The following is a 63,261-nucleotide window of genomic DNA, read 5'->3' on the forward strand; positions in this document are numbered from 1 at the left end:
GATGAGTTTTTTCAACACTTTAAACTGGCATCACAGGCCCCTCACAATTAGGTTCAGAATTATCTTTCCAACCTTGTACAGACCACAAAATATACTTTACGTCTCGACTCAATGAGATTATCTGTCATTTTCTCCAGACTCTGCTTTTTACTCAAGCCTGGGGAGCTTTATGTATCCTTGATGTCCACATCACGTATTTCCTAATCTATAAGTCTTTGGTTACTTCCTCAGTCAGAGTAAATACCCCTTTCAATAAACTCAGAAACCACTTAGATCAAACTTTTCTTGAGAATTTACAACCTGTGGTTTTTCATTTTGTGTGTATTTACTTTTTTATCATCCTCACCGGTTTATAAATTCATCTACTTGTTTATAAATATATACAGAATGTTTTATTATGCTCAAGGAACTGAGACAGACACTGAAGATCCCGCAATAAAGACAATAATCACAGTCTCTGACCTGGTGAAATTTCCTTTGCAACAAAGAAAAGAAGAGTCTTTGGTGAGCTGAATAAAAAGGGCAGATTGATGAGTAAAGTAGAAAAAAGCCAGAGATGCGGACAGTAGTAGCCTCTGAGGGGCCTTACAGACCTTAATAAGGAATGGGGCTTTCATCTCAATGTGATGAAAACTATCAGTGGGTATCATGCAGACACAAGGCATTGGATTTGGGTTTGTAAGAGATTTTTCTGGCTGCTAGTTGAGAATGGACTGAAAAGATGAGTTAGAAAGTTTGTTTCCACATACAGGCATGAAATTATGATGGCTTGTTCTAGAGTACTAACAGTGAAGGAGGGAAAAGTCCACGAATGGGGTATATTTCAAAAGGCCCACAGAATTTGTTAATGGTTTGAGTGTTGAAGGAGAACAGAAGACAGGAACTGAGAATGGCTTGCACTTTTTAACATGAGCAACTGCATTTGCCATTTACTGAAATGGAAGATGCTGGAAGGAAGAGCAGGATTAGGGGCTAATGAGAAGATGAAAAGCTTAAACACTGATGGGTATGAGCTAGCAGAAAGAAAGTAACAGCATATTCAAAAGGAAGAATCAACTCTTAGAGGGCTGCAAGTCTGCAGTCTAGACTGTCTACGGGGGGCCTTATTGTCATGAAAGAAATGAGATCTAGGCCATAGATACTGGCTAGCCAGGGTGGAGGAGACACTACAAGACTGAATGAATGATCTTGTTCAATGATCACAATTCTTAACCCTGATTTTACATCTTATGTCTTTTCAGAATGCAAAAGGAAAAAATCTTATAAGATTTTTTTGTCATTGTTGTTGAGATCTCTCAGAAAGTTATCTTTCCTATAAAAATGCAGGCTGCAAAGCAGTATACATTACATACTCTCCTGTAAGCACACAAACATTTATAAACATGGATAAATAATCAAGGGATTCTATTGAAATGTAAATTGTATCTTAATACAGTAATTGCCTTTCAGGTAATTTTCTTTAATTGTCTATATTTAATGTATTTTCCACAGTAAATGTGTATTATTTTGTATTAAGAAAAATCTAATAAATTTAGTAAAAGAATATCTTGTCTCTCTGCCAAGTTCTGGATGGTTCTTCAGGAAGGAAATGATGAGCACAGTAGGCAGCTTGACTTGACTGACATCACCACTCTGTCTCACATGCCTGGTCACTCTTCCCTACAAGGAGCTCTGTGCTCATCCCCAAGACACCACTGCCCCCACCCACTCCATGGGAAATTCAGCCATGGAACCTACAATCATTTCTTAAGTCACTACTTGTAATTTAATTTTGGCTTACTAGGTACTATATTCATACATTTTAACACCCAAAGGAACAAGAAGTATATTACTCATTCTCCTACCTCTCCTGTTTCCCAGTCACTGTTTCCCTCCCTCAAGAAAATAAATGTTACCAGTTTCTTAATAACTTTCTAGAAAAAATATAGAGGAAGAATTTTTACAAATATATTACACAATAAGTCAATATTTACTTTAGAAATTTTAGACAATGCAAATAAGCACTAAAAAAACATAATAAGCACTATTAACATTTGGGTGTGGGTTGTTCCAGATTTCTGTATGTTTGAATTAATATTTATTCTCATCAATCATTTATAAATATCACTTTTTAAAATGTAGATTTATAAGGATCCAGGACAGTGATGGTGAACCTTTAGAAATGAGCACCCAAACTGCAACCCACTTACTTATTACAAAGTCCCAACTCTGACATTCAGCCTGAATACTGACCTTTTAGTTTAGAAAAAACAACTCATACATAAACAATTTTTGTCTTAAGAGAAAAACAAAGGGGAACTAAAGATGGAGGATTGGTAAATAGCAGAATACAGAGGCTCCCTGAGACAGAACTCAGATGCCGGAATAAAACATCACGGAGAGGTTTGGACAAAGGGAGATGGATCCTCTCGACCCAGGAAGAAACTAAAGGGAAAAGAGCTGGTCAAATACACAGTCCAGAGGCTACTATTGAAGGAGCTAAGATTAGTGGCCACGGTGCTCTCACCAGAGCGCCCGAACTCATGCTACTACGACTCACCAGAGCCGCCCAAACTCCTGCCGCTGGGACTCACTGGAGCTGTGGTCATGCTGAAGTTGGTGGTTGGTGAGTCCAATGGAGAACAGAGCTGGTAAGGGACCTGCATTTACCTGCAGTAAGTGCTGGGAATAAGGCCTTCCCACAGGAAAGTGGCGACCAACTGAATGACATGTTGGAACTGGACAGGACGGGCAGGAACAAGGAACAGCAATGACTTCAATCAATTGTTCCCTTCCCAGACCAGATTGGTGGGATCTGTTTAGCCTGGGTTGCACCCCTGGGTGGGACCCAATAAGTCGTCCCTAAACAATTCCATATACGTGGCACACACTAACACAGTGAAGGCCCCTGCATGTTGACTAACACAGAGGGGAGGGGCTGGCATACATCATCCCTATTTGTGCCTCAATGACCAACAGCAAACTGGAGAGGGCAGAAATTCCTAGCCAGTGCACTTCAGAAGAACCATAACCAACAGGGAAAAGGGCTGGGACCTCCTCTATACACCTGTATGGAAGAAACCAAAAACATGACAAGAAAAAGAAATATGAAAAAGTCACCAGGCCCCAACCCTGAGAACACTGATCCAGGAGAGGTAAATACAAAAGAGATTGAGGATAGCAAACATGCAGTATCAGGCATGGGATCAGTGAACACAAAGAGATATCTTTGGACCTCATAGATGAGCTCAAAAGTGAAATATTTAATCAAGTAAAGCAAGATTTAAGTATATTAATAATAAAAGAAATGCTTAGCATCTCTCAAGAAGACACAGACAGAAGAATGGAGGAACACAAAAAAAGGAGAGAAATGTTTGATGAAGAATATAAAGAAAACCTAGAAAACATGAAGCAGATTCAAAAAGATTACCAGGAAATAAAAAACTCCATTGAAAACTCCATTGAAAGAAACTAAGGATAGACTACCAAAACTTCAAGACAGGTTTACAATGTGTGATCATGAAAGGAAAGATCTCTTTAAAATAACAAGGAAACAGGCAGTAACAGTTCAAAGGCAAGAGGATCTATAACTTAAGAATAAAGAATGTGAATGAAGAAGCAGGGGTAAAAACAAAGGAAATACAAAGGCTATTCATTGAAGGACATTCTAGAGACAGAAAAAAAATACCACAATTCCAGCAACAGTGGCAGAGAGGCCTCAATGAATGGGGCAGACAGTGGAATGAAGGAGAAAAATAGACAATCAATAGCAGAAAAATAGCATAGTACAGATGAGGTAGAGAAGGTTGGCTATAATCTCTAATATAGATGGCCTTGATACACTATCAAAAAGAAACACAGGCAGAGTAGATCAGGAGATAGGGTCCATCAAGATGCTCTGAATAGGAAATATACTCAAACTGAAAGAGGATTAATAAACCAAAAGTCAAAGATGAGAAAACAATGCTCTATGTAACAGGGAATGAGAGAGAAATAGGGACAGCTCATCCAGCAGCCACAGATAGGTTGGAAAGTCATGACACTTTTGTGCAGTGGAGAACTACTCAGCTATAAGAAAGGAAAACCTTGAGGCTTTAGTAAGTAAAGGAATACAGCTCAAGATCATGATCAGGAGTAAAAAGGTTCAGCACCACTTAGGTAGATAATGGGCTGCCCCTCTAATCTAAAAACTAAAGGAGTTAGTGGGACCCAAAATGTACAAAGCACCCTGAAAAAGGGAAAGGGGGGATTGTCTAAAAAAATAAGGCAGAGGACATTGTTAACAGTGTATCACAATTTCAGAGCCACATTAGTCTTATCGCTCTATTTAGTTTGATTTTATTCTGTTCCAGTCTGTCTACTCATACTAGATTTGAGGGCACAGAGAGCTATCCCAAAAATAGTAGGATATACTACGGTAACTATCCTTAATTTCTTATTAACTTAAACTGAAACCCTGTATTACTTACATTGTCTTACTATGACTGATCTTGTTTGAATCTGGTTTGTTAGATCGCTGTTTTGACTGATTTTATTTGAACTTGGTATGCTTGATAGTATCAAGTCTAAGAGTAGAGGCAACTACTCTGAAGATGACAGGATGCAATAAGACACCCATTCTGGTTTGATTATTAACTACTTTTGAAGTCCTACAATGTCTCAAATGTTGTGTTATTAATATTGCTATGTAGTGCTATGTTCAATTATATTATGTCTGATGATATAGATAATTCTATTGAAGATAACAAAAGACAGCATAGTAACTACTATAGATCACCTAGTATTGTGGTTTTATATGTCTTTTTCATTTCATGTGTTCCTAGGAATTTGTTTTGTTGTCTGGTTTTGATCTGTTTTTCCCTATAATACAGAAAGGATAGGTATACATGTAGAGATTCACACATGTGTAGAATTTCTAAAAAGTTTACAAGAATAGATTATATAATGCACACTGTAATGAACAGATACTCTGAAGAAGAGATACTAAGATACCCTGTGCTAATTCTGTAGCATTGTGATATAAAATCTAGCAATACTATTATTCTCTGTTCAGAGTGATATTAGTCTATTTTCTTTTGTTTAATTTCAACATATGTAAAGATATGGACAGCTATTTCAAAGAGAATGAGAGACATTATGGTAGCCATTGTTGACTTCTCTATTTTCTGGTCTTGAAGACCTAAAATGCCTTCATCGTCAGTATGTATTCACTGTGTGCAAAGATATGGACAAATATTTGGAAGAAAACAAGAGCCAATATGATAGACAGTGAAGTTCTCCGTGGTCTTGCTTTGAAATCTGTGTTTTAAAAATTGTTTTCTTATGATCTCTTTTGTTCTGTTTAATTTTACCCTCTTTAAAATAAAACAAATTTAAAAAAAAAAGGCTATTCACAGAAATAATTAAGGAAAACTTCCCAAGCATAGGCAAAGGAAATGATATTCAGATGTCTGAGGCATACAGAACTCCAGCCACCTATAAACCAAAACAGAGTTACACCCAGACATATAATAATCAAGATCCCAGAAATTCTATATAAGAACAGAATATCAAAAGCTGTCAGAGAAAAGAAACAGATCACCTATAAAGGAAAACCCATCAAAATCACAGCAGACTTCTCGACACAGACCATCAAATCAAGAACAGCTTGGATTGAAGTATTCCAAGCCCTGAAAGAAAATAACCTCCAGCCCAGATTGATGTACCCTGAAAAACTGTCTCTAGAAATTATTGGAAAAACAAGATACTTCTAAGACAAAGAGGAATGAGGGGAATTCACGACCACCAACCCAACCCTACAGAGAATACTAAAGGACATTCTAGAGAGAGGAAAAAAGTACCAGGATTTCAGGAACAGTGGCAGAGAGGCCTCAATGAATGGGGCAGATAGTGGAATGAAGGAGAAAAGCAGACAACTAATGGCAGAAAAACAGCATAGCAGAAATGAGGCAGACAAGGTTGGTTATAATCTCTAATATTGATGGCCTTGATATACTAAAAAAAGAAAAAAAGGAACAAAGGCAGAGCAGATCAGAAGGTAGGGTCCACTGAGATGCTCTGTATAGGAAATACAATTAACCTGAAAAAGGGTTTATGGACAGAAAGTCAAATATGAGAAAACAATGTTCTATGTGACAGGAAACCAGACAGTAATAGGGGCAACTCGACCAGCACCTGCAGGTAAGTTGAAAAGACAGGCTTTTGCAGGCAAAGGAATACAACTTGAGGTCAAGTCCAGGAGTGAGAAGGTTCAGACCCACTTAGGTAAATAGCAGGTTGCCCCCCATCTAAAAGCTGAGGGAGTTGGTGTGACCCAAAATGCACAGTGCACCCAGTGGGAGTTCAAGGGGAGAAATAGTCCAAAAAAGGAAGGCAGAGGATATTGTCAATAGTGTATCAGGATTTAAAACCCACATTACTCACACCATGCTCTGTTTAGATAGATTATGTTCTGTTCCAGTTTGTCTACTTGCACTAGATTTGAGAGCACAGACAGCAGGATATAGTATGGTAATCATCCTTAATTTTCTATTAACTTAATCTGAAGCTCTGTATAACTTATACTGTTTTACCATGACTGATTTTAGTTGAATCTGGTTTGTTAGATTGAAGTTTGGTATTGACAGATTTTATTCAAATCTGTTATGACTGATAGTATCAAGTCTGAGAGTATAGGCAACTACACTGAAGATGACAAGATTCACTATGATACTCATTCTGGTTTGATTATTATCTGCTTTTGAAGTTTTATACTATCTACAATGTTTTGTTTTTATTAATACTGTTATATATTGCTATATTCAATTATACTATGCTGGATGATATAGACAAATCTATTGAAGACAACAAGAAACAATACAGTAACCATTGTAGAACATCTTGTACTATGGTTTTATATGATTTTTTTGGTTTCATGTTTTTATAGAATTAGGTTTTATTTTGTCTTGCTTTATTTTATTTCTCCCTTTAATACAGAAAGGATAGAAATACATGTAGAGACACATGTATGCATAGAACCTATAAACAATTTATGAGAACTGATCATATAACACATGATGAAATGAACAATTACTTTGAAAAAAAAAGAGACACTACAGTACCCAGTGCTGATCCCATAGTGTCATGATGTGAAATCCAGCAATACTATTATTCTTTGTTCAAAGTGATTTTAGCCTGTTTTGTTTTATCTTAACATACATGAAGGTATGGACAGCTATTCTGAAGAGAATGAGAGACACAATGACAACCATTGTTAACGTCCCTGTTGTCTGATCTTGAAGACCTAAAATGCCTTCCTCATCTTGTTCAGATCAGTTTTATACTATGTTGTTTCATGTACTTCACATACTCTGTATGTGAAAATATGGTCAACTATTTGGAAGAAAACAAACAATATGATAGTGAAGATCTCTGATTGTCTTGCTTTGAAATTTAGGTCTCTTATATTGCTTTCTTATGTTCTGTTTTGTTCTGTTCTATTCAATTTTACCCTTTCTAAAATAAAAAAATAAATACATCTGCTTAATGATGGGGAAAAAAAGAGAAAAACAAATAGCAGTGTGTCTTGTGTTCATCATCACTGGTTTAAGGGTGTAGCTCAGTGGTAAATCATATGCTTAGCATGTGTGAAGCCCTGGGGTTCTATTCCCAACACCAAAAAGAAAATTTAGATCTGTATTCTAATTGTAAATATCTTTGTATACTAATATGTCAACATATTTATAGTAGAGTGGTATTTAAAAATACTATTAAAGAATCCTTCCTTGTGTGATATTTGTATTGTTGTCTTGGACCATTTTCTCTTGCTAATAACACAATATCACAGACTACAAAAATTACCAAGAAAAGAGGCATATTCTACCACATGATTCTAGTCTAAGATCTGGGGGCCACATCCAGTGATGGTCTTATTGACAGAGTCCCATATCAGCACTGGGCATCATGAGGTAGAAGACAGGAGGTGGGTGAGAGACCTGGCCAAACCAGCTTTCATAGCAAACCCACTCTCAAGATAATCCCTTAATCTGCTAATTGTATGAATGGTTAATCCATTCATGAAGGCAGAGCCCCAATCACCTCTTAATATTCAAAAAAAAGGGGGGTTAAACTTAACAAATACCAGTTTCAGAACAAACCATATTCAAACCACAGGGGAAAAACATGTGACACGGTACTGAACTCCATCCCCAGCCACCTCCCCCATCTTTTGTTTGTTTCTTTGTTTATTTATTTGTTTCCTTTTTTTCAGACAGGGTTTCACTAAGTCTCTCTTTCCCAGGCTTGAACTTGCAGTCTTCCTGCTTCAGCCTCCAGAGTGCCGAGAGTACAAGTGTACACTATCAGGCTCAGCTCATTTCAATATTTTTAAATGCTAGGGTAAGTATCTGAGATGCACATGCAGGCATATATGTTTTTGTACCATCAATGGAATATAGATAACACATTCCTAGATGAGAACTGCATGGCTGCCAGAGAGGACACCTTCAACAACTGCCATGAGAACTGACACTCCAGCTTTGAAAACTGCTGATTCCTGACTAAAGAATCCATTTTCCTTGCTTCATTTTCACTATCTTCATGTCCAACATGGTGTTAAGAACACAACTGAGAATCAACTAAATACATTTTGTGTGCATGAACTGAATTCCTAGCACCACATCCTATTCAGACGTTTCCCTGTAGCCTTTTACTAACTCCCTACACATGAATAAAGCCAATTTTTGAAAGAATGGTGAGCTTCAAACCAGAGCCATACTACTACAAATACTTTCTTCACAAACTGCTATAGCTGGAGCTTGAGATGCTTGCCTAAAATGTGAGGCCCTGGTTTGATCCTTAGCATATTAATATAAAAAATTTCACTGAAAAGAAATGATAATCACTTACACGTATTCCATTTACCATTTATGGAGCACCTACTATGTGCTGTGCCAGGTATGCTATTTATATGATCTTTTATTCTAGTTTATGAGACAGAGTCTGTGATAATATTTTATTTTTTTCCTATCATTTCCCTTTTTATAGGTTCTCATACCAAGGTCCAGGCCTGGGACTGTCAATCTCCTGCTCACAGGTATGACAACAGAATAAAACAAAAACAAAACAGACATTTTGTTTACAAGGAGCACCAGGATGTTCAAAGCCCAGCAACCAGCTAAGATGGCAAGGCATGGTGCCTTTGGCTTTTATTGGGTGACAGCCTGATTGGGGTGGGCAGGTGGGCCGCAGGAAGCAGTGGGGTGAACTGCTGAAGTGGGGAAGGTTCTAGAATAGGGAGCGATGCACTTTTGGGAAATCACACAGGAAGAGATCGTGGTTACCTGGTAACCTGTCTGTTAACTGGACTGCTGAGCCACGTGGGATTTATAGGAGTCACAGTCCTCAGCTGCCTGTGATCTTGCTTTGAGGCACCAGCATTCCACAGGCTGTTGGCGTAAAGACAATCTGTCCCTAAGCCAGTGGGGGTCTTGCCACAAGCCATGTCGGCCTAAGACAGACTCTCAATTTACTTTTATGTCAATTCATTAATATTAGTTAATGTCTGCTTGTACCACTTCAAGATGGTCCTCAGCATTCTCATATATAAGATACCTGTTGCGCGGCACTTTTTCATTCAAATTTGCCTATTGCTAAACTGTAGAGAAAGCTTAAAGGAGACTTAGCCTTTAGATATTTAGCCACTATAACTCTGCCAGTTATACTTATGAAAGGAAATTAAACAAAATAATATATCTTCACAAATAACACCTCGAACATTATTTTCTCTCACACATGTGTAAACATTGTATTGTCTCCCTAGTGGGAGAAGTGGAAAGAGTAAATAAGATCCAACATGCACTATAGATATCATAAAATGGGAAGAAACTTGTTCAAAGGAAAGAGAATCTGGGATAGGGGAAAGGAGAAAAGAAGGAAGGGAAAAGGAAAAAAAAATATATATATATACAAGATAGTTAAGATAGTTATTTCTATTAGTTCACTGAAAAGGTTTGTATTTATATTGTTGGATCAATGTTTCATGCCTATTTCTTGTAATATGAGTAACTAATTTGAAGATAACAATATACAATGTATTAAACATTGTTATTCTCCAATTATTTTATTTTGAAATTTTTATCAGTTTTTATTGTTTTTTCTCTTCTAAATTAAAAGAAAGTACCAGAGGTGTTAATTCTTCACACAGTTAATGATTTGGCAGGGGGTAGGACACATCTGTGGAATGCTTACTAGGTTTCAGGCACTTTTCTATGCCTCACACATTTATTCAGTCAATAAATATTTATTTAGTATATACTAAGTGCCATGTGCAGTGTGAGTCAATAGAGCAATGAGAAAAAACAAACAAAATTCCAGGTTTCAGGAACTTTCATTAAGGAAGGCAAACAATTATAAAAATAAAGAAAGAAATTGTAAAGGAAGTGAGATTCTGAACAGTAACCAAAAAAAAAAAAAAGAAAAGAAAAACAGAGGGAAGAGGCATATGATACTCTCAGTAATCCTCAGAGCAACAGAAATTACCTTATAGAGAGAGAGAGCGCGCGCAATTTGCTTGTTTTATGTCACTGAAGAAAATGAGCAATGGATATACCAAGGGGCGCTTCAGAGTTCCAACCCATGCATGATCTATCACTATCCCACCCCAAGCTTTGAAATGAGTAATGGATGCTTTATCCAGCTTATGTAAAGCTCTCTGGTGTGTAACTTCAAATTTATAATACCTGCCAAATCAACACATCGCCATAGTCACCCAGCTACTGCTTTGTGGATTGATCACCCAGATAAGGCAGCTCCTGCAACAGATGAAGACTAGAGCTGACACATGATTTGCAAAGATAACCACAAAAATTACCACTCATCCTACAAGTAGCCCTAAGACACAGGTATTATCCCAAAGGGGATACCAATGGCTTTATCGAGAAGCTGTAACAACAGCTGAGGCAGGGTTTCAAACTTCATCCCTCTGGTTCCTGAAGTTAAGGGAGAACATGGCTGTCAGGGTGTACCATAATGCCATCTTGGAGCCACATCCTCTAAAAAAGCGGGCAAAAAGGAGAGTGGTCTTAAGTCTGAAGTACTTTTCCACTCTGTGAACAATGCGTCTAGCTCTCACCCGTGATTAATAGAGCTGCAAGGACTGTTCAATCTTCAAGCCATTTTGCTTTAGGAAGCTTTGATTTGAAAATGAGACAAGTGGTTTCAGTGCTATTTAAATGGCTTTTAAATATTCACAAGGAGAACAACTAAGTCTCTGCCCTGTTCTCCTCTGTTCCCTTGACCCAGATAACCTGTCATATCAGTGTGATGACCACAGGTTGTGCTACACCAGCAGCTACTAGAGGCAGTCACAGGAATTCGCAGCCAAACATGGCCTGAGCTGCTGCCTCCCAGGGAACTAGCTTCTCCAGGAAACTAACTCAGTTAAAGGCTTTAATGTGGCTACGCTCAAGCAGCCACAAGACCAGATGCCCTGGAAAGTGACAGACGTAAAGATATAACTGACTTGAAAGAAGCCTGCAGAGGAATATATATATTGGTACAATCTCGTTAGATACAGTTTATAAAAGGCATTAAAACTTAAAATGTGGGTTCTCTCTTTGATCTAGTGGTTTCACTTCCAAAATACTTACTATAACTTGCTATACTATACTTACTATAACAAATGTATATGCAAGTGTGTTTGTGGATACATTTGTAATTTGAAATTTGAAAAAGAACAAAGGTATCATTAAAGGAATAGTTAAATGAATTATGTTTCATGTATACAATGATGCATATTATTCAGCAAGTAAAAAGGATATGATACATGTGTTTCAACTAGCTACTACTGTGCAAAAAAGAGAATGTGAGGTAATATAGACAGCGTAATCACACATATGTAAGCTATGCATATATTGTACATAATTATACTTGCAACTAAAAGATCAAAATGATATACATCAATTGCTAGCAACTAATTCTGATGAGTGGGATGGGTCTGGGACTGGGGAAAATGACCCTTCACTCTTTATAGTGCACAGTTCTCCTTTAGTGGAATTTTAACAAGCAAGTGATATTTAAAATGCTTGAGACTAGTTAATCTTGTATCTTTGAGGTTAGCCATTCAGAGAAAATTAAGCAAATTACATACAGACATATAGTAAGTGACATTTTAAGCATGTAATTGTTTCACCCAAGCTTTTTTGGCAGAGTAAAATATAATTTAATAAGTAGCAGAATTATGAATACTGTATTTTGTTTTGAGATTTTTATAACCCATTTGATCTTAAAATGTTTAACTTAATAAACACTTGATTTTCAACCTTATTGGAACTATCTTAATTTTATTTTCTCTTTCTTTTTTCCCCCTTTAATATAGGGTCACACTGTATTAAGACCCAGGGTGGTCTTGTACTCACTGTATAGCTCAGGCTGGCCTCAAACTCATGGTGATTCTCCTACCTCAGCCTCCCAAGTGCAACGATTACAGGCATGTGCCATCATGCCCAGCATTTTCTCTTCTGATCCATGAATTCCCTCACAGTCTGGCATACCTTCCTGATAGGCATTTCTACCTGAAAGTACCAGAGGAGTTAAAATTACAATGTCGGAAGCAAAATCTGTTATCTTCCAAAATATTCTGTCTCCCAAGGATATTCCCATTAATCCTACCAGCTGGGCTTGAAACGCTCACTCTCTCGGCCCAGTCCTGTCTGGCTACCTCAGAGAACTGATGGGAAAGTGCTCCTAGTCTTTATCAGCAGTATCTTATATTATTTCTCTTTGCCTTTCCCAAAATGAAGGCCCCATCTCCAAATCACCCTTTATCTCTTGAATGACCAATGGTGTTTAAAAAAAGAAAAAAAATCACCCTTTATCTGTATTACATTGCTTGTAATATTCTTCTACCATACACCTGTGTCCCACTAGACTCCATCCCCATGATCCCTGACTTTAATCAACCCTACGTTCCCCAAGTGCAGGATTCATGTTCTACTCGCCTCAGCACCTGCCACTCTGCCTCAGGTACGATCCACGCCAAATTAGTATCTTTTTAGTGAACAAATAAAAAGAACTTGGCTTATTTCTAGTAGGTTCTTTTTATACCCCCATCTATTTTCTTCAATATTTCTGCCTATTTGATAATTCAATAGCAGCAGCAGAATTGGTAATTTGCCACTTCTCAGATGAAAGAATAATCCTTTCAAATTCAGTCATGAATGGAATTTAAAGGGCTTTATTTTGATAGTGGTTTTCAAAGAAAACTCAAAAAATTCAACACTACAGAAACTGAAAAACTCCAGTAGGCCCTAAACTTCCATTGATACTCTTCAAAGAGTAGAGATGAATATTTATGGATCACTACAGAGTTAAGGACAAAAATCCCCTAACTATCAATCTTTAAATATTATTTCATGAGAGGAATGCACAAGCATTAAGAATGGAATCATGTAATTTACAAATCACTTTGAAATAGCTATGATTTCAGCTTATTAAGAGTTGTTATTCTATTACTCAGAGGTCATTAGTACATCCTGCTAGCAGTATAGATCACGTAATATCAAGTGACAAGGGGAGAACATGAAGTATCCCAATTATTATTTCTTTCTTTTAAAAAAAAAAAAAAAGGCTGTCATGCCCTTCTTCTCAGAGTGTGAATTGTATCTTACGAAGTCTAAAAATGCTACAACCTTTCTCTACTAAATGAACTACTTATGGCAAGGGTTGTAGGGGAGGGAGGGATTACCTAGATAGAAATACCTAACATTTTCTATGTGCTGACTGTAATAGCCAGCATAGTTCTAAGGGTTTATATTAATACACAAAATCTGCACAAAACTCCTGTGACATTAGTTTACATTAAACCTGAGGATAGTGAGTTTCCACTGAGGTTAACATACTCAAGTTTGCATAGCTTCTAAAAGATGACCCAGGTGTGGAGACATGAAAATGTCTACCCAGATTCCCTGTGAAGGACTTTGTGCCAGCTACTGGGAGTGCAGTCAGCTGGCAGTAACTTCAGGGTTCAACCTCAGCTGCAGAAAGAATCTTGCCCAAGACCCCACCCTTCTCAGGGCAGCCCAAATAGATGGCTGAGTACAATTAAACTCAAATAGAAGGGTCCATTGTTTTGGGTTCCCTGAGAAATAGCCTTCATATGTTTTAAGTACTCCAGGGCTCTGCAGGGAGTGGGCCACAGCTTTGCCAGACTTTCACTGCAGTTCTGATCCTCCTTTTGCTCAGCCTGCTTCTTCTGTCTCCTGTATACAAGAGTTAATAAATTCTTTGGATGCCAGAAGACCTCAGCCTATGACATCAGGGTTGGAATCAAGCTGTCTGATTCCTTAGCTTTCCATCTTGACTCCGCTGTTTTCCCAGATAGAAGTGCTAAGAGAAATCCACATATAATTCTAAAGCCTCATCTTAGCTAATCATTTCTACCTCTCCTTATACTAAATATTTGTAGAACTGTTAACCATAGGCCACATGCCATGCGTTAGTTCAAAATCTGTGAAAAGAAAAAATCTGTTAGATCTTTGCTACTCTGACAAACTAGCCTCCAAAATATAGTTTTCTGCACTCTTAATATCCTGAGATATACTCACTTATTATTCTTAATTCTATTTTTTTGTACTGGGGATCAAACTCACGACCTCGTGCCTGCCAGGCAGGTGCTCATGCTACTGAGCTATATCCCCAGCCCCTTAATTCTATCAAGTCTTAGCTCAACTCCCAAATCCATAGTGTTTTCTCCCCTTGTGTGCATTGTATACTGCCTGCGATTTAAAATATGGACTAAACATAAGCATGATGACAAATCATAATGTTTCTATTCACTCTAAATGGTTGATTGCAAATTCAATGTTTTTATTTGAGTAATTTTAACCTTTCGTGGAAAACGCCAGCATGAAAAGGAAACAATAGGTAATTCACTCACTCTGCTTTCTTTCAATATATTAATTAATGGGGCATCTTAGAAACAAAAGTTAAAACGATAAGCAGAGTCTAGAAATTTCCAGTTTTCCCAAGATAATAAGCTCCTAGGACTTAGGTGAACTACCGACACAGCCTCTCAAATTCTAGTGGATGGCAATGAGCGAGAATTTGTGTTTAAGAAGTATATTGGTGAAATCCTCCAAAATACTTATCTTTTAATATATGTGCATTTCTTCAATTCTGTATTTCTAATATTTCTACAAGTAACCCAAGTAGAGAAATAATTACTAGAAATACTAGTATCTTCTTGATAGTTTACCAGAAAAGTTCACACAAGTCATTTCTGATCTATCTCCTTGCTAACAAAGATCTACAGCTGGCTCTGTTTACTACTGGGAAAGAGTAAGTCTAGACCTGTAAAAGTTCTTTGATGAGAAACAGATCAATGCTTCATGTCTTAACATCAAATTTTAACACTAGCAATAATGCAACAAGGGACAGAACATGAGTAACATAATTTTAAAAAAAGAATTAAAATAGTATCTAACTGGAAGGACAACAGCAGGTAAAATATTTCAACATATTTTTGGAAGATGGAAATTTGATGGAAGTTCACTCTCTTAAAAGAGTGAACAATGTTCCAGTCTCTCATCTGCAGGAGAATTTGGACTAGACACAAGCTCTGTGCCTTAAACAGTCACTGTTCTCAGTGACTTTTATTAAGCACTTAAAAGTAAGGGTTCGGGACTGAGAGATGGCAGATACCTTAAAACCCTGGACAGATGGGCTGATCTCCAGCTTCCTTTCTCTGCTGTGCAGTGAGAGAACTGTGGGAGAGATGTCTTGAACGGGGGTAGAGGGGACTGTCTGATATATTGAAGAGCTTAGAAAAAAATGTTGCTAAATAATTTTCTTATGGAAAAACAACATTGTCATTATTGCTTTAATAATGACAGGGATACTTTTGAGAAATGCATCATAGGTATTTTCATTTGTATTAGAATACCACAGAATGTACTTACACAAACCTAGTGGGACAGATCAATCACTTGGTGTGGTCTCTTGATGGGATCATGAGATATGGTAAATAAGATGTAGGAGACTTCTGCTAGCATAGCATAGCACACAGTTTAATTGTAAACCTTTTTCTTAAGTAAAGAGGACATGCTCTAAAATTATAATAGACATAGTACAATAAGTACATAAACTACTAAGTCTTTTTTTACCATTATCAAGTACTAGACACTATGCATAACTGTAAGTGCTTTATCCAACTAGCAGCACAGTAGGTATGTGCTCATACTAGCATCATCACAATCATAGGAAATGCACTGTGCCAGAGCATCATGGTGGCTACACATCACTAGGCAATAGAAGATTTTTAACTTTATTAGAATCTCATGGGACTATTGCATAAACATGACTATGTGCACTGATGTCACTGTGCTGGACTCAAGCAGTTTATAGCATAGAGAATAAGCTGAAGCCACGGCCATAACTTCTTTCCCCAACATAGGACAGCAACTTCTATCCCCACCCAAGTCACGTATTGAGCTCTGTTCATCACAGAGATTTTGACAAAATATACCTTGACAAAGTTTATCAAATATATGTAGTAACCACTTTTGAAAAACTAAAACTAACACAAGCTTTTATCAGACATTACCTAAATATAAATGGCTATAAAACAAACTATGTGTCTTCATTTCTAGCTATTTATTTTTTGCAGTAAATTTGCTAAATAACTAAAACAGGATGGCTAAGAAATTGAGCACGAAAATCAGAATATGTGTTGGATGTGGTGGCACATGTCTGTAATCCTAGCACTCAGGAGGCTGAAACAGGAGGCTCACTGTGAGTTCAAGGCCAGCTTGGGCAACATAGTGAGTTCAAGGCCAGTTTGAACTACATAGTGAGATTCCATCTCAAAAAACAAAACAAAACAAAAAATTGGAATATCTGAGTTCAAACTCTAGTTCCACCATTTACTGTGTCTTTCTGTATGCTATTTAAACTCTTTAGGCTTTGGTTTCCTCATCTATAAAACATAGATGATAGTCCTCTTTATGTAAGTCACTTCAAATTAGATTAAATAATCCATGTAATGTGCTGCACACATAGTTAATGTTAGTCATGGAGTTTATTACTTTTATTATAACAGAACCAAATAAAAGGTAGATTTAATTGATGTAATGCAACACATGATATTTTGCTGAAAACAGCCAAGGTAAATATGGTACCACAGACTCATCAACCTACCACCTGTATGATAACTCAACCAATCTACTACACTCCTACTACTGGGAAATCTGCACTTGTCCAGGGTTCCATGATGGCACATGATCTTTTACTGGAGTAAAATACATCATTTGTGCATTGTTTTCCTCTATTTGATTCTTATCAGCTGATAATAAAGTATTATCTCATAAGTAGGCTCTAAAATTGTGCTTGAATGTTTGATAATAGGTGGTCAGACAGACAAGCCAGAAAACATTTTTATGATATTTTTATTTACTATTGAAATAAAAATATAATCCAAGAACTAACCACTAAACTTCAGAGAACATCAACTTGTGATGGGAAGACAGAAAGAAAGCTAATGATGTTGATGTCTGAATTTTAAATAGCCACCAAAAATAAGATGAAACTTACAACTGAAAACTTCTATACTCATATCCAAAAAGTAAGTCATAAGAGTATAATTGGAAAGACATATCCTGATATGAGCATATGAATATTAAGAATGAAATTTATTGTTTGTGCAGCAGCAGTGTGATGTTCCTGCCAAAGAACCAAGAAGAACTCAGATACAATATTGGAAGTAAAATCTCCAACACAAAATGAATTCTGCTTTTGCTACATACAGATGAGATCAGACATAAAGTCATGTATGCTTCCAGATAAAGTTCTCTGTTGTGCTCCTAAACAGCTTAGAACAATTACACTGTGGTGGTTAAAATCATAGAATTTTGGACTCCAAAAGATAGAAAATGGAATATCAGTAGCAACAACTCAGGCATATTGGTCCACCACTCTGGGCTTTAGCGAATCTACCAAATAAAAACATTAATAACACATATCTCATAAGATTAAGAAAATTAAATTTGAAATACTTGTTAATTTACTGAACTCTAAAAGGCCAAAATGTCAAATATAATACCTAACAAAGATAAAATTCTCAAAGAAAAAATATTTTAAACAACTATAATGAGTAACATATGCCAATAAATTTTTGTGGACTCATTTCATATAAAATTATTAACAACTAGGAAGACAGGCTAGCTGTGAGAAGAGTTACCTTGAAAAGGACTTGGAGTTACTGTGTTCAAATCTCTGAAGTTTGTCACACAGATAAAAGAAGTAAGGCTAACAAGTCAAAATTATAGGGAGATAGATTTTTTTTTCAACTAAACCTAGGAGGACTGTTCAATGAAGTGTTCAAAATTTGAGTACCTGTCATAGAAAGTGGTGAATTTCACAGCCCTAATAAGTTCAGTAATGGCCTTAAGATTCCCCAGTGCTCTTGCATTATGAAGTCTCCTTCATAATCAATTTCCCAGTTACATCAGTGGCACAAAAGACTAAACACCAAAATTCTGTATCTTCAAATCGCAAGCCTTTCCTGTGTTCCCTGGCTAATTATTGTTAACTCTTAGAAACCGATCTAACTAAACATGAACCTTAGGGAGAAACTGGTGAGATGTTCTGAACTCAAGACAAGACCATCAGTTTCTTCAATATGTAACCCATACAAAGCCCAATCCCCTTTAACTTTAGTCTCTGGCCCACAGGCACTTAGTCATTTGGAAATCTCTGGTCTTTGCTACGGTTGACATAATGTATTTTCATTGATCCAGAGAATAAACTAAAAATCTGTAAGTGGAAGTTTGATGGCAGCAGCTTTTAGTTTAATAAAACTTTGTTTCCAGTGCTGGAATTTGAAACCAGGACTTTTGATATTTTTTAACAAGAGCTCTACCACTGAACTACATCATTAGTCCCCAAAGAAAGACTTCTTGTTTTAACTCTTAGTGCTGTCCAATCAAATGAGCTGTCTCTGGGGATAATAATGACATTGTCAGAGAAAGTACTAGAACGAGTAGGCGTGGAAGCATCAAACACAATTATTGATGAAGTCTCTTCCAACCTCAAACCTCAAGAATCTATCCTTTCCATTGAATCAAGAGATGAAATTACCTGAATACTGCACTAAATGGATCCAAGGTGAGGTAATACCTGCCTACATAATACTATAATCCTTTAACTAAGAAAATAAAAACAAAACTTCAGGTTTGTGTAATGTTGTTGCTATTAGTGATCAAGTCACAGACTTCCCACTGCTGTGAAACAATAAATGCTTTCGATATATTACAAGGAAATGGATTTTCTAAGAATACACAAACAGCAAACAAGCAAAGAAAAATGTTTCACTTTAAAAAAATTCGAGGAAAATCCCAGGAAACCAAATGCATAAACATTCTCCAAAAATGTGTGACATTGATACCTGATTCCACTTTCAAATCATGAAAAATAAAATCACTCAATAGGGCGTCAAAATTAATGCACAGAGCACAGGTAGACACAAAAATATACATTAAAAAAACGCTTCTGCAAGATGATACCAAAACTGTCCCCATATTAAAACCTCCTTTCTGACTGTCTACACAAAGAATGCTAGTGTCCTGCTGAAGTTTCATTCTGTCAGCATCACCTGGCACTTACATGAAGATGCATGCGCAGGCTTTTGACACACTTCCCTTACATTGTTAAGCATATACACCCCCACTAAAGAACGTTCATTCCCTTCCTTTATAAAAAGCACGGTAATCTTAACCCCTGGCATTTTCTCTTAATAAATAGCAACTTGCACACAAGCTGAAAAACATCATTTAATGCACTTCCTTTAGTCATGCAATGATTTAGTTGCCATGGTAATCTTTGGTAAACTTGAAAAATACTTTGGATGGTTCATTTCTAGTGCTTATTTCTAAAATTCTAGAACTTTAAAAGTCCTAGAGGACAAAGGACTAAAAGTGCTTTCCTCTTCAAAGCCTAACCACCACCGATGTAGTGAATATAGCACAGTTCTTTATAATGTAGCATCCATTACACTTCTGACAATGATCACTGTATCATCTCCCACTGCGAGATCATTCTTAGAAACTATCTGTATCTTCCTGAGTGAGAACACTAACTTGGGTCTCTGTGGCAGTGAAGGAAATTAATTCATGAAATAAGCACTTTTCCACAATAGCCCCCAGAGCTGCTCACAGTGAGCACTGTCATTTTGATCTACAATCAACAATAGAATGACAGCGTACACTCTGAAGCAGTTTAACAAAGAACTGACAACTCAGGATTTGAACACATTTGGGCTAGGACCCAAGGAAGCCACTGTCCAACAGGAGGCTCTTATGATTCGCAGCTCTATCTCACCTCTTCATCAACCATTATCAGGCCTCAAAAGGTTTCATAAAACACTGCCCGGTGGACTTTTTGGCTAAAAGCTACATTTGACAAATGACCTTTAATCTTTATTTCACCTTATTATCCTATCATTAATCAAGGATAATGCACAAGTTTTTTTTCAAGCATGAGTTCATGAACCAAAGGTGTTCTGATGACTTTTTATCTGAAGAAGCACTATTATTAGCTTTATCAGATTGTGAATATATTGAGTTTCAAAAAAACTTAATTAATTAAAATCAATAGATTTATTGGAGTTGAGTAAAAAGTCACACACTATTTGTTTTCTTCTTTTTGAAGAGACTCTCGTGGCTACATCAGAACAGAATATAAAGCAAAGCAGTGCAGAATGTATAGAGTGATAGAAAAAGCACTGACCTGGAAGATAAGAGATGGCTTTGACCTCCAGCAGACCATTTCATAGCCCTTATCTGTTACCTCACTGCAATGTAAGAGGATGAAATCTGAGGTTGGCTAATTTATAAAGAACATAAATTAATTTCGCACAGCTCTAGATGCTGGGAGTTGAAGATCAAGGCAGCAGCATACTCAGTGTCTGGTAATGGCCAGGTTTCCACTCCCACAATAGTATCTTGTTGCTGTTTCCTCCAGAAGAGAGAGATGTTGTGCTGTCCTCACATGGTTAAAAAAGTAAAGAACAAGAAAGGGGCTGACTCCCTCTACACTGTCTCACTAGGGCATCTAATTCTATTCATGAGGACAGAGACTTTGTGATTCAATCACTTCCTAGGGTCAGACCTCCTAATACTGTTGCACTGAAAATTAAGTTTAAGAATGAATTTTGAATTTTATCATAGCAGATGATAAGAACAGTAGACTTAGAGGTGGAACATAGGAAAAAGTAATTATCAAGAATAGCTACAAAGGTGATGATCCATGTAGAAAACACTAGAAGACAGTTTAGGAGAGGGCTTAGAGAAGCTTGGAGAAGTTCAGTTCTGGACAGATTAAGTCAGAGATGCTTCCAATCAGGGCAATAAAGGTGCCTACAGTTCAAATGATCTGAGCTGGAGTCATAGTTGCAAGTACATTGGTGTATGAGATGCATTTGAAGTCCTTGGTATGAATCAAGTGTAGAGTTGAGAAAGAAAAACCAAACTATTTGGATTCCAGTATTTAAACACTGAGTACAGAAGTTTTCACTGAAAAAGAACTGAGAAGAGAGAAGCTACATAACAAAAGAAAAGCCAGAAAGTAATGGTACAGACAGGACTTAAAGAGAAAAGCATTTTCTTGGATGGAGAGTTCAATACCTTATTAAGTTTCCAGAGGTCATTGATGGTCTTAAATTTTTCAGCTAGTTGATGATCTCAGAAGCAAGATTAGAATGAGTTTCTTTTTTCTTTTTAATTTTTAAATATTATACAAATTGGACTAGGCATTGTGTTGCACAACTGTAATCCCAGTACACAGAGGCTGAAGCAGGAAGATCACTGTGAGTTCAAGCCTAGCCTGGACTAATAAGCAACTTCAAGGCCAGCATGCACTACATAAGTGAGATCCTGCAAAAGCAAAAACAAAACACAAGTGTGCAAGTAGCAGTCTACCCAAAAATCCTAGAAAAAGGACAGTTATAAAGAGAACATTTAAATGGATACCTAAAGGTTTTTAAAAAGAATTGTGAGTAAGGTTCTGTTAAAAAAAAAATCAAACTACTTGGTTAAAAAAAAAAACAGTACTAGTACCCCTTGGTGCAGAATTTAAATTCCACAGGAGTATAGAATAATAGTACAGAATTTGTAATCTCAACAAATCTCAGGGCTTTATTACATCGTATTTTCAAGGTCTGTGCAAGAAGCCACTGAATACATGCAACTGCTCTACTGAAAAGAATTTTGATTCTTAGTCACCATCACTGACATTTTTAGAGCAGGTTTATCTGCAAGGCACTACACTAGGTGCTAGAGACAAAGCAAATGTCTGCAGATCAGTTTACACAATGGAGGAAAGTGGGGTATAACATTTTGTTTATTTTTCCCAGTTCTTAACACTGACTAAATGGAAAATGATAGCAGTTTTTTGGGTTTTTGCATTTATAATGCATCGGGATTTGAGTTAAGAAGCTCCTTGAACAGGATAAATTGATTCTAGAAATAACACCACTTTTCTTTCCCAAGTCTTGGGCATCTATTCTTATCACTCCTTTACCCATTCATTTATTCATCAGTCTCCAGTCATAAAATTATGTACTCAGGCTCTGGAACCAGTGCTAGCAATGGAGCATAGAAAACCAGAGGATCTTTCTTTGCCCCTGTGAAACTTACCAGAGAGAGGATGCACCCCTTTTGGCCTGCACAATGCTAAGAGAGCACAGGACTTGATGGCTGGAGTTGGACTATTAGTCTTTCACAGCCTACTGTGTTTAGGATCTGGGTCCACCTATGGCCACTGTGGAAAATGTTTGAGAGAAGAATGAAAATGCCTCTGAGCAGCCTTGAGAGGGCCAAGGAAAGGGGCTCTGAGGGATGTGATGAGATACTTCTCAATTAACCAACTGATAAAGAAAATCATACCAGCAGCACGTCACTTTCAAAATAAAACATGCCATGATTTGGAAGGGACCTCTAAGGCCATGTTATCTTTTCTTCCCAAATGCAGGGTTTCCTACTGCTCCTGCAGCATTCAACCTTGTTTACTACATGGCTGGCTTCCTTGCTAAATTTTGCTATTTAGTCCCCACCCAACCCTTTTTGGTCCTGGAAGATGTTTCTGATCCTGTAGCAGAGATTATACTACTACACCTACAATAGACTCAGCCCTGCCCCAATATTTTAAATAGACCACATAATCCTGCTTTTAATGGATTGTTAAAAAGTGCTTTATCAAACAGATTGCTGTCTTGTTTTCCATTCTCTTTGCTTTGGCCCCTGGTTCTTCTGGTCATGTGGTCCTGGAATACTTACTCTACTATGGATCCTTCTAGAGACTAAACACTTACCCACTAATCCTGGTTCTTTATGTGAAATTCTGCTTTTAGCTGCTGGAGCGCCTCCCTCCCCACAAAGCAGGACAATGCTATGCACATCTGTTAAGTATCCACCTGTTTGGCCTTAAGAGTTGGGAGTCTTGAGTTCTAGTCTCTAGATTAATATTTCCTAACTATGTGAGTTTGGGCAGGCTGCTGACTGTAGCACTGGAGTCCTTATTCATAAAAAGTGCATTATACCCATCTTATGATGAGGTCAAGATGATCAAATGAGAGGATATCATCATGATCACTATGCATATCCTAGACTGATGTCCCCAGCTTCAGTCACACCGTAGGCACTGTATGTTCCAGCATGTTATTCTACCAAGATGAGCTCTGCATTGCAGGTTTTGCTTCAAGTGTAGCACTGAGTACATAGACCTCCTTTTCTAGTGCATGAAGCCACTGTGACATCAGATGATGGCCCTTCAAAGCCATACGTGTTACTCCTTTTTAGCAACATCACTCTTGTTTTTCAGTAATGCCACTTCCTCTTACTACTAGCGTCAGTTTTCATCAGATTTCTCTTTCATTTTCCTTTATGAGCTTCCAGTTAAAAAGACTAAACTACATGCTTCCTGTATGAGAAGTGAGGGGAGGAATGCTAGCAGAACTCTGAAAGTTCTTGGGACAGATGTGCCAGGAGGAAGGTACCACTGCCAGAACAAACCTCATTAACTTTCTGGCTGCCTCTGTATATGCATCTTTCTATTGACAGTGATTATGCAAATGTGATATTTGTTTTAATGAGTATGTCAGGTGTGTTTTGCTGTAATGCTATATATGATTGACTGTGGTATTAAAGTGACAACTTGACAATTGCATAGGAAAATCTGAAGCTGTAAGAATAAAGATCTGGCAAACTTCTAAAAGGGCCCAACCCAGGCTAGACAACAGGAACCCCAATATTCTTTAAAGCAATTCCTCTTATGTGAAGAAAATCCAGATATTTAGAAATCACCCTAATCATCACATCTGCCCAACTCTTTTGAAGCACAAGAGTGGCCTGGGGCTCTAGTGGGTTGTTTTTTTACTCTTAGAGAAGCAGCACTTATATGAGAAGATTCTCTGAAAAGTCAGGGTTGGGAAAGAGTATGCTTTTTAAAATGCAAAATGGCAACGTGGTCATGAGGTCAGACCACTTTGAATGGTCTTAATTTCTTGCTGTGACATCATAGAAAAGCCACCTATTCTCTGTGGACCTGTAAAGTGAAAATAAAAGATAGCATCCACTTCATATAAGAACTTCATGAATTTAACCTATAAAGCACTTAGCAAAGTACAGAAACCAGAAAGTCATTTGTATTATTAGAGCTAGGATCACCAAAAGCATTTGCTTCCTGTTCACTATCTTAGTTGATGAGAATACTTGACTTGGAATTTGTCCTTTCATGTTTTCCTCCCACTGCCAGTCTCAGTTCTCTGTACTTTGGCTTCTTCTCCACTTGTACAACAAAATGATAAACTCCCTTGTACAGGACACTACTGGGAAATTGCTAATGGGCACTAGAAGGGTCTGGCAGAATGAGAGGGGAAACTCATCAACGGGGGCCATCTCTTACCACTGCATTGACTGTGGCTGGGTAGGGAAGAAGGGTAACAAGCTTAGAGCCCCAGTCTTTCTCTGGAACTCAAAAAGGAGAGAAACACTCAAGACTGAGTCAACTTTTCTGTCAAATGTCTTTTACTATAATGAAGTTTTTTGGTTTAAAGTTTCACCATATAGTTTGATCATCCCTTGTAACTCTGGGGCCAGCAATGGTAGAACTGGGAAGAACACACCCTGTTCACTTCAAATTAGTCTGGAGAATTTCTGTTCAATAGATTCTTCTTAAAGTGTCAAATTTCTCACATCTATACACAAAACCATTTTCTTTGCGAATTAAAGTCATCTGTTTTCTGTGCCATCTGTGGACCAATGGTAGTTTCAGGACTTGATCATCTAAGATTGGGCATTAGTACACTCTATATTCTCTTTGGGTTTCAGGCTATACTAGGTTTTATTATAGTCAGTTTATACATTTACACATTCCAAATACTGGAAGCTTTGCTGAACCTGAAATATCTGAAATTTCAGAACAGTTTGGTTCTGACATTCATAAAAACAAAATCCCAAAATTTTAATGACTAAAGGCCTCATGAAAAATTTAGCCAAAATTCCTAATTAAAAAATGCAAACTATAATTGTATACCATAAGATTACATTTTCCAAATCAGGTTGGTTAAAAACATATAGAAAGCCTAAGTAATTCACTGACAGTCAAGAATTGGGTATCATTTCCAACACCCAAGAAATGAGTTGAGCTAAATGAGCAGTGAAATGATATATGAAGTCAGAAGCAGCCTGATGAGGCTTCCCAAGCGGGCAGCACAGTAACACTTCAATCCTCACAGCAAAAAAAGCAATTCATCATCTTATGCTACTATCTTTTTAATTTAAGAATAGCATTTAACAAGCTTATTTTAGAAGCTGATTCATTATCATTTTAGGGAATTTAATGGCCTTAAACCTATTCCATCCCATGTGTGATTACACCTAATTAAAGTTCCCATCTTTCGCAGAAAGGTGGGACATCAGTTCTAATTTTACACACTAGTGTGATCAAGGACACAAAGCACCAGCTTGCAGATGAAGAGAACCAAGTTCTCTGTTCTCAAGTTGGTCACTATTTTTCTGGCTTTTCTTAACTGCCTTAGTTTTTCCCATTCATAATATATGGGTATCAATGTCTGGTGTTTGCCAGATTTCATTAGAATGAATTATATCATAGTATTTATTGAGCCTATACTGGGTACTAAGCATCATCTTATTTGCAACAATAAAATAATGAGAAAGGCACAATTCATAATTTTACAAAAGTTACATTTGTTCAAAATACTTTTACTGGTGGCTAAAAATTGATATGACACTTTTGGGATACCCAAAGTCAACCACCAAGTCTTGTAATAGATGCAATGACAAATAAAAATTTCCCTCACTAGAGATAAGTGTTTTGTCAATGGGAAGGGAACAAGAGGAGAATTAATATGTGTTATGTACATGTACTAACTCCTCAAAACCAACGTAATCATTAACTACTGCCAACAAGTACTAATTAAAAAAAACTAAAAATCTCTCACAAGACCCATGCCACAAGAAAACAAAGGCCATGTTCATCATTTTACCCTATTTTTCAAGTCTAGCACAATGCCTAGTACTTAGCAGTGCGCACTATGTAATTATTGAATGAACAAATATGATGTGTAAGTGGAAAAACTTAACTACTGGCCTTGCTCTGAAGAGGTTAGAATCTAATAGGAAATTTAGACCTCTGGGCATTTATATAACAACTATAATAAGTGATAGTAAGTCATAAAAAGGAAGACAGGAAAGAATTTAAAGCTGGAACTGAAATAGGCACTTGTACACCCATGTTGACAATAATACTATTATTCACAATATCAAAAAGTAGGAACAACCCATGTATCCATCAATGAAATGATGGAATAAACAAAATGTGGTATATTCATACAATGGATTATTATTTGGCCTTAAAAAGGAAGGACTTCTGATACATGCTGCAACATAGATGAACCTTGAAGATATTACGCTGTTAAATAAGCAAGGCAAAAACTGAGAAATACTATATGATTCCACTTATATGAGGTACTAGAATAATCAAATTTATAGAGACAGAAAGAAGAATGGTGGTTACCAAGGGGACTTTGGAGGAGGGCAATATAGAGTTACTGATTAATGTGTAGTTTCTGTTAGATTCCTGAAATCTGGCTTTAAAGGTAGAGCAAAATTTAATTTCCTGTACTTCCTATATTCAAAGGATATAAAGACAATGTTTCTTATCATAAGCATTAATCAGATGACTACCCATGTACTTTACAATTTGAAATTCTATCCATCCCTTTCAGGGACGTCAATTTTGTTAACTACTAAATCTGCCTCCCCGTTAATCACCACAAATACTTACGGTGTTTCCCATCAGTCAGGAGACAAAATGTGAGTATTGCTGTTTCATGTAATGCATCACTGATGCTCTCACACTTAGGCTTCAAATAGAAAAGGAACTAAAAAACACAAGTACACCATGAATGAAGTTATCAGTGTATTTATTAAACAGTGAAATACAAAGAGCTACTGATATCAAATTATATGGAAAGCATAATTTTAACTAACAATCCTTCTTCCCAGCTGTGATTGAGTGTCTTGGTCTTGCTCATTTACACTGTTTTAATCTTGGATCATCCTCAGATGAATAGATGAAAAAATATATATAGGAATACATACATACATATCTGTGTATACATGTATATGTATCATATGTATATTATATCCTATGATAATTGTAGTGGCAATACCTCAGTTGAAAAGTCTAGTTTTCACAGACTCTTTTGTAGCCAACTTGGTCATGCAACTAAGTTCTACTCAGTGAGAACTACTGTGTCACTTCTTTCTGGAAGATTCTTCAGCTAGAAGATACACTTCTTTGCTTGCCACTTTGTCTCCTTCTGGAAAGTGATTTAAAAGACAGAGGCACGCGATGAAGATGGTGGCACACAGAGAGAGGAGGCTGGGTCGCTAATAGAATCCTGGGCTTCCCTCCTACATTTGGCTCCCACCTGTGGATTTCTTTTAAATGAAAAACAAAAAACTATGTATTATGTGAGCCACTGATATTTAGTTTTCTTATAAGCTATTTATATAAGCTTTATTTTTCTTACTACTGCATGTCATTTCTTCATGTTCACTTTTCTGTAATTCTTGTATTTCTGTCCACTGTGATGCACTGTTTACTAGATACTTCAGCTTTTCTGCAAGCCATGCCTTCTGTAAGCCACTCTACTTTTTACTTACAGTTGATGTTAGGTGTTCTCCTTTATCTTTGGCCTCTGTGGCTGCTGTATCAGTCTATCATGAAACAGTCTACACTAAACACTGTACACCCACAGTTCTGCTATTTTACAATTAGTTCCCACTAGAAATATCAGCTCCAAGAAGACAAGGACAACCTACTTCATGGCTACACTCCTAAAATTTAGAATGATGCCTGCTTTTCTTTTTTTTTTTTGGCACTGGGAATCAAACTCAGGACCTTGCACTTGCCAGGCAGGCACAGTGCCACCAAGCTAAATGCCTGGTCCAAGGCCTGATTCCTAATACTAATTCATAAATATTTCATCTGCTTTACATAGTAAATATTTTTAAAGATTCTAGAATGCTTCAGATACCTTTATGGGTACTAGAGATAAATCAGTGAACAAAATGGATTAAAATCACTTCCTGATGGCACTTACATTCTAGAGTGGGAGAAATAAAAATAAACAATAAACATAAAACTGGGGCTAGGAATTTAACTTACTGTCACAAGTGCCTGCATGGCAACTGTGAGGTTGTGAGTTCAATCCCCAGGACACCCAAAAAAATAAAAATTAAAAAAAAAAAACCAACCCATCAATTAATAAAATTTTATTAAATCCAATATTTTAATAGGGGAGAGATGCTACAGAAAATCAGAGCAGGGAAAGTGGAACTGGAAGATCACTATAGAGAAAGGTGAGAGGAAGGGGTCAAATTATAACAAAAGTAAAAATTTCCCTTACAGAAGGCAAAAGAATTTGTTTAAGCAAAATTTTGAAGGTGGTAAGGAAGGTAACCATTCAGAAATCCTAGGAAAGAACATTCTAGGCAGCAAATACTATGAGGGCACAGCTAGTACAAAGGCACTGTGGCTTCAAGGAACAACAAGGAGGACAACAGGCCTGGAGGAAAACAGGAGGGAGATGTAAGGTAGGGTCAGAGGTATCTTGAACCTTGTAATCAATTTCCATTCTTTGGCTCTGACTCTGAACCACCTGAGGAGTCACTCTGGGGCTTGGAGCAGAAGAGAGGTAGGTTGTAGCTTGAATTTGCTGCTATGTTAGAAACATACTTTAGAGAAACAAGAATGGAAGAAGACAGACACATTAGAATTTCATAATCAGAAGATTAAAAGCTTAGACTAGGATGTAGGTGGGGGGGAATGATCAGATTCTAGGAAAGCAAAAGAGTCTCTCAGCCAATTGGATATGAAGTACAAAAAAAGAAATCAGGGACAACTCTAAGATTTTTTGCTTGGGCAGCTAGAAGAATGGTGTCTCCATTAAATAAAACAGTGAGAGACTTTAGTGCACCTACATGAAATGCCAGGCGTCTACTAGACATTCCAGCGGGGGCTGGATCCAGGCAGGTGGATATACACTGGGAGTGCAAACAGAAATACTGGTTAAGAGTGCAGACATTGAGAGGAAAAATAAGGAGCCTAAACTTGGAGTCATGAACAAATGAAGAAAGGCTTTGAACAATGTTAAAAACATTTCCTTTTCTTCAAGAAATAATGCTGTGGCTAAAGGAATTAGTTTTCAAAGAGTGAAGAAGGTCAGGACCCAGTAGGAGAGGGGGCAAGTGATACAGTTGCAAAATATCAACTCAGACTACTTTTTGGGAACATCTCAGTCCCCAGGCAAAAACTGTAACTGGAAGATACAATATCCAAGGAAAAGGCAGGTCCTATTCTCTACATGCAAACCAGAAAGTGGCGGCATCATAAAAGGAGAAAATTCTGACATCCGTTAAGCTCGCAGGGCAGACAGCAGGTTTGCAAATGCCATGATTTTGACAGTGTTGGAGTCTGTCCCTGAAGGGTTAACGTACTGGAGGCTTGGTCCTTAGTGTGGCAATGTTGAGATAAAGGTACAGACCTTTATTAAGTGAGCCCTAGTGGACAATGACTGGGCTATTGAGCATGCTGCCTTTGGAAGAGTTCCTCAAAAATTGTTATCAAAGAGTGAGACTAGCTGTTCCCGAGTCTTTGTGGTTCCTGGCTCCTCATATTATCTCTCCCTCTTATAGGTACTGCTGCCATGATGCTACACAGCATGATGTCACAGTCATGGGAACCCTCACCAGAGCTAAGCAATGTTCTTTAACCTCTAACATTACTGAGCTAAATAAATTTCTCTTCTTTATACATTATTTAGCTTCTGGTATTTTGTAATAGCAATGTAAATCTAATACACAAAGTATGTCAGTTACCACTAAGCAAGTCAGAAAAGATTTTTAAAAGATTCCTTTCAAATTTCTGCTACTCCTGCACACACACTTTATTTAAATGTTACCTTATCAGCTCTTGTTTCCCCTAGAAGACACTGAGTTTGGCTCCTAAAATATTAAGGCAGCTGATTGCCATTCTTTTGTTTTACACATGATGAGTAGGCACACATGGTCACTGGGACCACGCCTTGGGTATAACGGGAAGCAATTAAATACACGTGCCATTTTTATTACAGTACGTGGAACATTCTGACAACTTTTCATAATCTATGGTGGTATTTTGTCTATTCAGTGAGAATAAGACTCTATACTGCAGTAAGTCCTCTTGTCTTTGTGTGGTACTTGGTGTTCTGTTGCATTAAACATTCACCAGGTATTTGCTGGCTCATGACTGTTATAAGCCACAAAAAGAAAAATAATAGTCATGGAGGCTTCACAGAAAAATTGCAGCATGCAGTGTACATATATAACTGGCTTGAGAACTATAAACAGGGAGAAAAACATAATATAACAAACTGTTCTCAACACTTACTCAAAAGAAACTGAAAAACTGTGATTTGGAAGGTATTGATAGCGTCTGCTAAATTGGCTGTTATTAAATATATTGTCAAGGGAACAAATTCTTTTGTTGCATATTATAAAATATCAAAACAAAACAAAACAAAAACAGCTTTAAACCAAATAAAAAGAGTAAAGAGAGCAAAGGACATTTTAAAAATCACTTATTAAAATCGCAGTTGCTGTTTTGCATTTATATCTATATTTATTAGAAGACAATGAAGGCAACCAAAACTAACAGGCCCTAAGTATTTCAAACTATATGTACTACTTTAAGGATGCAATATTGTCTTATTTAGCAATTTTTACAACACCTACATGGAATACTTTACTGAATTTCCTCAAAGGATCTCTGTTTTAATAAAGCTTAGAAAAATAATTTCTCTTCAGGAGCATTTCCAATAAGTCAGTTATGGTAAAACTGTAACCTGACTGATCATAGAACAGCTTCCTGGAATACCTGTGTACAGAACAAATACTAAGGTGATGTTTTAAATTATGGGGACAAAGCAGGCAGTAAAACTCTCGATTTTCAAGAACCCACAAGAAACAACAGATGAGGTGCAACTTCCTAACTATTATCATTGGGCTAAACAAGGAGAGATGTGGCTAAAGGTGACTGGTTACCTCCCTCTTACCACCCCCGACCTTTTCCCAGTTAGCATGTGTCTGTTCCATCTGCTCCGCTGTCATCCTCTCCCATGGCCCAGGCTTCAACCTCCTCCTTTAAACTAAAGCAATCATCTTCGGTTTAGACTTGCTTCTTCCAGTCTCATTCCCGTGACTGCCACTAGAATGGTTTTCTACCAGTCTCACCCTTGAATTACTTCATTCCACCAACTCCGTAATGCTTGTAGCTGCTGGAGAGCAGGAACGCTGCCTTTCTCACTTTGTCATCCCCAGCACCATCCACAGAGGACCCTCAGTAAATGCTGTTGAATAGAAATAAAGCATGTCGTGAAAACTGCTTCAGTCTGGCCCCCATCTGTTCTTGCAGCTTCAATTTCCAGAGCACCACCAAAGGATAGAGCAGTTCTGAATTGTTCTTTGCCTCAAAAACATGATGCACTTTCACATTCCTCTTTTTATTAACGTATTGTACGGTTTAGTAGCTTTCAAAGTAATATTTCTATACTTGCTATATGCTATGCACTGATCATGTCCAGACATCCTTCTACTGTTTCCCCACCTCCTACACTTCCTTCCAGTCCCAATAATCCCTCTTTACTTTGTAGTTAACTTGTTTTTTTTGGTTTCCACATATGAAGGAAAATATGCAATATTTGCCTTTCTGTGTCAGACTTACTTTACTTAACATGATGACTATAGTTCTATCCATTTTATTGCAAATGATAGGATTCTATTTTTCTTAGTGATTTGAGGAATCCCCATTGTATATCCCATAGTGGTTTTACTAATTTATATTTCTAACAACAGTGTTTAAGAGTTTGTTTTTCTCGATATCCTTGTTAGTACATAATTTTTGTTTGGAAATAGCCCCTCTAACTAGAGTGAGATGACATTTTCTTTTACTTTTTTTCTGTACCAGGGATCAAACATATGACCTCATGCTTGCCAAGGAGGTGCTTGTGCCACTGAGCTAAATCCCCAGCCATTTCTTGTACTTTTGATCTAAATTTCCTTGATGCCTAACGATATTGAACACTTGAACATTTTTCCATAGACTTATTAGCCATTTGTATTCTTTTTTGTTTGTACCAGGGATCGAATTCATTACCTTGCACTTGCTAGGTAGGTGCTTACACTACTGAGTTAAATCCCTGGCCCCATGTATTCTTTTGAATAGAGTCTATTCAAATCATTTACTGATATTTTAATTGGATTATCTGGAAAGGTTTGGTTGTTACATTTTTTAATTCTTGTGCAATGAATCATCAAAAAGATCACACATTATGACCAAGTAGGCTTCATATCACAGATACAAAGATGTTTTATGTACACAAATCAATAAATACATCATATAACAGGCAATGGGAAAAAATTACATGATCATCTCAATTGGTGCAGAAAAAGTCTTGAACAAAATCCAACATCCTTTCAAAATAAGAACACTGAAAACAATAGGCTATAGAAGGACTTTATCTCAATCTGATAAAAGCCACTTATGACAAACCTACTGCCAACATCATACTAAATGGGAAAAAAACTGAAAGCATTTTCTCTAAAATCTAACAAGACAAGCATGTCCTTTTATCATCACTTCTGTTCAACAGATTGCTCAAAATATTAGAAAGAGCAACTAGGTAAGACAAAAAAAAGAGACAGGTGCACATATGCAGGTAAGTAGTCAAATTGATATTATTTGCAGACAACATGATCCTCTACATTGAAGATCCCAAAAAATATACAAAAAGACATTTACAACTAATAACCAAATGCAGTCATACTGGATAAAATATCAAACCACAAAAATCAATAGTTTACCTGTACATTAGTAATGAACCCACTGAAATAAGAAATTAGGAAAAAATAACACTCACAATAGCATCAAGAATACTAAACACTTAACCTAACTAGGGAAATCAAAGACATCTACAGTGAAAAGTATGGTACTCTAAAAAAGGAAACTGAAGAGAACATCAGAACATGGGAAGGGATCCCCTATTCCTGGATAGACAGAACCAATATAGTCAAAATGGTCATACCTCCAAAATCAATATAGAGATCTATCACAATCCTAATAAAAGCTCCAACAGCATTCTTCACATAACTGGAATAAACAATACTAAAATCATATGGAAGCAGCAGAGACTCAGAATAGCAAAAGTAATCCTGGGTAAAAGAGCAAAGCAGGAGGCATCATCACCCAGACTTTAAGTTATATTATGAAGCTACCATGATAAAAACAGCATGATGCTTTTACAAAAACAGACATGAGGAACAGTAGAACAGAAGCAGATGTAGAAATTACCCCCAAGTACATTCAAATATTTTACAAAGGAGGTCAAACACCCAAAACTGGTTATACACATGCAGAAGATCGAATCTAGCTCAGTATCTCTCACAAGGTACTAAACTAAAATAAAAATGGATCAAAGAAATAAATGTTAACACACTGACAAAGGAGTTGTAATCTATGTATCTCACTGCTAAGCAACTCTGATTTGAACTAGTGATACATGCATGACTGTCCCACCAGGCAGCTTGTACCACCTCTCAGTGGGTCTTACATTACATAGTGAAAAGAATGGCACTGATTTAGCAGACCAGACATTATCTTCTAAGGCTTGCATTTAGATGTTCCCTCCAAAGCCTCATGTAGTCATAGGTGGGGTTTTTACAGAAGCCGTGAATCTACAGTGTTTTTGATTCATGGTGCAATGCTAGGATTAAGGGTGGGTTATTAAATCAGTCCACTGACTGGTTTGGAACTGCTCCAACCCTACTAGGCTGGATACAATATAAGGGACAGAATGAGGCTGGTCTTGTTACTTATCACTTTGCTACTTTCTGCCTGCCATGAACTATTCTCCTCTGCAAAGCCATCCTGCCTTGGAGCCAGCCAATTATGGACTGAAATCTCTAAAAACTGTGAGCTAACTAAAACTTTCCCCCTTCAACTTTGGATGTTGGGTATTTTGTCTCAGCAACAAGAAGAGTAACCAAGACATCAGCATATTATAGTTCCCTAAGGAAAATCTTAAAAGTAGCATAAAAAATTATAATATAGCTAATCTGTGGTACAGCAAATATAAATACATATTATATAGTATATGTACTGCCAAAGTGAGCACAAATGCATACTATATATACCAGCAATGGTATATACAGTATAGATTTTCATGATAAAATTCACATAATTACTGACAAACTATTCATGAATATTAATTTACTTAATGAAATAAATTTATTATTGTAATAAATTTAATGTATGAATAGTATTAATATTTAAATTTGGGCAGTAATTATTCAAATTCAAGAAACCAACTAGATTCAGTTTTGTTTTTGTTTTTCGGCTTTTTTTTTTTTTTCTCACAACCTTTGGCTTGCCGGGAAGGCACTTACAATGCTGAGCTAAATCTTTGGCTCCGATTCAGTCCATTTATAAACTTTTTACTAATTTTGTTAGTAAAAAGACAGATAAAAGTGGTCAAATCCATCTGTATCACTAGTGGTACAAGCTACCTGATGAGACAGTCATGCATATACCACCAGTAGCTCAAGATAGTAGGAATATATCACATCAGAAATACTCCACCTTTTAGAAGGCAAAATATGTAAAACTCTTGAATTCCTAAGTGTAGACAAGGATTTTCTATAAAGGGAATAGTTCTAAGATTAACACATGGGATTATATCAAATTAAAAAGCTTCTGCATAGCAAAAGAAACAACCAACAGAGTGAAAAGACAACCTATGGGACAGGAAAAACATTTTGCCAGCTGTTCCTCAGACAGAGAATGCATATCTACAATACATAAGGAACACAAAAGAAGTAGGCTTACAAAAATAAAAGACCCAATCAAAAAATGGGCAAGTGACATGAGTAGACATTTCACAGAAGTACAAACGGCCAATAAATATATGAAGAAATAGTCAATATAACTTCCCACTAGAGGAATAAAAATTAAAATATTGAGATTCTGTCTCACTCGAGAAAGAAAGGCCATCATCAAGAGATCAAATAATAACAAGTCCTGGAGATCAGGGAAGAAGTTCCTTCTATACTTTTGGTGGGAATGTAAACTAATACAACCATTGCTAAAACCAGTAGGGCGATTCCTCAAAGAGCTGGAACTGGAAACTTCTTTTGACCCATCTTTTTACTTTATGAGGTATCTTTCCAAGAGTGAAATATATCATATTACAGAGATGCATGCATACACATATTTGTAGCAGCACAATACATAGTAACAAAATTTTGGAAGCAGTCCATATGTCCATCAACAGTTAATCAATACAGAAAATGTGGTATTTACACGCTATGCAGTAGTACTCTGCCATAAAGAAGTTGATTCACTTGTAGGAAAATGGATGAATCCAAGTAAAATGAATCAGACACATAAGCTTAAATATCACATGGTTTCTCTTATATGAGAAACCGAGAGTAAAAATGGAAAGCAAAGTGAAAGACAGATAATATGAAGTAGGGAGATAGTTCTTTCCCAAAAGCAGGGAGAATTAAGAGATGAAAAAAGGGGCAAGGAAGAGAGGTGTTTTAGGTACTTATCTCATTGCTGAAATAAAATATCCAACATCCAAAGTTAAAACAAGGAAGATTTATTTGGCTCACAGTTTGCAGTGGTTTCGGTCCATATTTGTTGTGTCCAAGGCAGGGTGGCAGAGAGGCATCACACAGGAGAAACAGTTCATACAGGGAGCAAAGCAGCTAAGTACCAAGCAGCAAGTGATGGGCCACCACAGCAAACCTATCTGTCCCTTGTATTTTATCCAGATTATCTGCCCTTAGGGTTGTAGCACTCACACCCAGAATAAGGCACCCTGGAGATATCCAGGATTATGCCAAACCAATGAACTAATTTAGTAGTCACACACCCCTGACCCTATCACACACTATAGATCCAGCCACCTCTGAAAAGCCCCACCTATGACCACATGAGGCTTGAGGGATGGGAGTGGGGGAATCTAGACACAGCCATAATAGGGGAAGAAAAAAGAAGTTGAGATATGCTATGTATGTGTAGCACAGGTATTACAGTGGAGGCTGGGAAATCACTTTTTTCCACCCACAAGAGTTTGGACAATACCCAAAGGCCAATGCTCCTTCCATTGTTCTAAGAAAAGGAGAAAGTAACCTAGACCCAGGAAATCCCTGAAGGCCCAGACCAGAACACATGTGATTAGATCTCCTGGCCTGACCCTCAACAACTTTTCCCCACTGGAGTCTTATTAATGGTTCACAAATATGGACTGCATCTCATGTTTATGAATTAATCATACTGAATTCTGGGATACAAATGAGCATTGTAAGCACCCAAGACAACTCAGTACTTTGCCAATCATTCTTGTTAATCTTGCCTAGAGACTCAATGAAAGGCACCCAGGCCGGAGTACACTTTTTTTAAAAATATGAAATCCTGCTTTATCTGTGTGCTTTGCTGTGATTCTTATTTCCATGTCACCCTGACACAGTTTTTCTGTACATGTCACATTATTGTCAACATGGACCTTCCCTGAGCACATCTTCCTGTAATTTTCAATCCATGGAGCTGCTTTTCATTTACCTTTGTATGTATATTTTGCAATTCATTGCTCATCATATACAAGAGCCTGGAATCTATCTGTTGGATCCACCATAAGGTAATACTATTATCAACTTCATAAAAGGAGTATAATCATTACATACTATGTATGTATATTTACAAAAAAATTAAAAGGACATGGAGGGGACAGAAGGAAAAGGAGATGAAAAGTAACTCCCACTAGGAATGTAAACATTATGTACTATATTCATCTGCTAACAAACTAAAATTTAAAAAGAGGGTAATGGGAAAACAATAAAATAGTCTTCATCTGTTGCTACTGTGTCACCTCCCGATTCATCTCGGACTCATACAGATTTGATGAATGAACAAATTAAAATTCTCCCACAGTGGCTGCCTCTATCCCTGCATTTTATTGGCAAGACTTCCTCAACAACACATTCTTACAATCTGACTCTTTCTGTAACTGACACTACTAACTGAAACTTTAAAAGTTATTTTTTTCTTCAGAGTCAAGTGGCTTCCAAATTTCCCCAAACCTAGAGTATAAATGGCTCCCCCAGCTCTCCTCCACCAAGAGCAATGGACAAAATATTCAGATCCTGGTGCTAAGAGGTCAAGCCCAATTTCATTCCATTAAGCAAGCAGGAAAGAGGTGTGGAATTAACAAGGGATGGAACTACCCTGAAAATATTTTGCCTCCTACACTGTTCCTTGTTTAAAAGACCTTGAACACAGCTGTATAAGGTAGGGTAGCAATATCAGGCAAATAAGTCTCTCCACTTCTCAGAGCTAGCTTTGCAAAAATCTTTTCCTTTTTATTCAAATATAAGGCATGCTTTGACTTGGTCAGCAGTAAACAGATGAACCTGAGTATATTGCCTGATAACAATACCTGTCAAGATTTATGTTCTAACATATCCATACTAACAATCAATAGCTAGGAAATTGTTAAGATTTGGCTTCCATATTTGTTTCAAAAGGTAATGCACAGAGATTCTGAGATGACAACTTGGGTCCACATTCAAATACTTTTGTTTTTATTTCTCTCACTCTATGGTAGACAATATATCATTGTTCAGGGAACAGAAAAATAATTTAAAATTTATGAAACATTTTGTATAATGAAAGGAATCAGGAAATGTAGGCTTTCAGCTGAATTACCAGTGCTTTTATATATTATGCTACAACGAATATAATTTAACTACTACATAATCATAATATCAGGGTGCAGGGTGTGAGTCTGTGTGCATGTGTATTCCATTGTTAAATCTCAGGTAGAAATGGGGCAGAGGAGCTGGGAGAAGGTAACTCTGGTATCTTGCTATAAAAAGAACCTAGTTGCTGCAGAGAAAATAGTTCTCTGCCCAGGTCTGAGGCAATGCTGGGACAGGGGTAGAAGGGTAGCAAAAGATGGACCATTGAAATTCACAACATTGAGGACACCCTGTTCAAAGAGACTCCAAGTCCAGCTCTAGATAAGATACAGCCCCTATCAGCTTTAAGCAGGCACAGAAAGTTTATAGACCATAATTTGAACATATGGCCACTATTAAGGTAAGTGTAATTGGAGAGAAAATCTGAAGATTATTTTAATGAAAATATGTAAAAAATTCGTGGATAAAATATTTAATGAACAAGCCAGGGATTTAGCTCAGTGGCATAAGCGCCTGCCTTGCAAGTGTGCAGTCATGAGTTCAATCCCTGGTACAAAAAAAATTAATAAATGAGAAGAAATTTAATGAAAATGCAATGGCAATTCTTTGGTACACTCATTTAAAAGGAAGAAATATATTTTGCCAACTGCAAAACAAAATGAACATTCCTTCTGAGTTTAAAAACCTAAGAGAACACACAAGGCATGGGGCATGTCTGTAATCCCAGCACTCCAAGAGGCTGAAGCAGGAGGATTCCAAGTTCAAGCTCAGTCTGGACAACTGGCCAACTTACCATTTTAATGAAAACTTGTCTCAAAATTTAAAAAAAGCACTCAGAGTTGGGCATGGTAGCACACATACCTATCATCCTAGCACTTAAAAGACTGAGGCAGAAAGATTGCTATGAGTTCAAAGCCAGCCTGGGTTAATAGTAAGTTCAAGGCCAGCCTGGTTAATAGTAAGCTCAAGGCCAGCCTGAACTAAATAGTGAGACCCTGTCTCAAAAAAAAGACCTGGGGATGTAGCTCCATGTAAGGGTCCTCAACCCTCATTACTGCCCTCCCACCAAAAAAACAAAACAAAATAAAACAAACCTGAGAGAACAACAACTGCTAAAAACTAGAGTCATAACTTTTAGCTCACAGCTAAAAGATGAACATGATAAAATGAAAAAAAAATATAACATGAGGAGCAAGGTCCCCTCACCTTTGACAGTGACAATGGATAGAGCAGGCTGAAGACCAAGAGTGCAGCAAAAGTGAAACTTTATTTCTAAGTTGTGCAAGAGCAAGTGCCAGCCCACCTCACAGGCAGGTACACTTGGGGTGGTTACAGCGCGCACAGTGGTCGGGGAGGGGCTCTGTATAGTCTTCCTGAATGTTGCCTAGATGTTATTAGGCCCAGTCCCTCTCCAAACTTCTTCTCAGTCTAAAGGCAAGTCATGAAGCCCCAGTGCAAACTGTGAATGATTTTCCTACCAAAGTAAGCACCCTAAGGGCATACTTTTTTGACTGCCCCTTCCTCAGTCACATCTGCAAGGCAGCAGGCAAATTCGTCTACTAGTAGCTTTCCAATCAGAGTTAAGTACTTTATCTTGAAAATGGACCAGTTTAAATTTCTACTTTTGACACAAGGAAATACAAATAAATGAAAATAATTAATGAAAAGGTGGCAATTTCAACAAAACTAATATACAAATAAATATCACAGAATTCAAGAAAGAAAAAAAGACAAAGTACCACATTAAAAGAAAACTATTTGTTATGGATTAAAAACTGCTGGTCAACTTAACGCCAGTGGAATTAAATCACCATGCTGCTGAGTGTAGAGATGTTTCACCTGAGGAAAGTTGCCAGCATAAATAAGAGACATGGAGAAGGAGAAAGCATTGGTGCGTTGAGGCTTTGAGGCATCGTGGGTTCTACAGGTTGCTGTTTGAGCCATTAGGTCCTCCTGGAGAAGCTCTGGTCCTCACATCGAGCATGGCTTCCTGGCTCTGGAGAGGAAGACGTGTGCCACTTGGTCTCCAGGATGAATTCATCATGCTGGCTTCCAGGGGTGTACTCGACCATGTTTATCATCAGAGGAACTTGGGGCCTCCTTGTCGCTGAGGATGGCTGTGATGCTTTTCAGGACAACACTGGTTCTTATTCGGAGTATGACTTCTTGGCTCCAGTGTAGTATCCTGAACCTACCAGCACAGCTCCTTCTTCCTGCTGGCATAGACTTTCTAGCTTCCACCGCTGACCTTTGGGCCTTCCCAGTATGGATCTGTAAAACAGACTGGCATGAGTTCTTATTGTGGGCTCTAGACCTGTAGCTGGACTATGGGAGGCACTGTCATGAGCTCTGGGTCTTCATCTGGACTCATGTGGGACACTGCTGTGGGATTCAGGCCCTTGGATAAATATTCTATGTCTTTAGTGTTGTGGATAGATATCTTGCATTTTCTTGTGTTAACTCTGGGTGACCATCATAAAAATAATATTATAAACTCCATGTCCTGATTGTAATTGTTCTCCTCACAACCCCTGACTACAACACTACTCTTTTTCCTTCTCCAAGCTGAAAAAGAGATGACACTTCAAATTGCAGGGGGACATAATGTACAACGCAGTGATTAGTGAAAAATTTAGGCACATTCTGATGAAATTTATATACTCCAAACATGAGGAAAAATTCATGTAAACTTCTCAAAGAGATCAAGTTCCAGATACTTACAAAGGAAACAGAATCACAACTGCTATAGTTCTCAAAACAATAGTATTAGCAGCTAGGGGAAAAAAAGATTAGAAACTTTCAAAAGAATAAAATTGTGATCCATAAATTCTATGCCTGATCTGAATATCATTTACATGGAAGTCACAGTTCCCTCTTATCAATAGGTTTCTTCCCCCTGCACTTGCCCCCCTATGCCTATAACCTAGTAAGCAATAAATATTTGGATACCTTGCAACTGTAGCTCCCATGTGATGTATCTTAACATGGATACGTGTCAAGGGAGGTCACAACAGGGTCAAAAATGGACAAGTTTAAAAGAAGGCAGAAGAGAACATTCTCAATATAAAAGTACCCAAAACCTGTATCACTTGTGTACTTTTTTATGAAGACATCTTTCAAGACACAACACCTTGGTCAAAAGAAAATTAATAATGAACTTGTTATAAGATAAAGAAATAATGAAAATCCATGGACCTAGTAAAATACATACATCTATCTGTTTGCTGGTGTTATGTGTAAGTAATTTAAGAAAAAGGGCCACACTCATCAAGACCAGGAACAGAAACCTTCAACATGCTGAGGAAATTGTCAGTCTAAACTTCCTTGTTCGACTGAATAATCTTTCATCAACTCAGTTAAACTAGAGATATTCTTTCTTTTTTCTGAAGCTAGTAAAATACAACAAAACAAGACAGAACAAAGCCAGTGAGACACTGCAATGAAACTGGTACAGAACTTTAGAGCAGGATACTGGGATAACAGTAATAAGTACCATAGTATATCTCGTTTTCTTCACAATAGCTGTCCATTCACTCAAGTACAGCAAAATCAAACCAAAAAAAGAATATTATAAAATCTATCAAAATAGAATATTGAATAGAGCAAAACAATTAATCAGAACAAAGTAAAACACTGAAAACAATATTTGTCTTCAAAGAGAAGATAGAAGGGAAATCCCCCGTATTTGCTATACTGCATACGATCATCCTCCCAAAATACTCAAAACCTCGTGCTTACCAGGCAGGCGCTTATGCCACTGAGCTAAATCCCTAGCTCATAAACTAAAGATATTCTAAGATACACAAAGACTGTTTCACAATCCACCAAGCTTAATGAAGGAATTTTGTATAAATGAATTTTGTATGAACTGCATAGGTGAACTATGCTGTTACAAATTTATGCCCCATGAATGAACATTAAGAGGAATGAAAATGAATCTAAAACTTTTCGAAGAAATGAAAAATTAACAAAGATATTAATAAACATCTAAACTGAAACATTCATAATTAGTTCTATCTAATTTAGAGTTTTAAAGAGATAAAATGAAAATACTACCAAACAATAATAAATAATTTTATGAAAGATGATCAAAGTTCAGTATCTTCTACTGTGCAGTAGGGGAAGATATTAAATTCAGACTTCATTAAATATAAATGAAAAACTCCAGAGGGAATTTTGAGAAAAAATCAGCATTTAATGTCTAACAATGAGAGGATGAACACAAACTGTTGGTACAGAGTATATGCAGAAGCCCAAATTTATGCCCCATGAAGCTGAGAATGGACTCAAGAACACAGGAGGAAGGCTAGGATACAGCTCAGTGGCACAAGTGCCTGCCTGGCAAGCACAGGATCGTGAGTTTGATTCCTGGTACCAAAAAAAAAAAAAAAAAAAAAAAAAGAATGCAGGAGGAAAGTTTATTACAGGAAAGCTCTCAAAAGCAGGCAGGGATCTAACAGTGGGTAGCCTAGGGTTTTTTGTACAAGAAAATAACTACATCTCCAACCACTCTAAGATAAGGGGGGGTGAACTATGCAGTTACAAGCAGGACAGTTTAACTAAAGGTAGATCTATAGAAACTCAGGGCAGGTAGCAAATGCACTTTTGAAGTATAAGTTATCCAAAATTACCATTTTAAGCAGAAAAAAGGCATCTCCTAAAAGGAGCTGGGGCACAGACCACATTCCCAGGCTTAATGTGCCAAGCGATCTTAATGTTTACGGTGGGACCCTTGCTTATCAAACTTCCAGAGCCATAGTTCTGGTCATCTTGTCTCCATCTTGGGAATTGGTTTTTGTTAGCATTTGGTCTCAGGCTTCATTTTATCTTGACCTCCAATGGGTCATTCAACTCCATCTTAGTCCCAGATTTTTCTTGTCTACATCTTAACTTTCCTGACCACTATAAGATTTGCCCCTCAGAAGAAGTGAACCTCACTACCCTTAGAGAAAGATTGGGAAGGACCACTCTAGCTTCCTGCTGGAGGGACTTGGTGTGACAGTTGACAGTCAGGAATGCCCTCCAGGATGTCTACCTAAGTGCCCTCAATAGATGTCAGATGTCATTTTTTTCCCAGTAGACAAATAGCCTTGAATCTGAAAGAGACAAAGCTTATTCAACAACTGGGTGCACAAGACCTAAGTAACAGCCCCAAGAGGATAAGTACCACAAAAACCAATATTTTCCTCCACAGCTGTGAGCTACTAATGGTTTCCCATTAGGAAGTTCATCCAAAGAACTTCAGGGCTTGATGAATGGTGTTGATCTGCTGGTGAAGATCTTGACGGTCTAAAGAGACATTGCTCAAAAAGTCAGAAATATACATACCCACAACACAAGAAACTTTCTGCATTTCATTAGTAAGATCCTGTACCTCGTTCCAGTCATCACCCTGGAGGGATATACCCATTAGGGGAGTCATGAGGTGCTAAATAAGTGAAGTAGCCCACAGATCCAGCATGCTTGTTGTTGTACCAACTCAGCATATTCTTGGGCCCATATCAAAAAAGAATTTAACTCCTGCTTCCCCCACTGGATAAGTGTGATCATGAAAACAACAAGAGGTAGAATCCTAGTTATTTATCTGAAAGTGTAACTTTTCTTTTGAATAGGAGCTATTAATCTTCCATTGGTTTACAGGACTATCCAGTTGGTAGATCATAAGACTGAAATGTTCCAAGATCCAAGGCCTTGAGTCAGGAGTAGTGTATCCAGGAATCTAAGCCAGTGACAGCCAAGAGAGTTGTTAGAATCACAGTATATGATGCTTCCCAAGTCAGCCCCAAGGAAAGAAAATAGGTCAGGTGTACTGTAATCCCAGCACTTGGGAAGCAGAGGCAGGAGGATCACAAGTTCAAGGACAGCTTTACTTAGCAAATTAAAGGTCAGCCTGAACTACATAGCAAGACCTTGTCTCAAAAAACAGAAAAAAAAAAAAAAAAGGCGGGAGGGGAAGGGTAAAGAAGAGGAAGAAAAGGAGGAAAGAGAATTAGAGATTTCATCAGCACCAAGTCTGGGTGGAATATGGGGTATTCTAGCTCTCTAGGTTGAGTTTGTTAACTGTGGCAGTTGGTCAGAATCAGAATTTTGCCAAGGCAATGTCCTTAGTCAAAGCATCTGTTTATCAACAAAAAGGTCGACAGCAGTCTCTCCCAATGTTTTACAAGAAACTACTGGCTGTCAAATAGTTTCTTTACTTCTATATTGCGGCATAAGCATGCAACACTAAGAAGGCATAATTTGAATCAATACAGATGCTGACTTTCTTCCCTTTACTGAGCTGCAAGTCACTGTCAGGGCTCCAAATTCTTCTGAGTATTTGTTCTAGGGAGAGGGAGGAGCTCTTAGGTGTCTCCTGGAGTTGCTACAGGATATCCTTCTCTTCTTGTTCTTAAATCTGGGTTTGTGAAGGATATGTCTACCAAATCTTCCTGACCAAACAGATGTGGAGGATTATCCACCTAAAGTCATGTGTCAGAGCAATTTTAGTTTCTTTCTCTGGTAAGAAAGTAGCTGGGTTCAAAGAGGAGCACATTGCTGTCTGAATACCTGGTCCTCCTGAGAGTAAGGTCTGATACTTGGAGAAGTAGGTTCCTTTTAAAAGAAGCCTGACACATTATTAGGGGTTAATATAGTAAGATTCTTGCTCAAGTCAATTTAGATGCCTCTGGCACAAGAAGAGCCACTGCTGCTACAGACCTACCTAAGACAAGCAGGCCATCCTTTTGCCAATTCATAACTCAGATACCTGACAAGCTGTTGGGCAGGTCCCTGACCCCCGGGTAAGCACTCCCAAGGCCATATCCCATCTCTTGTCAACACATAGATTGATATGGGAGTCCAATTAAGAGACTCAGAGTTGGGGCATTTAAAAGCACTTATTTAAGCCTTTGGAATGTAGTTTGTGAGTCAGGATCCCAAATTAAAACATGGGTATCTGTCTTCTAGGTTTCCTTTACTAGTTGATAAAGGGACTATACTATTCCACTATATTCTTCTACCCAAAGGCAACAAAAGTTTGTAATTCCTAGGAACCTCTGTTGTTTCAGGGTCTTGGGCTGTGGGAAGAAGAGTAATTCACTCTCCCCCTAAACTCCGTGTTCCCTTGAATATGCGAAGTGTGGAATATTTTACTTCAGGCCTGCAATGTTGTGCCTTGGACCTGGAGACTTTACATACTGAGTCTACCAGAAAATTTAGAAGGATTCTGGTGTCCTAACTAGAGATTTCCAAAGGAGTATGTACCAGAATATTGTCTACATACTGTAAAAGTGTAACTTGAGAAACTTTGAAATAGTGCAAATTACTTGAAAGCACCTGTCCAAAAGGGCAAGACTGTCTCTGAACTCTTGAAGTAGCTCAGTTTAAGTCAGTAGAGAGGCCTAGTCATCGGGATCTTCAATGGTGAAAAGAAATTGAGAGTCACGATGCAAAGGAATACAGAAAAATACATATTTTAAATTTAATACTGAGAGCCAACAGATCTTTGAGGATCTGGGAAAGGAGGGTATACAAATTAGGCACCACTATGTGCATCAGTATCATTGATTTATTTATTAATCAGAGATACTGCAGTAGTTTCCAATCCTCATTGGGTTTATGAACTTCTAAATTTGGGGTATTACAGGGTTGTTGCAGGGCATGAGCAGACTATGCAAATCTTGGAAACAGTCTATATGTCTATCAAGAGAAGAATGCATAAAGAAAAAGTGGCATTTTATGCACAATGGAGTAATACTCTGCCATAAAAAATAAATGAAAATAATTTATAGGAAAATAGGTGCATCTTGAGTCCATAATATTAAGTGAAGTAAATCAGACACACAAGCTTAAATATTGTCTAGTTCCTCTTAGATGAGAAACCCAACACATATAGTGAAAATAAAAACCAAAAAATCAAAAAAAAAAAAAACAGAACCAAAAAAAGTTACTCCAATCCAGCATGATCATTGTATGTGCACCTTGGTTTACTATAATCCTCTCATATGTTTCATATGTTTTTGTTCTGTTCCTTTGTGTATGAATCTGTGTTTATCTAATTAGATGATAAGGACTTATAAAATAAATGAATCTGATGCTGACAAAAAAAGTGAAGAAATTCATGTCCACCAAACCAACCCTAGAAAGACTACTGAAATACATACTAGATAGAAATAAAAATCACTGCAATTTCCAGAACAACAGAAAGAAACCAACAGACAGGGCAAGCAATTAAAAAAGGGTGAAAAGCAGAAAAACAACAGCAGGAAAATAACATGACAAGGTTGAGCCAGTATGTATCAGTTATATCCATCAATGTAAATGGCCTCAATTCACCTATTAAAAGAAATAGATTGACAGAATGGATTAAGAAACAGGATCCAACAATATGCTGTATACAAGAAACACATCTGACACAAAGGAAACTCATAGTCTAAAAGTCAAAGGATGGAAAACAATATTCCATGTGACAGGAACCCAGAAAAAAGCAGGTGTAGCTATTCTATTTGCAGACAATGTGAACTTCAAATCAAAAACGGTCAAAAGAGATAAAGAAGATCACCACATACTTGTCAAGGGAATAATTCAAGAAGAGCTAACAATCATAAACATATATGCACCAAACACAGGAGCACCCAATTATATAAGACAAATACTAATTGATATGAAAAACAAAATAAGCAACAACACAACTGTAATAGGGGACCTTAATACCCCTTGTCACAAACAGATACATCAACTAGACAAAAAAATCAGCCAAGAGTGCTGGGGATTTAGCTCAGTGGTATAAGCACCTACCTGGTGAGCACTAGGTTGTAAGTTTGATTCCAGGTACAAAAAAAAAAAAAAAAAAACAGCAAAGAAATAACAAAACTGAGTCAAACCTGTAAGCAAATGGACTTAGTAGGCGTTTATAGACTGTTCCACCCAACCACATCAGAATACACATTCTTCTCACTGTGCACAGGACATTCTCCAAAACAGACCATATAACAGCCCCCAGAACATTCTTAACTAAGTGTAAAGGGAAGTATCCCATGCATATTATCTGACCATGGTGTACTGAAACTGAAAATTAATGGCAAAAGAAATTGCAAAACCTACACAAATACATGGAAATTAAATAACAACCTCTTGGAACAATCGACGGGTTACAGATAAAATTAAAGAAATTAAGCAATACCTACAATGCAATGAAAACGCAGATACAACACATGGAAACCTTTGGGACACAATGAAAGTGGTCCTAAAAAGGAAATATACAGCAATAAATTGTCACATCAAGAAAACAGAACGAGTACAAATAAATAACCTAATGCTACATCTCAACCTTCTAGAAAAATAAGAGCAAGTAAAACTAATAAAAGAGAAGAAATTATAAAGATCAGAGCAGAAATTAATGCAATTGAGACTAAAAAAAACCATATAAAGAATTAATGATCAAAGAGCTGGTTTTTTGAGAGAATAAACAAAATTGATAAACCTCTAATAAACCTTACCAAGAAAAAGAAAGAAAAACACTCAAACTCACACAATAAGGACTGAAAAGAGACAAATTACTATAAATTCAAAAGATCATGAACACCTGCTTTGAAAAACTTTACTCACATAGGGCAGAAAACACAGAGGAAATGGACAGATTTCTAGAAATGTATGAGCTACCAAAGCTGACTCAAGAAGGTCTAAAAATTTTGAATAACCCAATACCAGCTATTGAAATGGAAAAAATGATTAAAAATTACCCACAAAGAAAAACTCAGGCCCTGATAGATTCACAGCTGAATTCTACAAAAATTTAAAGATTTAATGCCAATACTCCTCAAACTCTTCAATGAAATTGAAAGGGAAGCAATTCTCCTTAACTCATTCCTGGAAGCAGGTATTACTCTCATACCAAACCAGAGAAAGACCCAACCAAAAAGAACTATAGGCCAGTCTCACTAATGAACATTGATGCAAAGATTCTCAATAAAATACTGGCAAATAGCACACAGCAAATCATCAAGACGATTATACATCATAACCAAGTGGGATTTATCCCAGGAATATAGGGCTAGTTTAACATACACAAATCAATAAATGTAATACACTCCATCAACAGAGCCAAAGACAAAAATCACATGATCATCTCAATAGATTCAGAAAAAGCTTTTGATAAAGTCCACACTTGTTCATGATAAAAACCCTACAGAAACTCAAAATAGATGTATCTACCTCAATCCAATAAAGGGCATCTATGACAAACCAACAGCCAACATTATCCTAAATGGACAAAAACTGAAAGCTTTCACTCTAAATCAGGAGCAAGACAAGGATGTCCATTATCACCACTCCTATTCAATACAGTTCTGGAAACATTAGCCAGAGCAATCAGACAAGAGAGAGAAATAAAAGGAATAGAGATACGAAAGGAAGAAGTTAAATTATCACTATTTGCAGATGACATGATACTCTACATAGAAGACCCCAAAAATTCCATTAAAAGACTACTATAGTCAATAAACAAATTCAGCAGTATAGCTGGGTACCAAGTCAACATGCAAAAATCAATATCATTACTGTACACAAACAAAAAACTCACTGAGAGAGAAATTATGGGAAATCTCACCTTTCACAATAGCATCTAAAAAAATGAAATGCCTAGGAATCAACCTAACCAAGAATGTAAAAGACCTATATGCTGAAAATTATACTATGCTAAAAAAGGACATTAAATAGGACATTTAGAAATTGGAAGATATTCCTTATTCTTAGTTAGAAAGAACCAACATTGTGAAAATGGTCATATTCCCAAAACTGTTATATAGATTTAAATCAAAATACCATTAACATACTTCATAGATCTAGAGAAAACACTCCTAAAATTCATTTGGAAACAGAAGAAACCTAGAAGAGCAAAGTCAGTTCTGGGCAACAAAGGCAAGGCAAGAGGCATCTCAATTCTTGACTTGAAATTACACTACCAAGCTACAGTGATAAAATCAGCATGGTACTGGTAAAGAAACAGACCTGAGGATCAATAGAACAGCTTAGAAGATACAAACACAACTACAAAGACACTCATCCACCTTATATTTGCAAAGGGGCTAAACATGTTCACTGGAAGAAGGATAGCCTCTTCAATAAACGGTGTTAGGAAAATTGGCTTTCCACATGCCAAAGACTGAAACTAGAACCATGTTTATCACCATGCACTCAAGTCAAAATGGATCAAAGATCTAAATATTAAAACAGAAACACCAAGTCTACTGGAAGACAAGGTAGGAAGAAATCTTGGAGACATAGGGGTAGGCAAAGAGTTCATGAACAAAACACAAACCCCATGGGAAGTACTTCAAAGAATCAACAACTGGGATCTCATCTTATTAAAATGGTTTTGCACTTCAAAAGAAACCACCAACAAAGTGAAAAGAAAACCACAGCATAGGAAAGAATTTTACCCAGCAGTCCCTCAGACAAAGGACATATAGCCAGAACATACAAAAAATTGAAAAACATCAAATCCCCCAAATTCAAAGACCCTCTTCAAAAATGAGCATCTGAGATGGCACACATTTCTTAGGTGAATACATGAATAAATGTTCACCATCACTGGTCATTCAAGAAATGCAAATTAAAACAGCATTGAGATTTCATCTCACTCCAGAAAGAATGGCTGCCATCAAGAAATCAACTGATAACTAATGTTGGCAGGGATGTAGGGAAAAGGGAACACTTCTCCACTGTTGGTGGGAGTGTAGACTGGTGTAGCCACTATGGAGATCAGTATGGAGTCTCCTTAAAAAGTAGGATTAGAAGTTCCATTCAATCCAGCTATTCCTCTCCTGGGTATTTTCCCAGAAAAACTGAAAAGATTATGTCATGATGATATAGGTGCACCATGTTTGTAGCAGTACAATTTGTAATAACTAAATCTTGAAAACAACCAAAGTGCCCATCAACCACAGAATGGATGAAAGAGATGTGGTATTGTTATACAATGGAATATTACTCAGCTATAAAAAGGATGACCTTGAGGCTTTTGTAGGTAAATGGAGGCAACTTGAGAATATCCTCATGAGTGAAATAAATCAGACTCACATTTATAAATATTGTATTGTCTCTCTAGTGTAAATATTGTATTTTTTTACAATATTGTATTGTATTGTATTGTAAAATATTGTATTGTCTCTCTAGTGTAGTGTCTCTCTAGTGGTAATAATAAACTGAAAGAGTAATTAGATCCAAAATGTATAATAGATATTGTAACAATGAAAGAGAAAGAACAACTTGTAGGGATACACATATAACTGAATATATGTTTAAATGTACAAGATAGATAACCTTACTACTAAGTTGTTAATAGTTTATCAAACAGAATAATTTGTGCTGTCATTGTTTGCCTGTTCATTTTTTATGCTTTGATTTTGTAACCTGAACAAGTTCTAAGATAACAATATGTAATTTATCAACAAGTGATTTCTTACTGTTATTTTTTTTTGAAACTCTGTATTATTTCTAAACTTATTCTGTTTTTCTTTTTTCTCTAAATCAAAAAAAAAGACAGGAAAAAAATATCAGAAAATGGGGGTAAAAGGGAAGGGGAGGAGAATCAAGATGTATTATTGACATGTACCAATTCTGCACAGTGAATGCAGTCATTATGCAAAACTTAAAAATTAAAGGCCAGTAAATAATATTAAATAGCAAAAAAAAATATTGTAATAGACCTGCACCTTAAACGGTAAGAGCAATCAGCTGTTGTACCAGCCAGCCCACTATCCATTCAAACTTCCTTTAATAACAAGGATGAACACAAAAATAGACCTAAGTCTGGAAGAGATAAAAGATCTCAAATGGGTATCTTTACCCAAAAAAATCCCAAATAAGCCCCCAAATGTTAAAAGATATACTCATTGCCCCACACTGATTTCACACAATGCTGACAAATGGAATCAAGGATGCACAAAGTAGGAAAAAATTTATTATAGGATAGCTCCTAAAAGCAGGTAGGGATCCAAAAATGGGTAGCCACAGTGACTGTTTGTCTAGGGATTTTTATATAAAAAAATTACCACATCTCGGATCACTCTGAGCCAAGCTGAGTTGAACTGTGGAATTACAACCGGGATAGTTCAACTAGAGGCAGACCTATCGAAACTCACAGCACATAGCAAGTATACTTTTGTAAGCACTATTAAATGTAACTTACCACTAACCCCCGAGCCCAGCCGCACCTAGCCATCTCCTGCAGAGGAGGAGCTGGGCGGATCCGGAGTCCCTGCAGAAGCCCGTTCCTTTGTCTGAAGGACTGAATACTTCTGCAAGCAGAGAGGCATCGCAGCTTCCTGAGGCACCTCAGCCTGTGGTGAGTGCCCAGCACAGTCTGCCCAAATCTCAGACTGTTCCGGACCCCCCAGGCTTCTGGGTGCAGAGAAGTGGAACAGTGGGTTAGAGGCCACTACAGCTGCCCCCCCCCCCCCCCCCGGCTACACTTGGAAGTCTGCTGAGCTCCTGACGGATGGGCGGGCCTACACTAACCCCCGAGCCCAGCCGCACCTAGCCATCTCCTGCAGAGGAGGAGCTGGGCGGATCCGGAGTCCCTGCAGAAGCCCGTTCCTTTGTCTGAAGGACTGAATACTTCTGCAAGCAGGGAGGCATCGCAGCTTCCTGAGGCACCTCAGCCTGTGGTGAGTGCCCAGCACAGTCTGCCCAAATCTCAGACTGTTCCGGACCCCCCAGGCTTCTGGGTGCAGTGAAGTGGAGCAGTGGGTTAGAGGCCACTACAGCTGCCTCCCCATCGCCCCCCCCCCCCCCGCTACACTTGGAAGTCTGCTGAGCTCCTGACGGATGGGCGGGCCTACACTAACCCCCGAGCCCAGCCGCGCCTAGCCATCTGCCTGCAGAGGAGGAGCTGGGCGGATCTGGAGTGCCTGCAGAAGTCCCTTCCTTTGCCTAGAGGACTGTGGATATCTCTGCAAGCAGGGAGGGATCACAGGCTCCTGAGGCACTGTGGCCTGTGGAGAGCACCCTAACCCGGCTGCAATTGAAGAGCTGTGGATCTTCCAAGGGGCAGGTGGGCGCACAGTGTCCCTGAGGCCCAGCTTGTCTGGAACTGCGGAGTTCTGAGCAGGCAGAGGAGGGACACTGGTTCTGCAGGCCCAATGGCTTGGGGTAGTGCGGTGTCAGAGGCTCAGTAGCTCCAAGCATAGAAGGGGATTTTCAACAGATCCTGAGGAAGCTTTCAAATAACACTTGAAACACAGAAATATACAAAATGACAAAACGAAAGACCAAATTACAACCTCAAACCTCCAGCCCATCTCAGGAAACCCTAGGAGCAATGTATATAGAAGAAAATATATCCCATCCACCTCATATATCGGACATAATAGCTACTGAAGTTGACAAACAACTCCAGGAAGCTTTAAAGAAATTCAAACTCGAAATAATCTCCCAGATAAAAGAAGAAATGATAAAAGAAATGAAAGAGATTCTAAATATATCTAAAGAAAACACAGATAAAAAATTGGAGGAACTAAACAAAAAGATAGAATCCCTAGACGAGCAATATAAGAAACAAACAGAATACATAATGCAGATGCACAGAGATATACAGGAAATAAAAAACTCCACTGAAAGTTGTAAAAACCGCCTTAATGAAAGTGAAGATAGAATTTCAGACCTTGAAGACATGATTGCAGCTAGTGAACAGGAAAGGAAAGATCTCTTGAAAATAACAAGGAATCAGGAAACAACAATTCAACAACTGCAAGACGATGCAAAGAAGAATAACATAAGAATGATAGGGATTAATGAAAGAGAGGGAGACAACATAAAGGATGTCAAGAGGATATTTAGAGAAGTAATAGCTGAAAATTTCCCAAGCATGAGATCAGAAACTGACATCAAGATCAGTGAAGCATATAGAACTCCAAACACTCATAACCAAAATAAAACTACACCCAGACATATAATAATCACCATCCCAGAAATCCAACACAAGAATAGATTACTAAAAGCTGTCAGAGAGAAAAGACAGATCACTTATAAAGGAAAACCTATCAGAATCACAGCAGACTTCTCAGCACAAACGATAAAGTCAAGAAGAGCATGGAGTGAAATATTCCAGATCCTAAAGCAAAATGATTTCCAACCAAGACTGATATATCCTGCAAAACTATCATTCAAAATAGATGGTGCAATATGATACTTCCATGACAAAGAACAGCTGAAGAACTTCATGAACACCAAACCGACCCTGCAAAAAATATTGAAAGACAGTTTAGATACACAAAGGAAAAAACCACTAAGCAAAGCAAATAATTAAACAGAACAGAAAGATAAAGATGCAACAGCAGAGAGATAACATTCCTACAATTAACCAGCATTTAACAGTAATAACCATTAATGTAAATGGTCTCAATGCACCAATCAAAAGAAACAGACTAGCAGAATGGATCAAGAAACAAAATCCAACCATATGCTGTTTACAGGAAACCCATCTAACCCAGAAGGATACTCACAGACTGAAAGTCAAAGGATGGAAAACAATTCTTCATGCAGCAGGAATCCAGAAAAAGGCAGGAGTAGCCATTCTGTTTGCAGACAACGTGAACTTTAAACCAACAATGACCATAAAGGACAAAGAAGGTCACTACATACTTGTAAGGGGAAAACTCCAAGAGGAAGAGATAACTATCTTAAATATATACGCACCAAACTCCAGAGCACCAAGTTATATAAAACAATTATTAACAGAAATGAAAACTCAAATTATCAGTAACACAATTGTAACAGGAGACCTTAATACGCCATTGACACCAAGGGACAGATCAACCAGACAGAAAATGAGCAAAGAAATAACAGAACTGAATCATACCTGTGAACAAATGGGTTTGATAGACATATACAGGATGTTCCACCCAACAACATCAGAATACACATTCTTCTCAGCAGTACATGGATCATTTTCTAAAATAGACCATATATTAGCTCACAGAACATATTTAAGCAAATGCAAAAGAGTTGAAATCATCCCTTGCATGTTATCGGATCATAGCGCTCTGAAATTAGAAATTAATGATAAAAGATACTGCAAAAATCCCACAAACACATGGAAACTGAATAACACACTCTTGAGTAATCAGTGGGTCACAGAGGAAATTAAAGATGAAATCAAACAATACCTAAAAGAAAATGAAAATACAGATACAACTTACCGGAATCTGTGGGATGCAATGAAAGCCGTCCTGAGAGGAAAATTTATTGCACTGAGTTCCCACATCAGGAAAACAGAACGAATACAAATAAATAACTTGATGCTACACCTCAAACAGCTAGAAAAAGAAGAGCAAGTCAAGCCCAAAGCCAAAAGAAGAGAGGAAATTATAAAAATCAGAGCAGAAATCAATGCAATAGAGACTAAGAAAACAATCCAAAGAATCAACAAATCAAAGAGTTGGTTCTTTGAAAGAATAAATAAAATCGATAAGCCCCTAGCCAACCTTATTAAAAAAAGGGAAGAAAAAGCTCAAATTCATGCAATAAGAAATGAAAAAGGAGAAATCACTACAGACCCAATAGAAATACAGAAGATCATCAACACCTACTTCGAAAACCTCTACTCTCAAAAGTTTGATAACACAGAAGAAATAGACAGATTCTTAGAAGCATATGAAGTGCCAAAGCTAGATCAAGAGGATGTAAAACTGTTGAATAACCCAATCTCTGTCACTGAAATTGAAAATGTAATTAAGTCCTTACCCACCAAGAAGAGCCCAGGCCCAGATGGATTCACTGCAGAATTCTACAAGAAATACAAAGAAGACCTAATGCCGACACTCCTCAAACTGTTCAATGAAATTGAAAGGGAAGCAATCCTTCCTAAGTCGTTCCTGGAAGCAAATATTACTCTAGTACCAAAACCTGAGAAAGACCCAACTAAAAAAGAGAACTATAGACCGATCTCCCTAATGAACACAGATGCAAAAATCCTCAATAAAATATTGGCAAATAGGATCCAGCAAATCAACAAGAAGATTATACACCATGACCAAGTGGGATTCATCCCAGGAATGCAAGGATGGTTCAACATACGCAAATCAATAAATGTAATCCACCATATCAATAAAGCCAAAAATAAGAATCACATGATCATTTCTATAGATGCAGAAAAAGCCTTCGATAAGGTCCAACATTTATTCATGATAAAAACTCTACAGAAAATTGGAATAGATGGTCTTTACCTCAATATAATAAAGGCCATTTATGACAAACCAACAGCCAGCATCATTCTAAATGGCCAAAAATTGAAAGCCTTTACTTTAAAATCAGGCACAAGACAAGGATGTCCTTTATCACCACTCCTATTTAATATAGTACTGGAAGTACTAGCCAGAGCAATTAGGCAAGAAAGAGAAATAAAAGGGGTAAAGATAGGAAAAGAAGAAGTTAAGATGTCGTTGTTTGCAGACGACATGATACTCTACATAGAAGACCCCCTAAGCTCCATTGAAAGACTCTTAGATACAATAAATAAATTCAGTAATGTGGCTGGATACAAAATCAATACTCAGAAATCAATAGCATTCCTATACTCAAACAACAAAATCACAGAGAGGGAAATAAGAGAAACTGGACTATTCACATTAGCAAGCAAAAAAATGAAATATTTAGGAATTACTCTTACGAAAGAAGTGAAAGACTTATACAGTGAAAACTATAATACACTGAAAAAGGAAATTGAAGATGATCTCAGAAAATGGAAAGACATCCCTTGCTCATGGATAGGAAGAACAAACATTGTGAAGATGGCCATTCTCCCAAAACTCTTATACAGATTCAATGCAATCCCAATAGAAATACCATCAACATACCTTATAGATCTAGAGAAATCACTCCTAAATTTCATCTGGAACCAGAAGAGACCTAGAATCGCAAAGGCAATTCTAAGCAGCAAAGGCAAAGCAGGAGGCATCACAATCCCTGACTTGAAATTATACTACAAAGCAACAGTAGTAAAATCAACATGGTATTGGAATCAAAACAGAGACGAAGATCAATGGAATAGATTAGAAGATACAACCACAACTACAAACACACTCAACCACCTTATCTTTGATAAAGGAGCCAAGCAGGTTCACTGGAAGAACGATAGTCTCTTTAATAAATGGTGCTGGAAAAACTGGCTCTCCATTTGCCGAAAACTAAAGCTAGACCCATGTCTATCACCATGTACTAAATTAAAATCTAAATGGGTCAAAGATCTGAATATTAAAACAGAAACACTAAATCTATTGGAAGACAAAGTGGGTAGAAACCTTGGAGACATAGGAGTAGGTAGAGAATTCATGAACAGGACTCAAACCGCACGGGAAACACTTCCCAGAATCAATAACTGGGACCACATCTTATTAAAAAGTTTCTGCATGTCAAAAGAAATCTCCAGCATAGTGAAAAGAAAACCCACAAACTGGGAAAAGATTTTAGTGAACTCTCTCTCAGACAAGGGACTCTTGTCTAAAACATATAAAGAATTAAAAAAACTCAGACCTCCAAAATTCAAAGATCCAATCCAAAAATGGGCATCTGAGATGAATACGCAATTCTCAGATGAAGAAATGCAAATGGCAAATAAATATATGAAAACATGCTCATCATCATTGGTCATCAGAGAAATGCAAATTAAAACCACACTGAGATTCCATCTCACTCCTGAAAGAATGGCCAGGATCAAGAAAACCAACAACAACAAATGCTGGAGAGGATGTGGGGAAAAAGGAACTCTCCTGCACTGTTGGTGGGAGTGTAGACTGGTACAGCCTTTGTGGAGATCTGTCTGGAGGTTTCTCAAAAAGTTGGGATTGGAAATCCCATTTATTCCAGCTATTCCACTTCTAGGCATATTCCCAGAAGAACTGAAAGCATCATACCACAGTGATTTATGTGCACCTATGTTTATAGCAGCACAATTTGTAATCGCCAGATCTTGGAAACAACCCAAGTGTCCATCAACTGAGGAATGGATAAAAAAGTTGTGGTATTTCTATACAATGGAATATTATTCAGCTATAAAGAAGGATCACATTGAGATATTTATCAATAAATGGGCGCAGCTTGAGACCATACTCATAAGTGAAATAAATCAATCTCGCATGTATGAATACCGAATAGTTTCCCTAATGTAAGTAATGATTCAAATATATGAAAATATGTGGCAATCATGATTCCCCATTATGTGGCCTTGAAGCCTTATAAAATTTTCACTTATTAATTAGAAAGGCTTTATTCCGGGCTTCTTGATATGGAAATATTTGAAGCTATAGTATATGAAGTTTTATCCAAATATCTCAAGGAAAAAGACAAACACTATGGTAACTATTATTCTTTAAAAAAATTATTTAGTTATTTCTTATGTTTATTTTAATTAAGGGAAAAATTTAAAAAATTAGGATATATAATAGTAACTCTTTGCGATTTCCTATTAACTTGTTTTGAAGTCCTGTAATGCTCCCACGATCTTGTTTTGACTGATTAGACTCTGTTCCATTCTGTGGGATAGTGTCAGGTCTGAGGGTATAGGCAACTACTTTGAAGGCAGTAAGATTCACTGAGATGCCTATTCTGGTTTGACTATTGTCTCCTTTGGAAGTCCTGTAATGTTTACAATGTCTAGGTTTTATTGGTCTTGTTCTCTACTGTTTTGTCCAACTTTATAATATCTAATGAGATAGACAAATCTTTTTAAGGAAACAGGAGACAACGTTGATAACTATTGTTAATAACCGTATACTCTGTTCTACATCATGTGCTAAGTCTATCCTTGGTTTTCACTGACAGCTTTGTTCTGCCATATTTGACTTTATTCTCCCCCCCCCCAAAAAGTAATAAGAACTAAGGAGTAATAAAATCTAAAATGTGTAAATTTTGTTGTAAAAAGAGAGGAAGGGAAAAAAAGAGCTCTAACGGATATAACAGCAAGTGTGTATAGGGATGTTGAATAGCTGACTATATTAATGTTTTTGGATCATTGAACACAGCTGTTTGTAGTCTCTCTGTTTGAATGTCTACTTTGTATTCTTTGATACTGTGATTTGAGCAACTATTTCCAAGATGATAATATGTAATCTATTAACAGGTGATTTCTTACTGTTATGCTTTTTTTTGTAGTTCTGTATTATATGTAACCTTACACTGCTTTGTTTTGTTTTGTGTTTTTCTCTTTTTCCTCTTAAATAAATAAAAAAAAAATGTAACTTACCTAAAATGCTAGTACATGTAGAAAAAAGAAACTTCTTGAAAGGGACAGGGCTAGAGTCTTGGTAGCACTGGTCTTCCATTACCTTATTCATCATATTCCTGGGTTAAATGGGCCAGATGGATCTTGCTAATGTTTAGAACTTTGCTTGTTAGACGACCAGAGCCCTAGCCCTGGCCCTCATGTCTCCATCTTAGGACCTAGTTTTTGCTAACTCTTGGTCCCAGGGTTTGTTTTATCTTGATCTCCACTGGTTCATTGTGAATTGGGCCTACCTTTTCCCTAGCTTCCTATCTTAAACTTCATACCCACTACCATTCAAAATAAATAAAGCAGAAATAAGAACAAAACAAGTGGAAAGATAGTTAAAACAAATCCAAGCATCCTAAATTTCAGTGAATATTAGTGTTTAAACATTCCAGTTAAAACAGAGATTGTCAGAAAGATTTTTAAATCTACTGCTTACAACAAACACAGCTAAAAGATAGAGACAGAAAAGTTAAAAAGAGAAAAAACAAGTTTCAGGACAACAGAGAAAATCTAAACAGCATAAATCAAAAACATGCAGGATAGCCGGGCGTGGTGGCACACTCCTGTAATCCCAGCGCTCGGGAGGCTGAGGCAGGAGGATCACTGCAAGTTCAAGACCAGCCTGGGCCACAAAGTGAGCCCAAGGCTAGCATAGTGAGACTCTGTCTCAAAAAGACAAAAAAAAAAAAAAAATGCAGGAAGCAATAAAACATACTAGCAGTAAACATTGTCTCAAATGTTTATATATTAAAAAAACTGAAAATTTGTGAACTTAGATTGAAGGTTTTTAAAAATCTAATTTGAAGGAAAATTAAAGAACATAAATTAGTAAGAAAAAAACATACATTAGTATCAATTAAATAAAAACTGGATCTTTGCAAAAAACTAATAGAAAATCTCCTGATAACATTGATCAACAAAAAAATAGTGAAGACAAAACAATATTCAGAATAAGATAACAGACATAACTGCAAATGAAGAGCAGAAATTATTTTAAGACTTTAAAGGGGTGGGGTTATACAGCACACATTTTGCCAAAATTTTTGGAAGTCAAAGGGTTTCATCTTTTAAGATGGAGACAGAACATGGCAGACAGATAGCAGCAGCTACGCAGGCTCTCTCTGAGACCCAGCTTAGAATCCAGGAATGGTGCAGAGGGAGGAATCCTAACCAAGAGGAGATATACCCTACTACCCAAGAACAAACTGGGCTGAGACATACCAACTGGGAATGCAATCCTGGTGCTATAACAGGAACAGATAAAGCCTGAGTGTGGAAGCTGGAGCCCGCGCCATTGAAAGCCGCGATTTGGGTTTCCTGCCGCCACGGATGCATCTGAATTGGCTCGGCAGGGAGAGAGACGCGCAAAAGCGCTGAGAACCGGAATTGGTGAACGGAGTTAAGAGCTGGGCAGGTGGGGAGCCATGCATCGACCTCCGGTGAGTGAGGGAAACTGGGACTCTCCCACAGTCTAGGAGGTGCCAACAGAGGACATTCTGGGAGGGGGCAGACTTGCTGAAATAGGGAGCTATAGTGACTTCAGTCACATATCCCCCTCTCAAGTGGGATTGGTGAGCAGTCTAGCCTACGTGACGCTGCTGGCTGAGACCCAGTAGGCTAGCACAGTAGGCTAGCCCAGATCGCAGCGCCTGAAGGTGCACCCAAGCGGTGAGGCCTTTCGGTAGGTTGACCTGGTGGGGCGGGCCGCACATAGACTGCCTGGTCCATAACTCCCTGGGGCGCTGCAGTGGGCAGGAACATCTAACTGGCGCAATTCAGTCAGACTGTGGCTGACAGGAAAGGAAGCTGGGCCTCCTATATACGCTTGCATATATAAGGAACAAAGAATATGGGAAGAGGGAGCAACAAGAAAGGCTCCTCGGCCCCCAATCCTGATAAACAGGCAATAGCAGACACGCCACCAACAGACATAAAAGGCTATCTCCAGAGCCTCATAGATGAGTTCAGGAATGAAGTTATTAATGACCTGAAGCAAGACATAAGCAGAATAGTCAGAGAAATGCTAAGCACCACCAAAGAAAAAGCAGATGGTGGAATGGAAGAACAGAAAAAGAGGGGAGAATTATTTGATGGAGAAAATAAAGAACACATAGACTACATGAAGCAGGTTCAAAGAGATTACCAGGAAACTAAAAACTATCGAAAACTTGCATAACAGCTTGAAAGAAACTAAGGACAGATTATCTGAACTGGAGATTTGTAATATGGGAGCATGAAATGAAAAACTTCTTAAAAATAACAAAAAAAAACCAGCAACAATACAAAAACTAGAAGATGATAAGAGGATCTATAACTTAAAAATTAAGAACATAAGAGAAGAAGTGGGGACACAAACAAATGGACTACAAAAGCTATTCACAGAAATAATCCAAGAGAATTTCCCTAATTTAGCAAACGGTAAAGATACTCAGATATATGAGGCATACAGGACTCCAGCTACCTACAACCCTCTATTTAGAGCTACACCCAGGCATATAATAATCAAAATTCCAGAAATCCAATATAAGAACAGAATATTAAAAGCAGTCAGAGACAAGAAACAGACCACTTACAAGGGAACACCCATCAGAACTACAGCAGACTTCTCGGCACAAACCATCAAATCACAAAGAGCGTGGGGGGAAATAATTCAAGCTTTGAAAGATAATAACCTCCAGCCAAGATTGAGATATCCTGCACAACTATCCCTGGAAATTGATGGAAAAACAAGGTGCTTTCAGGATAAAGAGGAACTAGGGTAATATGCAACCACCAATTCAACTCTACAGAGAATACTGCAGGATATTCTAAAAAAGAAAAATACGAAGAATCCAGAAATAGTGGCAGAGAGGCCACAATGAATGGAACAGAAAACAAAATGAATAAGACAAGCTGACAACTAATGACAGAAAAAGAGCTCAACAGAAATGAGGCAGAGAAGATTGGATGATAGGAACAGCTATCTTGGAGAAAACAACGTCATAATAGGTAGTGCTGATGTGGTATCATCTTATTTTGGAAGTCCCATCAAGCTTTTGTTCTTCTGTCTCCATACGTCTTAACATGTTGTATCTTATTGGATTTTATTATATGTGATAGTATAAACAAAAAACTTTTATAGACAAGGAGATTATACAGAAACCATAGTTCATTATCTGTTAGTTGATTCTAAATACCCTGTAATACTATCATTCTCTTGAATGGTTATACATTGTGTTGATATATTTGATACTACAATATATGAAGTTATACTCAAAGATCTCAAGGAAAGAGACAATATGGTAACTACTTTTATGTTGGGATTATCTTGTGGTGAAACACTAATTTGCTTAAATGGTTATGTATTGATCTGCACTGTTTAGTTGTTATGCCCTCTTTTATCTCAATCTCCATTTTATTATTTTTTATTTTTATCCTTTTAATTAAAGGAAAAATAAATTTTAAAAAAAGCAGAATATATTATAGTAACCCACTTTGATATTCTATTAACTTGATTTGAAGCCCTGTATTGCTCTCACCATCTTGTTTTGACTGATGTTCCTCTATTCTGCTTTGCTTGGTAGTACCAGGTTCGAAAGTTAAGGCAACAGTTGTGAAGATAGTGAGATTCATTATGACGGCCATACTGGTTGACTATTATCTACTTTTGAAGACCTGTAGTGTCTCCAATGTTTTCGTTTTGTTGGTTTCGTTCTTTACTGTTTTGTTCAATTTTATTATAACTGATGATATAGGCAATTCTATTTGAGATAGCGGGAGGCATTATGGTAACCATTGTTGATCACCTTGTATTATGTTTTTACATTATCTATTATGTCCACCCTTTTGATTTAACCAATTCTGTTCTGTTAAGTCACATTTGGTTTTACTCTCTTCCAAAAAAAGCAATAAGAACTGTGGGAGCAATAAAACCCATAATATGTAATAGTCATTGTACAAAAGAGAGAAAAAGAAAGTGCTCTAAATGGTATAACTGCATGTAAATTTAAGTGTATAAGATAGACAATGATATTACTGAGTTTTGTTGGATCATTGAACAGAACTGTTTGCAGTCTTGCTGTTTGAATGTCCACTTTATATGCTTTAATCTTGTAACTTGAACAAGTATTTCTAAGATGACAATATATAATCCATTAACTAATGATTTCCTACTGTTTATTTTTTTTCTGAAATTCTGTATAACTTGTACCCTTTTTCTGCTTTTTTTTTCCTTCTTCTCCTTAAATAAAAAAAAAAAAGATGGAACCAGAGGGGCTCAGTGGCACAAGTGTCTGTGTAGCAAGTGCAAGGTCCTGAGTTCTATTCTTGGTACCAAAAAAATACATAAAATAAAGATGGACTTAGAATTATAAAATCTCTTCACAAAGTAAATACCAAGCTCAAAAAATTTGATAGGCAAATTCTATTAAACTTGCAAATAATCAAGTTTAATAGAATTGTGTATTCCAATTTTATACAAATTTCACCAGAGATCAGAAGAAGACTAGTTCCTTATTTAGTTAGTTATGTTACTATTATAGAGAGGCAAGTTGATAGAAGATAGCAGGCAGCTAAGGAGAGAAAGTGTTCAACATAAGAAACAGGATGACCAGACTTTGGTCAAATAAGCAGGAGCCTGAGGTCCAGAGCTAGTAAAAACCAGATGGACAATTAAGTTCACAAGTATAAGTGAGATAACAAGCA

The 63,261-nt window shown here is 37.3% G+C and overlaps 1 long non-coding RNA gene across 1 annotated transcript; it reads right to left on the reverse strand.

Moving 5' to 3' along the window:
- Window positions 1-39,578: 39,578 nt before the first annotated feature.
- On the reverse strand, window positions 39,579-52,007 carry LOC134477890 (uncharacterized). The gene is made up of 2 exons (XR_010050159.1): window positions 51,502-52,007; window positions 39,579-40,601 (listed from the first exon to the last, which is right to left on the reverse strand). It is a non-coding gene; the product is annotated as an uncharacterized LOC134477890 (long non-coding RNA).
- Window positions 52,008-63,261: the final 11,254 nt, after the last annotated feature.

This window comes from Cavia porcellus, unplaced genomic scaffold (genome assembly GCF_034190915.1).
Source record: "Cavia porcellus strain 051 isolate PalLab524CR breed Dunkin Hartley unplaced genomic scaffold, mCavPor4.1 scaffold_10, whole genome shotgun sequence".
NCBI lineage: Eukaryota > Metazoa > Chordata > Mammalia > Rodentia > Caviidae > Cavia > Cavia porcellus.